Below are 72,089 nucleotides of genomic sequence, written 5' to 3'. Positions count from 1 at the left end.
GACAGAGGGTTCCGCCAGCCGTTCCCAGCAGACCCTCACATTACGTTTGGGCCTGCCAGGCCTGACCGGCGTCTTCCCCCACCATCGAAGCCAACTCACCACCAGGTGGTGATCAGTTGACAGCTCCGCCCCTCTCTTCACCCGAGTGTCCAAGACATGCGGCCCCAAGTCTGACGACACGACTACAAAGTCGATCATCGAACTGAGACCTCGGGTGTCCTGGTGCCAGGTGCACATATGAACACCCTTATGCTTGAACATGGTGTTCGTTATGGACAAACCGTGTCTAGCACAGAAGTCCAACAACAAGACACCACTCGGGTTCAGATCGGGGGGGCCGTTCCTCCCAATCACGCCCCTCCAGGTCTCACTGTCATTGCCCACATGAGCATTGAAGTCCCCCAGGAGGACGAGGGAATCCCCGGGAGGAGCGCTTTCCAGCACCCCCCCCAGAGACTCCAAAAAGGGTGGGTACTCTGAGCTGCCGTTTGGTGCATAAGCACAAACGACAGTGAGAACCCGTCCCCCCACCCGAAGGCGGAGGGAGGCTACCCTCTCGTCCACCGGGGTGAACCCCAATGTACAGGCACCGAACCGAGGGGAAACAAGTATTCCCACCCCAGCCCGACGCCTCTCACCAAGGGCAACTCCAGAGTGGAAGAGAGTCCAGCCCCTCTCAAGGAGACTGGTTCCGGAGCCTATGCTGTGCGTCGAGGCGAGGCCGACTATATCTAGCCGGAAACTCTCTACCTCGCGCACCAGCTCAGGCTCCTTTCCCGCCAGCGAGGTGACATTCCACATCCCTAAAGCTAGCTTCTGCAGCCGAGGATCGGACCGCCAAGGCCCCCGCCTTTGGCCGCCGCCCATATCACACTGCACCCGGCCCCCATGGCCCCTCCTGCGGATGGTGAGCCCACTGGAAGAGGGTCCTACGTTGTCTCTTCGGGCTGTGCCCGACCGGGCCCCATGGGAAAAGGCCCGGCCACCAGGCGCTCGCCATCGAGCCCCACCCCCGGGCCTGGCTCCAGGGGGGGGGCCCCGGTGACCCGCTTCCGGGCAGGGGCAACTGAGAACCATTTATGTTTTTCTTCATGGTTGGTTTTTTGAGCCATGCTTTGTCTGGTCTTTCACCTGGAACCTGTTTGCCTTGGGTGACCCTACCAGGGGCATAAAGCCCCCGACAACATAGCTTCCAGGATCACTAGGACACGCAAACCCCTCCACCGCGGTAAGGTGGTGACTCAAGGAGGGATAACAATTAATACATTGATGTATTATTATGCAAAATATTGAATGAAAAAACTAAGGATGTCCCTTTCTTTATGAACTACCAACATCAAATGATAATAAACAATATATTTAAGAAAATATTTAAAAAATATAAGGAGTGCTTGAGCACTCCTAAAAAGGATCTAAAATTGCCACTGAATTGTACCCTCTCCAGTTACATTAATAAATGCATTGCAGGTCAATATAAGGTGTGCCCCTTAATTTTCTGCTTGCGCTCCTAAAATCTTCAGTCGGGGGTTACTGTGCTCCTATTAAAAAAGATTAGCCTGGAGCCCTGCTCTGCGGGAAGATGTTATCGCTCTGGATAAAAGCGTCTGCTAAATGACTGAATGCTAAATGACTGAATGTTATAGTTTCACCGAAGCAATACCAGCCTAAAGTAAACTATACCACCTCAACGCAAAGCATGCGTTGGTCGGCGAGGGGAGTTCAAGTAGAATGCGCCAAACCACCGTCACTGAACAGCGTAGGGCCCTCACTAAGTCTGCCGGTGACAAGCACAGTTGCCAAATGTATTGCAAAAACCTTAATGACCGATTGATATTGTTGAGGACGAGGGGTTCCCCAAAGTTTTGCGAGTGGCAACGGGTGACTCGAACATCAAGGTACTGCAAAATCAAAAACGCACACTAAGAACAAGAATTTGGAAAATCGGTAATATGTAATTAATCATGATTAATCCACATAAACCTGTAATTTATGTGATACATTTTAATCATTTCACAGCCCTAGAAATTACATTTATTTTAAGTAACATTTGAGGCTAAGACCCTCCCCAAGCCTCCCCATGTGTAGATAGAGAGCTTCGCCTTTCGACTCCTGAATTACTGTTGGTGCAATTATAATCAGACCTCCCCCCCCCCCTAAAAGAAAAACTCTTTGGATCTCCACGATTTACGCAAGTCATCCAAACTGACGTGAAAAAAGCGGCAGGTGCCGAAAAGCGTGCTGTTTGCATCCCTCTAGCTACCTGCTGTAAATATTGCACAAAATAAAATTTGGTTTAATGTTATTTCACGTTAGCAACGTGGACGAGCAACCATGCAATGGCTAGCTAACTAGCACTGGCTGTCTAGCAATGACATTGTTTGTGCTAACATTAGCTAGCATAATGTTATTATCAAAATACATTTGATTAGCACTATATCAAAATGCAATCAATTAATATGCATTGTTAGATACTTCTGCTTAAGAAAAAAATATGTAATTAGGTTATTATTATTTTTTGACTTCCTAAAAATGAGTTTGCTCACACACAGTTAAACAGAACCAACCAACTGTCAAAACTCAATGGTGACAGAAACTTCAGGGGAAAAAACCCGGAAATTGTATATATTACTTGGCAGGTGATTGGATGAACCATCTGTCCATTAGGTGCCAGTAGAACAATGATCCAGAACATAGATTGAGGCCAAAGGGATGCTTGCCATTTTAAAATGTTGCAGTTCTTCTTCTTAATCTTCTTAATTAAGCATGCGTGATATCTGATATATTCATACAATCTAACATCTGGTTTTTGAAGTATGACATTTACACAAATATTACGATTGAGCTCCAGAGGGAGAAGCTGCTGGCAAGGAAAAAACGATGCCCAGTGTGCAACAACAGAATGAAATTCAAAAGAACCAACACAACCAAAGATTGATATAGGTGGTATGAGACAGCATCCTTGGCTACCACACAAGATACACTCAGATGAATGTGCCAATCGATTATTCAGTATTATAACATTATTTAAAATAGAATCTTTGATATTTGTAGACTATGTTTTATGTTACAGGAGCTGTAGAAAGACGAATCACAGGGGCAGAGGCATCACAAGATCCATCAGGGAAGGCTCATTATTCTCCAGATCACATATTCCATTAACGTCATGGATGGAAATGATCCACAGGTTTGGTGCTCACTGTTTCACGAAATGTATTTTGATGACGCTGTAAATATTGTGCATAGACATGAATGTGAGATTTTGAACAGATGTTTTCAGGCTGATATTCAATCTCTGTCCATCTCATATTTTGTGTTTGTGAGTTTAAGGATGTAGGCCCTACTGTAATATTTCCTTCCTAATACTGTTTATTATATTAAATTCACATTGGATTTATTGATAAGCTAATGTGATTCAGTGTTTAGCATACTGTGATTCAGTGTGTTTAGTATGTTATGTCTTAGTTTGTCACAGGGTTTGAGAAAGAGATAGGTGGACATGATAGGGGATGGAGTATGTGGGGGCAGCAGATCACTGACCACTTTTGAGAAAAATCTATGGTGAAGCGACTGGAGAGAAGACGGCAAATGCTGAGTGGAGGGAGGACAGCTTTTATTGTAATAGACCAGAGCAAATTCAGACACAAAAGAAAGGTAAGGTCTTGGTTTGTAAATTAAATTGTAATTTCTGTTTTGTGTAATACAGTACATCAGTACTGTATAAAATTGTAGTACAAATACAGTGACAACAGGTATTATTATAAGTAGCTTGAGGAGATAGTCAACCCCAAATTATGTAAAACAATTTAAAAATATTGCCTTTTTCAGTACGAACGTGGAAGACGTGAACACACCTGGCGAAGATGTTCATGGGTCTTCCGAGTGGTAGAAGTCAAGAGGTCCCGCAGATGCCCTGTCTTAAAACTTGTAAATACATGCTCCAGGAGGCGACTACTCCCAATAATCAGAAAATATGTTAGACATGGCAGTGAAGTGATTAGTGATTGCTGGGCTGCCTAAAACAGATTGTCATAGGATGGTTATTCACTGTCAGGTAAATCACCAGAGACATTTTGTCCACCCTGGGAGCAGTGCTCATAGACAGCACATTGAATGGGCATGGTGAAGTTACAAAGAGGACATCTACAGATACAGGGGAAACTTGACAGAGACGGTGTTAAAGATGAACTTAAGGTTTATCGAATGGAGCCACTGGCTTGGAAAAGAGCATAGAGAGGGCATTCTTGGACACATATTTAAAGATATCAGAGCATGTTACAAAGTCTAACCACCTGCCAGAAGTCTTAAGGAGATTGTATTAACTAATATTATTTCAGATCTTTTGAAGAGTTTTGTCTTTTATAGTAAGAGGGTATTTGAATATATATTTTTAATATTGAAGTTTGTATAAATATAACCTCTGTGTTTATCATGTTATACTATGGAAACATTGCAACAACAAAAATAAAAGTTTGTTTATTGAATGGAAAAGGGAAAGCACAGGTAAGAGCATGGTAATGCCATGGAAACAAACACAGCTTACTTTTACAGTACATTTTCAGCTTACTTCTTGAGTAAATAGCCAAGTTTTACCTGGTATCATTGTGGAATGTATATTACAGATCCACCGCAAGGGTGATGTTGACAAAGTAATATTTGCTTACAAAGGATTTGGTAAGAGCCTGGCAACACCATCGTCAGGTTGGAATGAAGAGCACAGTGCAGGTGGTCAACAGAGTAATAAGGCAAAGCAGGAATTTAAAGCACGACCACACACTGGATCAAGTCACACTTGTGAAGCAAAGGCAAACTTAAAGTTCATCAAGGGTAATCCAAAATCAAGGTCAAGGCACAGTCCAAGGTCAAAGTACACAGAGCAGCCTGCAAAGTCAAGGTATCCAGATAGGGCAAGACAAAGAGAAGTTCAAAGACAAGTGGGGTTCAATACCGTGAATCAAAGAGTCCAAGTAAACAGTGCAAACCGTAATCTGAAATCCGAAGTTGATGCAAGCAGGGTAAAGCACAGATAAAGAGTTCACGTATCCAAAAGAGTTTCCAAGTAATTCCAAGAGAAGTTTCCAAGTGAAGTAGTGCCCGTAGCATGCAAACCATGAATGAGCACTGACAAACAATTCAGGGTTCCTTATAAGCATGGCCGCTCACTTCTCCACCAGCTTGGCAAGCCAGCTTTGCTCCGACTCCTTAGTGCCCTCTACTGCCCTGGAGGGCACGCTGTGTGTTGAGTCGTGACAGCCATGGAAACAAACATGGCTTCCTTTTACAGTACAGTTACAGCTTACTTACTAAGTAAATTGTCAAAACACACGCAGAACTTACCCAGTATCTAAGAAGATTTACCATGATAGTAGAGGATAACTGTTCCCGCGGAGGTTGTTACCAGCCAGTTAAGTAGGATAAATGGGTGTGGCCATCATCAATAAAGTTATCTGAAAACGTATTTTATTGGAAAGTCCTATCTTAGATGTGGACTGTTATTTATGTAAACCTTAGATAACTTATATAACCTTAGCTCCCCGAGGAGCACTGGGAAAGGTGGAGGTGTAGCTATGGTCTTCAAGAGCTTGTATAAGCTTCATACTATTTCTGTTGGCTCATACTCATCATTCGAACTGCAGTGTGTGCTGATTGAGTCTGCTTCCACAACAACTTTATGTGCGCTGGTCTACAAACCTCCTATGAGTGACAAAGCTTTTATTGTAGAATTCTCAGAATTCTTATCTATGGTGGTCCCGCTGTATGACCGCTTACTGCTGTTGGGGGATTTTAATATTCATGTGTGTTGTCCTGGTAAACCTTTGGTCTCTGATTTTAATAATGTATTGAGTTCTTGTGGTTTCACTCAGCAAATTGCAGGTCCTACATGTTCTTGGTCACACACTTGACCTGATTATGTCTTATGGTTTCCCCATTGAAGGTATTGGAATTCAGGATGCAAGTTTCTCAGATCATTTGGGTATTGTTTTTAATATTTTTACGCATGTCCCTTTATCTACTGTTGGGTTCACTGGTCAGTATTCTCGTTTTATTAATTATACTACTGTAGCCAATTTTTCTGACAGTAATCAGGAAAACATGGCTGAATCATTGATTTTATCTACTGCTCAAACTGTTCTAACCTGGAGGAGTTGCTCTCATTATTCTACTCATCCTGCATAACCATTTTGGACTCTATTGCTCCTCTGAAGTTGAAACGAGCTAAAACAACGAAATCTTACCGTTGGCTGGATGATAATTCCCGATCTTTGAGGCGGGCCTGTCGTATAACTGAGAGGAGATGGAAGAAGGACCGACTTACTGTCTCTTATGAGATTTTTAATGACTATTTGAGGAGCTTTCAGAGTGCATCTAAGAGGGCTAGAATAAGATACCTCTCAGATTTAATTAATACACACACTAATAGACCTAAGATTTTATTTGCTACCTTTAATTCTGCAATTAATCCAAGCTGTCATTATCTGGTGAAATCTGTGACAAATTTCTGTGTTTTTTTCCTGGACAAAATCGAAACCATTCGCTCTTCTCTTGATAAATCCCTTGTGGTTAATGTTCGGCCTTTGGTTGCTGTTTCTAATGTTCTTTCCAGTTTCCAACATGTCTCCCTTTCTGCTCTTAGTGACATGGTTAGTGGTATGAAGCCGTCCTCCTGTCCTCATGATATTGTCCCAGCGATTATTTTGAAATCTTCTTTTACATAAATCAAATCAAATGTATTTGTACAGCCCTTTTTACACGCAAGCATTTCACAGAGGGCTTCACATACGCCCATAGAACTGCCCCTCAACCAACCTAAACCCTCTAGGAAGACAGGGAAAAACTCCCAGAAAAACTCCCAACTGGAGAAAAAATGGAAGAAACCTTGGGAGGAGCAATTCAGAGAGGGATCCCCCTCCTCCAGAGACGTTTGGTAAGAGAGAGGAGCAGAACACAAGCTAAACATAGTCATACAATGTCAATGGGTTTTGAAACACCAAAATCCATTGTTCGGCTTTATAGACGTTGGATGGGACCTGGAAACTCGCTGTTGGCCGTCATGGAGACTGGTTTCCGGTTGACGACCTGGTCCAATGTTGGTAGACCGACGACCGGGCAGGTCCTGACAGCTCAAACCCCCCACACCACAGGGGATGTGTGGGGGGACAGAGAGAGGAGAACAGGGATTAGAGAACGCCAGGAGCAGCTAACAGTTACAGTCATAATAGAATGAGATCCCCACTGGTCAAGTGTGGACTAGTGCAGCAATTTAACAAAGCTAATAGGGTATTTGATGCAGCCCCACACACCAAGACAGCGACAGCCCCCCTCGGTTGGAACATGAAATCTGTTCCGGGGGAAACAACTCTAAAATAAGTATGTTTATATATAACCATTTTTTACCACAGAGTTAATCTGCTTGACTAACCCAAGGTCCGAGTCAATAATCAACCCAAGGTTCTTAACATGAGAGCTGACACTAGGAAAAAAAATACTAATCATGTTACCAAGACTAGCTCTCGAGCCAGCAGGACCAAAAATTATAACTTCGGTCTTTTCCTCGTTTAGTTGGAGAAAATGACTTGAAAGCCACTTCTTTATATCCGAAATGCAGTCTAAAAGAGTGTTGTGTATTCGGTCTATATTGTATAGTGTTTACATCTAGGGATGTAACAAATTGGCGACGAGGATGGCGACTGCAGCAGTGCCTCTACCTGCTTTATTCCTGCCGTGTGCCGGACAACCTACAATTCCGTTCGACATGTGGGCTAAAATGTTCATGAATTACCTGCTAGCTGTTCATGCAGAGGGGGACGACTGGCCAGACACGAGGTTACGTGCAATCCTCTTACACTGTCTGGGTACAGAGGGCCAGCGTCTGTTTTACACACTTGCAGATACAGGTACGACCTACAGTGAGGCAATGAATGCACTGCGTACACACTTCAATCCCGCAATAAACGTGGTGGTGGAACGGCATAAGTTCAGGCAAAGACTACAGAGACCGCAAGAGTCCATTACAGAGTACGTTGCCACGCTGCGCGAGCTTGCCACGACGTGTGGATTTGAAGAATATAGAGACGAAATGATACGTGATCAGATAATTGAGCATGCTAGCTGCGCGAAGATACGTGAGAGATTGCTAGTGCAAAGTGATGTAAATTTGACACTAGAGAAAACACTGCGAGTTGCATGCCAGGTGGAAGCTGCCATCGGATATGCGCGGACTCTAGGCCCAGAGTCCCAGGGTCCCGTGCACGCTGTGACGGCGAAGCCTGCATTCAAACGTCCATTCAAGAACAGAGTGAAGAACAACTCTACGGAGCATGGGAACGCCAATCCAAGACAGGGGGATAGATGCTGTTTCAGGTGTGGGTCATCTACTCATCTTGCAAATGCTCCGGACTGCTCTGCGCTGAAAGTGACTTGCCGTAAATGCAATAAAGCAGGACATTTTGCCCGAGTTTGTAAGTCTTCTGAAAGGTCAGCTGAAAAGCCAGCCAAAAAGTAGGTGAAGTCTTTGTGCTGGGAATAAATACAACACAGACAGCTCAGAAAATAGCGTGTGAAGTGACTATTAATTCAAAGTCAACTTCCTGCCTTGTAGAACTAGTGGTGGATACAGGCGCTGCTGTGTCCATCATTCCTGAACCTGTTTATAGAGAGCATTTCAGCAATGTGCACCTGACTGAACCTCAGGTTAAGTTAGTGTCATACACAAAGGCAGATATCCCAGTGCTAGGCTGCCTATCAGCTACAGTGTGGCATGAAAATACTATAGTGCCAGCTACATTATACATTGTGAAAAAGGCAAGTACAGCTCTTTTGGGGATGGACTTATTCAGGGCACTGAGACTTTCCATTGTGAACAACACTGTGCTTCCAACTGTGGATCCAGTGACAGAGGTCAAGACTGGACCAGTGAAACTGGGCTTAGCTAAAGGCTTTGTCCACCATGTGAAAGTGAAGGAGGGCAAAGAAGATGTACAGTCCGTTCAACAGAAGCTGCGGAGGCTTCCTCTCTCCGTGAGACAAGCTGTCTCCACGGAGCTGGAGAGACGTGATCGAGAGGATTGATGCATCTCCATGGGTTTCACCCATCGTGGTCACGCGATGGAAGAACGGTGCGGTGAGACTGCGTGGACTTACGTGAACCTAACAAGGCAATAGTTATGGACAGTTATCCGCTTCCACATATGGAAGATCTGTTCTCCGAGATGAGCGGTGCTACGGTGTTTTCCACCATTGACCTGGCGAACGCTTATCATCAGGTGGTTTTGACTGAGGAGAGCCGAGACATGACGGCATTTATAACGCACGACGGACTTTTCAGGTTCAAACGAGTACCATACGGACTGTGTCGCTTGTACTGAAAGGCCTCAAGGGGGTCCAGTATTACTTGGACGATGTCATTGTGTACGGCAAGGTCAAGAAGGACCACGACCGCAACCTGCAGGAGGTGCTCGCCGCGATCAAGGGAGCCGGCCTCCAGCTAAACGATGACAAATGCCAGTTCAACCGGTCCAGCCTGCGGTTCCTTGGGCACACGATCTCTGCCCAGGGCTTGCAGCCGCTCACTGAACACGTCAGAGCCATTACAGAGGCTCCGGCGCCGAGTGATGCTACAATGCTACGCTCGTTCCTGGGGCTCACAGCGTGGTACCAGAAGTTCATGAACAACTACGCGTCGCTCGTGGAGCCCATGCGAGCATGCTTGCGTGAGGACACATTTCAATGGACTTCAGCAGCTCAGGAGAGCTTTGAGAAGGTCAAGGACCGCATAGTGAACAGCTCAGGGCTGTCCGTCTTCGACACCAGCTTCCCCACCTTTGTGTCTATAGACGCATCGGACTACGGCTTGGGGGCGGTACTGACACAACGACACCCAGATGGGACAGAACGTACAGTTGCATGTGCCTCACGCTCACTTAACTCCGCTGAACGTAAGTACTCCATTATTGAAAAGGAGGCGCTAGCCTGTGTGTGGGCAGCTGAAAAATTTAGGACTTTTTTATGGGGTACTAGGTTTACACTACGCACAGACCACCAGGCTTTGACCACTCTACTTGCAACAAAAGGCCTGGGCCGCGCAGGAATGCGTATTGCGCGTTGGTCTGCGAGATTACTGTGCTTCACATACGATGTGGAGTACCGTCCTGGCTCAAAAAACCAGGCTGCCGACAGCTTTTCCCGGTTGCCCCTCGCAACAGACGAGGATACAGAGCCAGTGACCGAGCCAGAACTTGTTGCTCTGTTGGACACAGAACTGAAAGCTCTCTCTGTGAAAGACTTTACTGAGGCATGTCAGGTGTGCCCTGAGCTCACAACTCTTAGAGCACAGATACACAGGGGCTGGCCTAAAACAGCAAAGTCCCTGCCAGAAGAGCTCAAACCTTACTTTGCCACGAGAAATGAACTGTCAATACAGGATGTGATCATTTACAGGGGCCTTCACCGACAACTCGTGCCTGTTGCTTTAAGGAAGCAGCTGGTGGGCTTGGCACACAAGACACACCAGGGTGTTGTCTGCACCAAACAGAGGCTGCGGGACTTATACTGGTGGCCCGGCATGGACATGTGTGTGCAGAAGACTATCCGTACATGTGGATCATGCCAGATCAATGACAAAAGTGCCAAGACGCATCCTGCCCCTCTCCAGCCTATCCCACTCCCTGATACCCCTTGGCAGAAAGTGGGGATAGATATTGTGGGTCCATTCAAGTCAGCAAACTGGGACTGTCGTTTTGCAGTGACGCTGACTGACTACTACACAAAGTGGCCAGAGGTTGCTTTCACAACAACCATCACAACTGCGGCAATCACTACCTTCCTATCTACTGTGTTCTCCTGGTTTGGAAATCCTACAGAACTGGTGAGTGACAATGGAACTCAGTTCACCTCCAGCGAATTTGCAGAGTACCTTGCAGCGAGAGACATTGAACACAATAAAGTGTCTCTCTACTACCCACAAGCTAACGGAGCCGTAGAGTGCTGGAACCGCGTTCTCAAAGAAACACTGCTCTCTGTGTCTAGACTGCCTTTTCTGTCTAAATTATTGGAGAAAGTTGTGTTATCTCAACTACTTCTTTTTTTAAAGTCATCAGACATTTTGGAACCTCTACAATCAGGGTTCTCAGCTCACCATAGCACTGAATCAGCATTATTGAAAGTGTTTAATGATTTACTGTCTATTGTCGATTCTGGGAATGAGGCTGTTTTGATTTTATTGGATCTCTCCGCTGCCTTTGATACGGTGGATCATGACATCCTCATTGCGAGGTTGGAACACTGGGCTGGGGTTAAGGGGACTGCACTACAGTGGTACAGGTCCTATCTCACTGACAGTACCTTTTCAGTCACTATAGATAGCTTTTCTTCTTCCGTAGCTCCTGTTTCCTCTGGGGTTCCGCAGGGGTCAATTCTGGGGCCGATTCTTTTTAATCTGTATATGCTTCCTCTGGGAGATATCATTAGGAAACAGAACATCTCGTTTCATTTTTATGCTGATGACACACAACTTTATCAGCCTTTGAAACCCAATTATACTGTTCAACCTCTTTTAGACTGCATTTTGGATATAAAGAAGTGGCTTTCAAGTAATTTTCTCCAACTAAACAAGTAAAAGACTGAAGTTATAATTTTTGGTCCTGCTGGCTCGAGAGCTAGTCTTGGTAACATGATTAGTATCAGTTACGACTGATTTCCAAGGTTAAATCTGCATTGTCTTTTTAAGACCTTGAAACTGTCATCCATGCTTTTATCACCTCACGTCTAGATTATAGTATTTCCCTCTATGATGGTCTCCCCCCGTCCTCAATTGCCCATCTTCAGATGGTGCAGAATGCTGCTGCCAGAATTTTAATGTCCACTAGAAAGTTTGACCACATTACCCCAGTCTTGGCCTCTTTGCACTGGCTTCCTGTCCAGTTTGGAATAAGTTTTAAAATGTTATTGTTTGTTTTTAAAGCTGTTAATGGACAAGCCCCTTCATATATCTCGGACCTTTTAAAATTGCACGCACCCATTAGGTCACTGAGGTCTGCGGACAAGCTACTTTTATACATTCCCCGATCAAGCTTTGTACGCACAGGTGATGGGGCCTTTGCAGTTGCTGGTCCTAAGCTGTGGAATCACCTTCCCCTATTTATTAGGCAGGCTCCGTCATTGTCTGTTTTAAAATCCAGGCTTAAGACCCACCATTATGTTCTGGTGTTTCCCACCACTTGACTGTGCTGTTGCTTGTTTTTCTGTTGTTGACTGTTTTGTATTTTGTTTTACTGTGTTTTTTATAGTGTTTTTAGAAATGTATTTGGATTCTGTTTTTGTGCTTTTGTTCGGCACCTCGGTCAGCCTTGCTGTGTTGAGAGTGTGCTTTATAAATAACATTTACTTACTTACTTACTAACAGCAGGGTAATAGTACAGCTTTTTGTTAGTAATTCTGCTGGAGCTTGGCCGTCTTTACCTACTTGAAGCAGTCTTATTTACCTAATAACACATTATAATTGACCATATATATCTCCTGTAGTTAAATGGTAATATTTATACGTTTCCAGGTAAATACTAAGTTTTGTTTTCTGTCTTTACTTAATTATTACCGGTAAAAATGACCCAGTAATAACCAACAGGTTAGCAATAAATTATTGGGTAAATACTTTGAATTATTCATGTATTTACCACCTTGGTACCAATAGCAATTACTACATAAATTACTACTAAATAATACATAAAACATACCCTTTATTTTACACGTAAATACCTAATAATTAAGGGACTGTAAAAGGAAGGGTTACCGGTGATTTTAATTGCTAGTTTCATTCCACATTGGATCGTTCCTCTCCCAGAACTAGCGCACCTTCTAAGTGTGCTAAAGTTATCCAAACCTTCCTTGAAGAGTTTGGATAGGGCATACTAATTTTTCTCCCATGTCCACCACACTTACACCCGCATTGACTACTTCTTCATAGACAATAAGCTTCTCTCCTCTGTATGCTCGTGCTCGTATACTCCCATTATTACAAACTATGCCCCTCTGACCTTGGAGCTGTCAATTGGAGGTGAGCCTAGGCCCCGTGCTCCATGGTGTTTTAATACACGCTTGTTGTCTGATGAAGGGTTTGTCAACTTTATGGCTGCCTAGATAGATATCTTTGTAGGTACCAGACGTTTTGGCATCCCTTATATGGGAAAATTTTAAAGCATATCGCTGGTGATAGCCTAAAGAGGTGCCATCCATAACAACCTCCCTGTGGAGACAATACCAATCCAAAACATTCCAAAAACTTCAACATAGTTTCAAAACAATGTAGTTTAAGTGTGGTTTAAAACAATAAGGTGACGCATCCAAACTTCATTTATGAGCTTACTTGCAGTCATCTTTGCAAATTGGACATTTAAATCCCCCTGCAAAATCAGCTGAAAAAAGATGCAAAAAGAATATTACGGCATCCCTAAATTGAAAAAGATGACCTGGTGTTCCAGTGTCTTGCCTATTGAGTACCTCCAGGAAATTGTACATTGTAGTGCTGGAATTGATCAACAAAACACATAGTTAAAATTAAGTTTAGTTATACCTATGATTAATCGCGATTAATAGCAAACTATTTAATCTGTTAAACTTCTACCCCAATAAATGATAAACATTTTTTTTTAAATAAAAAAACATTAAAAGGGTGTACTGAAAAACTTCAAGTAGGCCTAACTTGATGATAATGTCCATATAAGAAGTTCAGATGGAACACAACTTAAATTGTGAGGGAGTTTTATTCACTCACAAACTATACTGCTGTAGCTATAATAAACAAAAAAAATTGACATCTGGAAAATAAAATACATTTAAGACATGTTGTCTCATAGCCTACTACGATATCCTGTTCCATAATATTCAAATCTCACTCAAACATACTTCAGATACTTAAGCAACAGATTGATCATAATATTGAACAAGACAGTTTCTATTTTGTTGAACTCAGTCAGCTGCTCGCTTCTTTTGCGAGTGTTGTCTGCCATTTGTTACAGGAGCGAACGCTGCTGCTGCTAGCTGTTGCTTTGCTTGCATGCGATAGTTTAGTGATAGTGATAACTAAACTCTGCCTGACAATCAGTACACACAGCCTTAGTTTTGTCAACCGAGCCGTCTTGCAACTTCTCGAAATGGAGCTTCCCAGCTAAAAGCCCTCTCTCCCTCATTCAGCTACCGTCGGCAATCGAAGTCATGTGACGACAGGCGATTCCCAGGGTCAAAAATAAATCTGTGTTAACGGCACAATTTTGTTTTGTTGCGTTAAAGTGAGATTGCGTTAAAGCATTATTAACGCATTAACTTTGACAGCCCTAGTATTTATGTAAACAAGTTTGAAGCTCATGATTCATACCCAATGTTTCTGGTTGTAGTTGGACCTCTGTTGACGTGTCTGGCTCTGGCAAACATGTTCTTTTAGTACTTTTCTGAAGCCAGGCTAACATAACGACTAAACGCCGATTTATACTTCTGCGTCTCCGTTAACGGACAGACGCACGCACGGAGTCGGACGGATTGGTTGAATTTATACACCGACGGCTCTGCGTGCTGAAAGCAATTCACCGCCAGAACAGTAGATGGCGCTGCACTGCGACGCTAGCTAGGTTATCGAAAAGTCGGAGCAAATTTACAAATGAACCGTTTCATCAATAAAATAAACACATTTTCAGCAACTACACCGCCAATTTCTTGTTACATTTTAATTCAGATGCTGATTTACATGTACTGTTTAGCTGAAATATGAATTGTAAAAACTTACAACAATGGCGGTCAAAGGATTCTGTTCTCTTGTTGGTCACGGCAACCCCGCCCCCACCCCTGACGCAAGCGGTTCTTAATACGGACCAATCACAGCCAAGGGGACAGAGGACAGAGGGATAGTCAGGAAAATCAGGAGATGCACGCAGAGCTCTCCGAGGGGCTCGGAGAGGACACGGAGAGGGCGTTTCTTGACGGAGAGGGCGTTCCCCGTGTGCGTGTGCATAAAGACGCAGAAGTATAAATCGGCCTTTACAAACTCCGAAACTCCACACACCTTTTTTGTTTCTAGGTTTTCAGCAGCAGCAGCGGCCGGCTCATAGAGGGCGCTAGGGCGCCGTCCCACCACTGCTGCATCACATTCCGACCTGAAACTTAATTGAATAAGACTTAAAAAGAAAGAAAAACATGTCTAATGAGTAAAGTCAATATTATATAGCGAATAGAATATTGAATCTGCAATAAAATGTGGAAGAAAAAAAATCTACGTTGTCTAAAGTTGTCTGATAGACTACGTATTTCCGGCTGGGTGCAAGTTATTTGCACCCAAGGAGCCCCATTGACTGTCGTTATAAGTTATACATGCGTAGTTCGCTCTTCTCAATGCAAAAGATAAGACCTCGTCGGGGCGACCTGCGCCCTTAACTGCTGATTTACTAGAGAGTTTGTCAAATACATTATGATAGGGCCCGTTATGTCTGTCACATCCAATCACATCGCTCAACACATTTAAGAAGTTGTTTATTTACATTGTCATGGTGTTCTCTTAGAACTGAACTTGTAGCTACCATAGCTCTAACGTTATAAAGACGAACTTCTCCCGGGTATAATACACTTGGAGTGTTGATCAGGTCATCATATATCTCTGTTCACTGGATTACAGGGCTTGACATTAACTTTTTGAGGCACTTGTCCTTTGGACAAGTATATTTATGTTTCACTTGTCAATGCACAAAAGTCACTTGACCCCGATACCTTTAAATAGCCTGACCAAGTGATTGGGCAAAACTAGCCTGGCTAATGGAGGTCGCTTTCTCAGGCAAATGATGAATGAAACAGGCGTGGTTAAAGAAATCCGAGATGCTGGCTATCTTCAGCAGGCTCGTATCTACGATAGGCAGTCCTCCCTGACGTTTCTGTTGTAGAATGGAGTGAAGCACAACATTGTGTACACTGCCAGTGAGCGACTAGTCCGACTGAGGCTAACGTCAAAAACAGGCTGTCCTCCTCGACTTTTTTGGTCTTTTTAAATCTAACTATTTGTATGATCCGTGTGGTCCTTTTGCCGTTTTAAATGCTAACCTTTCCCAGTTTTCTGCAGCCACATTGTACGCGCATCCCGAATGTTTACAAACAAAAAATTGGTCTATTAATTCAGCAACAGTCGAATGACAGGGGAAGACAATACACTAGGTTGTTTTCAGCACTTCAATTTACAAATTAGTAAAGACATTTAGGAATGCACCAAAATACTGATTTCTGGTGTTGAGATAGCATTCTTTTTTCCCGGGGGGAAAAAATGCCCCCGGACCCCTCTAGCAAGGCATAATATAGGCCTCCCCTGGAAATAAATGCACCAGCCGCCACTGTTCAGCAGTGAAAAATCTGTTACACACTTGCACAGGCATCAGACAGCTTTTTCGAACTAGCGTCCGTGGAGAATCGACCCTCTGATAGGGTGGGCCGACTTCATGCCTAATGCTGGGGACACACTAAACAATCTTATAAGATCTTCAAACTGTGAGAGACCACACACATGAAGACAAAAAATCCTAAATTTAGCCGTTTTTCTCCTACAGTGTGTGGTGTGTCATGATTTGACAAAGACAGCACATCACACACAAACAGATTTCCAACTAGTGTCCTGACTGTTAACACAAGAAATCTCACAAAATCTCTCGAGACTTAAAAATAAGCATGTCGGACGATATGCAGGAAAAAATTGCGGAATGCAGGAATGATAGTCTTCGCAATGATTTTCACAGAAAATTCACGGAAAAAAATGTAAGGGTTTGCTGTTGCCACAAATCAATTCCATTTAACTTTGTGCTGCGCCGTGTCTCCGTTTGTTTATGCTTCAGTCTTCTCTCAGCTTGCTTTCTGATTGGATTTTGTTTTGTTTCACGTGATAAACTCGGTGTTTGTCCCCCCACACATCAGGATTTCTGATCGCAAATATTCAACATGTTGAATATTTAGGATTCGCGATCGGGGCGCCTCCGACGTCCTTCCGAGCAGATTCGGTCACTCTTGACACACCTCAAACCAAGGGAACATCTGATCAAATAATCTGTAGAACCATCAAGATAATCGGGACGTTACCAGACAGCAAAATGTGTTTGGGGCAAATTTGGCCCAGGTCTTCATTAGCATTTGGCGCAGATCCGCTAAACGGACGTAGACCAGGCTCATCCTTTCCAACGGCCCAATTACCGGAACAGGTCGGATCAGAGACAGATCTGGCCCAGAACAGTTATTAATGCCCAGTGCCGCCGCAAGCCATTTTGGTGCCCCACGCATAATTCCTTTATGGTGCCCCCCCCTCCCCTCACCACCACCACCACAGCTGCCCTGTCAATGCATCCACATTCTGTGTTTGATATGATGCTGGTTACGGAGTTAATGCGAGCGCACAATGCGCGCAAGCAAAATTTTGGGGCCTTTATTTGAGTGCATGATGTATTTTTGTCTCTTAATTTTTCAGCCCCACCCTTACGTTTCTTAGCATGGTTTTCCAAATTAATTATAAACATTTAAAACTGAAAGCATGCAGCCAAGGAGCTCTCCACCTTTATTACTCATTTAAAAACTATTTGATCAATCGAATATAAAAGCATCATAGAATGTACAGTAAAGTAACATGTAGCTGGTGTCAGTTATTTCAAATGCATAGATAATGTTTAACAGTAAAATCTAAATTTAGTTTGCACCTAACATATTTGAGTGTGCTAAAATTAGCAATAACGTCAGCTAGTTCGAGGTGTATGCATAGGCTAACTATAAGCTAGCAGCATATTTCCCGTATTTAACAATAATTAAACATGGACTTACCTGAAAGTGATGCACGGGCATCATCTTGCAGTTTATTTCTTTTTCTGCCCCTGACTCCTGTTGTCTTTTTGAGGCCATTTTCGAAAAGTTTACCTAGCCTACTGTCAAAGTTCGTCAGGCCACTGAGATAGAAAAAGGGCACCCACGGCGTGCTTGGAAAGTTGAGCGTGTATTTGTTTTTTGTGTGGGGTGGGGGGGGGGGGGGCGGGCACCATCGTAACGTTTTTTGAGCAATTAAATACATCTCTTGTTTTGCCTGTTTTGTGATAAACATGCCATGTAGGCCTACTGAAATAATATCAGCATTATAATTATAATAACTATGATGATTTTTCAGTTGGCAAATTTTTGGTGCCCCCTCAGGACTTGGTGCCCTACGCACACCGCGTAGTGCGCGTTATGGAAGCAGCGGCACTGTTAATGCCATGACGTGTGGTGCGGATCTGGCCCAGATCCGCGACTCATATCAGGGGCTCATCTGGCCCTGGTCTGTGATTCATACTTAGGCTATCAGACAATTGAGGGCCAAACAAATACCCACACAATTTTTTATTTTCAAACGTTTTATTTTTATTTTAAACAGGCACAAGAGTCTCAAAGAACATTACAGCATAAAAAACATCTGTTACGGGATTATGTACCAGTTCATTTAAATTTTATTTCATAGCGTGTTGATGTTGAAGACTATGTGTATAATACAGTGAGACTTTAGATATGGTAGGCTACTGACGTACAAACTAGTAAATGTATTTGGACGTGAGAAGTCGGTGCTAGCAGTAGCTAGCAGCGATCACGTAGGCTACTAGCAGCTAGGCTAGCTACAGACAAAAGAGTGGCTATAGTGGCTAGCGCTAACATCGCTACGATGTTGCAATGGACATGAGATTCAGCCATGTTTGTAAATAATAAGCAAAGATAACCGATTTGGCCTTATGTTCACATTAGTTGTGGATGTTTAAAAGAACCTGCTGTACCAGCTAACCGTAGCTATGCTACTAGCTTGTCTAGCACGTAAGCTACGTCTGAGGTTGTCAGAACAATGTGGTGTAAACTATAAGTTTGTAAACTTTTATGTTTAAAATAAATATTTAACAGACTAACATGACTAAAACCTATAGCTAGGAAGCTAGCTAGGAAGATAAGCAGCTAGCTCACCAGAGACCGGAAGGGAACCGGAAGTGACCATGTGAGGCGATCCTTCGATTAAAGTCAAGTTTCTTAACATCTGTTGTAATTTTGTCAATTAAAAGTTGTAACTAACCAAGAAGTTTCACCCATTAGTTTTTACTTTGTAACTATAGTTTTAAAACCCTTCAGCAAACTGTGCAACTGGCTGGCTAGGCAGGCTACTGTAGCTCTCATTGTTTTTTGCCTTTCCTCACACTCACAGCGCAGTCCCAGTTGTCAGTTGGCCTGTGTTATCGATATGTTGAGTAAGTTTGTGATAGTTTGGAGAGTACAAATGTGTATCGATATCCTTCAATTACAATTGTTAGTTTACTTGCTGTGCCAACTAGCACTAAATCCCACATTTGTATGTCACTTTGTATAAAAGCGTCTGCTAATCTCAATGAATACAATGTCTAAGAGTCTTATGACTCGTGAATTTTCCATTCAAATATGACCATTCTATGAATGTTCATCTGTACATCTATACCTCCTGGGGACCCAGACCAGATCAAGACCCATCTAACACAGCACACAATACCCAAATATTCGAATTCATGTAATTCTTCAATATTGAATCAAACCACTATAACCCCTCTTGACTTGTTTTTTTATTCAAATAATGATGCCTACAAAAGTAATTGTACGCCTATAAATGCTATTATTGTATGCTCTAAAAGTAACAACAAATACATCAACAGTAACAATTGTTAATAACAATAATAGTCAGATTTTAACCTTTTTATATTTAGCTGAGACATCTTTAACCTCTCCCTCAGCCTATCTGTACTCCCCACCTGCTTTAAGAGGACCACCACCGTCCCTGTGCCCCAAAACACCAAGGTCAACTGCATGAATGACTATTGCCCGATAGCACTGACCTCTGTCATCATGAAGTGCTTCAAGTGGCTAGTGTGATGTCACAGCCACGTAAAGGCTGGTATCAACGTGGGTCCAGCCGCCGCCCACAAAGGATCACTGGCACCAAGGACAGCTCCCAAGTTGACACCTCTCATTGCGCACGGCTGGCGAGGGATAATGAGAAGACACACCTGCGCCGAATTAGACCTCGTCAGCCGTGCCATAAAAGAAGCGAGACCAGTCCAGTTTGGGAGGAAATCACAGCGCAACTACAAACCGCTACCAGAGGTTAATCTCTCTCTCTTTCCCCAGACTCGGCCGATGAAAGCGGGCACGGCCCCCTCCCTCGCTAAACCCACGGACACAGCACAAGACGGACCCCGTGTTCTGACCTTTTTGTGTTTTTGTCTCTTTTTGCCGACTTTCTTTTTCCTACCACTTTAACGGACCACCGGACCCTGTCTGCCGGGTGTTTTAAGTTGTTTTGTTTCGGCTGGAATAAAGAAGTTAACATTCACTCTCCGCCCGACCTCTTTCTTTGCCACACTTGTCAAAACATTAATTTGCTCATCGCTGCTTCCCACCCTGGACCCTATGCAGTTTGCATACCAGTACAACAGGTCTACAGACAATGCCATCACCCTGACTATGCCCACCTCTCTCCCACCTGGACAAAGGAATACGTATGTGAAGATGCGGTTCTTTGACTACAGCTCAGCAGTCAATACCATAATCCCCTCCAGACTCAGCTTGTAGCTTGTGGACCTTGGACTAAGCACTTCAATATGCAAGTGGATCTTCAACTTCCTGACGGGGAGGACACAGGTGGTGAGAATAGGTGACCGCACCTCATCCACACTGATCACCAACACAGGCACCCCCCAGGGCTGTGTGCTCAGCCCTCTCCTGCTCTCCTTGCAACGCACAGTTCCAACCTCCTTTTTAAGTTTGCTGTTGTTAAGTTTAAGTTTGGAGGTTGATACCCTGACATCATGATGTCAGGACAATAACCTCTCAATGTCAGCAAGACTAAGGAGATTATTGTGGACTATAGGAGGCGGCAGGAGGTGGAGCAAGCTGCAAGCAGGTCAGCTGCATCAGGTTCCTCGGGGTGAACCTCAGCAATGATCTCACCTGGTCTGCTCACACGGTAGTTGAAGCTGCCCGGAAATGCCCGTTCTTCCTGAGGAGACTGAAGAAGTTTGGCTTGGACTCAGTCATCCTCACTAACTTTTACAGATGCACAATAGAGAGCATACTGACTGGTTGCATTACAGTGTGGTATGGGAGATGCACAGACAGGGGCCGCAAGGCCCTACGTGGTGTGGTCAGGTCTGCTGAGTTCATCATCAGCAGGAAGCTTCCAGCCCTACAGAACACCTACCACACACGATGTTCAGGAAAGCTGACTGTTACCACCCATCCTTCAAGTCTTTTTTCCCCTGTTGCCTTCTGGCGGGCAATATTTAAGCATTCAGTCTCACACACGAAGACTGGAGAATAGTTTCTTTCCAAGGGCCATCAGGCTTCTGAATGGACACTGATACATTCTCACCACTTTCTCACTAACCACTTTACACACACACAAGGTTAGTATAGGTTAATATGTGTTTTACAGGTTTAGTATACTGTATTGTATATTATTTTGTATATTTAGGAGTTTTTATTTTCTTATCATAGATGTAATGTTCAGAGTACTTATATGTTATGCCAGGTTGCTTTGCGTTGTCTTGTCGTAAGAATTTCAGTGCCCAGTCTGACCTTGTGTTGTTCTGTGTATATGACAATAAAATACTTGAACTGGAACCCAGCTAACAATCAGACTAAATGGTAGAACAATGCTGGTGAAAACCAATCTTCCTGTGGACACATAAAACAACTTAAAATACAAGAAATGGTATTTCATTTTAAAACCAACACATACAACTCATATTCACCTCTTCTTTGTCACGGACACATAAAAAGGCTCTCTCTTGATAGTGACTTAGGACTCCAGCAAATTCTATTGTCCAAATATTGAAAGCAAGCACAAGGACAAGCCACTCTAAATGCAAAAACATTGTTTATTATCAAAATAGTAGGATAATCAATACATTATGACTATGTAACAAAATCAATACAGACACAAACGCTACCTTCAGAGCAAACAATAACAAAGGTATTTTAAATGCAAATAAACCTAGCAAACCTAACCTGAGCAAGTATAGGAGGCTTATCAAACTCAGTGATCGGTTTAGCTTCTCCTTTTGTAAACCCATTCTGCATACTAAAATAGCGACGCCGGTTATATGAAGAAACAATTGCCTGACACATACAACTTCAAATGGGCCATCCCGGTGTTACGTCCCAACTGGTTCCCAATTCAACTGGTTCCCCAGCTGTGCGTGCACCTATCAGTCTGCCTCTGTCACCAGATTCGTCACAAATTCACAAACATATTACTGGCGATTTTAAAGTCGGATCTCATATTTGCTGCGGCAAATATGAAAGTAGGCCTATAGGCTACGTGCGCACTACATTAGGCTACCATTCGCGACAAAATAAATGGAGACAAAATAAAACATTTGCAGACTCGCATGAAGTGGGATTCGATCGCACTAGAGTAAAACCATAAACGTACCACAGTCTGTTGACTAACACCACGAGCTATACCAGCTCACTAAATATGATTGAATCGTTAGGTATTTCTTAAATACATTGGCCTTCAGGTAACATTTTGAATTGGCTTCTTCTGATTCAACTGGTTCCCATAGACACTACCCGAATGTAGGCTTAGTATGCACGTATTTGGGGTTGTTTCGAGGCAATAGCCGTATTTTCCACGACATCCCAGCTGCTTCTGACACCACATATTACAAATTCATACTAAGAACGTCGCTGCTAACCCAGACGATACGATAAAAATACGCGTAACACAACATGGAAACATTCGTTTCCTATGCGATTTCGTGTAGCCTATTGCTGAGTGTTTCTTCGCTATATCTTTTGAAATCAATTCATTTCATAATTGTATATTCTGAACAAATGTACTGAGCACTACATTACAGCCATTCACGCCATAATAAATGGAAACTAAGAAAATAAAAGATTCGAGTGGTCTTCGATCCCACGAGCAAAAACACATACAAAGTGACAATCCTGTGCATTACACCGTAAGCTACTGGAGCACGTGAGTAATTCAGCAACTCAGTCACAACTTGATTAACTACGTTGGCCTTCAGGCAACAAGTTGTTTAGGTTCTTCTGAATCAACTAGTTACCGTAGACACTACCAGAATGTAGGCTACTCATCACGTATTTGGAGTTGTCTCAAGGCAATAGCCATATTAACCACAACCACCATTTGTTCAGAATATACAATTATGAAATGAATTGATTTCAAAAGATATAGCGAAGAAACACTCAGCAATAGGCTACACGAAATCGCATAGGAAACGAATGTTTCCATGTTGTGTTACGCGTATTTTTATCGTATTGTCTGGGTTAGCAGCGACGTTCTTAGTATGAATTTGTAATATGTGGTGTCAGAGGGAGCTGTGATGTCGTGGAAAATACGGCTATTGCCTCGAAACAACCCCAAATACGTGCATAGTAAGCCTACATTCGGGTAGTGTCTATGGGAACCAGTTGAATCAGAAGACGCCAATTCAAAATGTTACCTGAAGGCCAATGTAGTTAAGAAATACCTAACGATTCTCTCACATTTTGTGAGCTGATATAGCTCATGGTGTTTGTCAACGGACTCTGGTGCGTTTATGTTTTTACTCTAGTGCGATCGAATCCCACTTCATGCGAGTCTGCAAATGTTTTATTTTGTCTCCATTTATTTTGTCGCGAATGGTAGCCTAATGTAGTGCGCACGTAGCCTATAGGCCTACTTTCATATTTGCCGCAGCAAATATGAGATCCGACTTGAAAATCGCCAGTAATATGTTTGTGAATTTGTGACGAATCTGGTGACAGAGGCAGACTGATAGGTGCACGCACAGCTGGGGAACCAGTTAAATTGGGAACCAGTTGGGACGTAACACCGGTACTTGGCTGCAGTAAGACAAATATGCCTTTCGCATCAACACAAGAGAATATGTAAACACATTTTGGGCCTCTGCACGACAAAACTCTAGGCTATCAAACCAGCAAATATACATTTTACAACACTGAAAACATTACTAGAATGTGATGCATAAAATACTAAATTAACTAATACATATGAAACATGACATGAAAACGTGCTTAAAACTATATTTACACACAACAAACATTTCGGAGTCGAATTAAGGCCTGATAATACAGCCCAACACTACCTAGCTGAAATACACAGTTGATCATGTAGGCTACTTTCATTTTTGTCTCCGATTGATAGTTAGCTAGCCTACAGTTGCCAACCTGAGACCGGTTATAGCTAACTTACCACATAATGGCAGACGCTTGGCGTAGCGGCGTCCATTGTTGCAGACGCTTGGCGTAGCGGCGTCCATCGTTGCCAGACGCTTGGCGTAGCGGCGTCCATTGTTGCCAGACGCTAGGTGTACCGGAGTCCATCGTTGCAGACGCTTGGCGTAGCGGCGTCCATTGTTGCAGACGCTTGGCGTAGCGGCGTCCATCATATTGCAGACGGGCTAGAAGTCACACGCACTAATGCAATGTTTACAAAGGTAACGTCGCCGTATCAACGCCGCTATCGAAGTTCCCTCACGTACTACGTCGCCACGTCGCCGCCATCACTCCCATTGGGAACCAATGCTAAAAAGGCTGAGACGACACGCACCGTGTGGGCAAAGCTAGTATAGAGTGCATGCTGTTTGTGTGTGTGAGGGCACTTATCACCCCCCATAGGCCTAGTGGGCAAGTATTAAGACGCCCCCTTGTGTTAACCACGCGTAATTAACGCCGACTTCCATACAAAGTCGGCGTCTTTAAGCCTGTCGTGAGATGCACCCCCCCTCTATTGTCTGTTCTGTTTATTCCAGCATCAAATGATTCTTACTGTACACTGAGGGCACTAGTATGAGTAAGCACAGTAAGTTTCAGGCATGTGACACTTTCCTAGTCAGGGTTAGCGGGGGGTGCATTTCGTGACAAGAAGGAATACAACAAGCCTGTCGTGAGATGCACCCCCCTCTATTATCTGTTCTGTATATCCCAGCACCAAATTATTCTTACTGTACACTGAGGGCACTAGTATGAGTAACCACAGTAAGTTTCAGGCATGTGACACTTTCCTAGTCAGTGTTAGCAGGGGGTGCATTGCACTTACATCTAATGGAAAACCTGCCATGAAATGCTCTCCCCCCTCATACATTTCTATCCTTCTACGCCAGCATTATGTACATTTAATAGCATAAATTGAATACCAATACATGTGTATGTATAGGGTGGACAGGTCTGAAAACAGAATAGTCCATGGTAGGTGAGGGATTATTATGTTTTATTTTTTCCTTTATTTCATTGACTTAAACAATAAGAATAATATTTCCTATCTTAAAAAAGGGTTTGATGGTTCTTTTGATGTTAATACATGGTTGATACATTGTTTTTAGTACTTGTCTTTTGTAGGCTAGGCATGTGAACCTTTGGTCCCTTTTCAGGACAGCTGATAGCCTATTCTGGATCAGAAAGCTGTTGTTTTCAACCTGTCTGAGTAACCCACCCTATATGCACGGGCTAACTGCATTAAAATTGCATGTCTTTGAACCTATACATAAGTATGAAGAGCCATGCCATGTGAAATATTTTGAACCAGTAAGTTTCAGGCATGTAACACTTTCCTAGTCAGGGTTAGCAGGGGGTGCAATAAGCCTGTCGTGAAATGCACCCCCCCTCTATTGTCTGTTCTGTATATCCCAGCATCAAATTATTCTTACTGTAAACTGAGGGCACTAGTATGAGTAAACACAGTAAGTTTCAGGCATGTGACACTTTCCTAGTTAGGGTTAGCGGGGGTTGCATTTTGTGACAAGAAGGAATACAATGAGCCTGTCGTGAGATGCACCCCCCTCTATAATAATCATGATCATACTGGGGTATATTTCCTCAGAATGCGATGTCGTGGAGCAAGAATGTTGGTTCGCGTTCGTTACTATACCGTTTGAATGACGAATTTTAAGGATTTTGTGTTGAAAATAGCATCTGATATTTACACAGATAACAGACATCCTTCTCTTGAATTCAACAACAAAGACGGTATCATGTGAGACTTCTGTCTCCCCTTCTTTTGGATGCGATATCAAGACGAAATCCTTCACTCTTTGAATCGCGCGCGCTCCCGCGAGGGGGTGCCAATCCAGAGAGTCATGCATCGGGTGATGCAACACTAACTTTCATCTACTACAGATATGCTATCACACCCCTTCCCCCATCCAATGCCTTCGCCTGCTTGTTCCCCGGTGTGGCTGGCAGGTCTGTGACCAGCGCCTATTATGGCTGCAGGTCCAGATGCTGCTTGTTCATATCCCTCCCCCCTCCCCATTGCAAGTCATGTGGTTCTGTAATGTTGTACAATGTATGTGCTTATGTGTTTTTTGCCTGTTTCCACACTGTACTCCTTCAGGAGCATAATCTCCTCTCTCTCCTCATGTTATGCTGAAATGTAACCTTGTCAACCCATCCTGTCTACCCCCTTGTCATGTTTGTGTATTAGAAACTGCAAGTGGCAGCTTGGATCTAAGACGGATTCGAGAGACCGCAGATAGAGTGTGGCTAGTTTGGTTTGTTATGTTTTAGATCAACACTTGTATGATTGTTTTTGTTGATTTTATGTAAAGCACTTTGAGCTGCAATTCTTGTATGAAAAGTGCTATATAAATAAAGTCTTACTTACTCACTTACTATCTAAAGAAGTGTTTTGGCAGAAGGGCAAACTGAGGCAAAATGTTCGTCAATGTACAAATCTTTTAAAACTACGATGCCTTTTTGACTCCAACTATAAAAAGTTGCATCTGAGAGAGCAGGGGAAAATGCATGACTATGACACACTGAAGCATAGATAAAGGTACCAGGTAACTTGCAGCACTTCTTAATTTGCTGGCATATTTTCAAACAATTAATAATTATAATTATTTGATTTTTCAATTTTGTGTTGGGCAGCCCAGGTGTTGAAAAAAGAAGAGCTGGGAGTGAACTGTCTTTGATGTCCTTCTTTTCAATGGCTACCCATGCAGGGGTGCTTGTTGACATCTACAGGTACTTCAGCTTGTCTGTAACTTTAAATGGGATTTTATGCAGAAATTGTGCTTCATAGTTATCCCCAAGAGACATAAATTAACTTTTTTTGCCAATTAATTGTGTATCCAGAAACTTCCCTTTATGACTTTGAGATCTAACAGAATGGGAATAGACTGTTGAGGCTGTGACATGAAGATTGCAACATCATTTGCATGTAAGGATAGATGGTGGTCCACATCTCCCAGGTGAATAGGTTTAAGAGAGCTGTGCTGCCTGATACTAATAGCAAGGGGTTCAATACGAATCGTAAAGAGGAGCGGGTTAAGGGGGCAGCCCTGGCACGTCCCACGATGTAATGGAAACGGAGGTGACCTTTTCTTTATTTGTTAGAATGGAAGAGGAAGGGTGGGCATACAACATTTTAATCCATGAGACAAAACGATCACCAAATCCAAATTCCTCCAATACCCTCCACATATATGCCCACTCTGTTTGATCAAACGCTTTCTCGTCCGTTCTAATTTAAAATTGAATATTTCATATAATTTTCCAACTAACTATTTTCATAATTTTACACTTTTTTTGTTTTGTTTGTTTGAATAAATACACACTACACTTACACTTCTGTTCATTTGTAAAGCTCTTGATATTTCTTGTGCAGGCCTATATAAATACAGTATTTTACAATTGCAATGTTTCCTAGTTTCCTAAACTCTTGACACAGTTAGCACAACATCCGTCTGTGTTGGCTTTACAATTAACACATTTCTTGTTGCTTTCACACAAAATGCATAGAATAAACACAAAACTTAAATGCTTGAACCTGTTTTACACACAAGCCCAACCAAGACCAAAACAATTTATTTTTACTGCCCAATTTACCAATGCTTTCACAATGTATGTCGGAACAGATAACATCATCTTCAAAACCTAACTTATTGGCTAAAGCCAAAGTTAACAGCTGTTCATATTGTAAATTGAAACACAAATATATCCCCTGTATTTTATTCCATTGCTACTGACTCATGAGGGAGAGGAAGACAGGTAACAGGACAAGGGAGAGGAGTGGGACAAGGGCAAGGGAGAGGATGACAAGTACCAGGACAAGGGAGAGGAGTAGCTGTCAGAGTAGCTTTATAGAATGTACGGTTACTGTATTGAAAAAAAGAAGACAGAAACATAATTGCTGCAGTAAAGGCTTCAGTTGCAACAGGACATTACTGCAAGAAATATGCAATATAGCTGCCATTTACAATATTTCATCAGTTACCGTAGCTCTGGCCCTTCTCTGAGCACCACCACACATTCTAACTCCTCTCCCTCTGCCTTGCCCCACTCCTCTCCCTTGTCCTGGCACTTATCATCCTCTCTCCAAGATTAGCCCAAAGAGGTCCTCTTACTGTATATACCTTATGGTCATACGATTGAAAGAACCTCAACACCTGAGTGTTTCCTAGTTGGGAATCAGCTGTAATTTACAGTATTTGCATAACTTCAACCAGCTGTTGCAGTAGCAATGGAATAAAATACAGGGGATATGTTTGTGTTTCAATTTACAATATGAACAGCTTGGGGGTATTCCAAGTAGCGGGTTTAGTGAAAACTTTGAGTTGTTTAACCCTGAAAAGAGGCATACTCCGAGTTCCACGTTCCAGAAAGAGGGGTAACAAAACCTTTTGGTAAGTTTCCATGGTAACTTACTCCTTGAAACTAACCTGCTCGCTAGCAGGTTTTCCATGCTAAACTCAGCGTTTCTACCGATCCCCTCCCACTTTCTTAGCCTGATAGCGTTGGCAGACGCGGCATATCATTTCCTGGTTCAGCCGAGCGATCTCGAACAAAATTTAATTTGCTTAGTTATACGCCGGGAGACGATTTTAAGACTGCGGTTTGATGTACTTTAATTCCCTGATGAAAACCTAAGTTAACGTTACCGTTTCCAGTCAAAATCTGTAATTTATTTTAGCAACATTCTCAGCCCCTGGGTCTTCATCGATACTGTTACTCGCCGTGGATTTGCACTCAGAATTGACCAAATGCCTTTTGGCACTGAAATAAAGACAAATAATTGAATTGTATTTGGTATTTTTTATTGCCTACAAATAGAATGAGTAACCTTTTTCTATTGGCTATTGTTCCTACAATTTACATGATTCATATGATTCCTACAATTTACATGATGTAGGCAACGGTCCTGGAACTGTTGTTTCAGCAAATCTATTTCAACATCGTTGGGGGTCAATATATTGGCCAGACAACCGAAACTAATTCCCCTATGGTTTGAAGGAAGATGGGAAACTGAACAGTGTAGGCCTATTAACATTAACCAAATAATGCCAATACCAATGGAATTACAGTTATTTGACTCTTTGGGTTAAATCAGAGCAAGAATGGTCAAATGAAGGTATAATATATATGGTAATCATTTTATCATATTGCAAATGAATGCAATCAATGAAGTTAACTCTTATGCCTACTCTTCCATGATTATTGTAAACCAGAGATAGAAAGCATGAGGTGAGGAAGAAGGAGTAGGCCTTGGACAAGCCTGAGCTGAGGAGAAGGTCTCAGGAGATCAAGAATCCACAGAACAATGCTTCAAAATTCCGTCCCAAGAACAAGTACAATCATACCAGAATCTTGACCCTTACTTATCAACATGTCTAGCAATGCTACAGTAAGTTACAAAGATGTGAGAGCCATCAAGTTGAGACTCCATCCAGTAACTCCATATTTTACCATAAGAGAGGTGGGGGCAGGTGGGTAGCCTTACAAGATCAGCATTCTTCTGCCCTATGTACAACATCTCTTGGTCAAAATAGAAATTCAGCAAATTCAACAATTAATATTAATGTAGGTTATTGTTCCTACAATTAACATCACCTGTGACCATGCATCCTCCCGTAACTGGTGTTCAGTAAATCTTTTGGGAGATTAGCCTTTATTCTTCTACCTTAGGCCTACACCATCTCTTGGTCAGTTTTTGGCACTTTCTTCACGAGGTGCAATTTGTACAACTCATTTACTTGTAACTGGGTATACATGAGATTACATTAGCTAAATTTCACTGTTCCACATGCAAAATTCACCTGCCATTAAATGAACATCTCACTGTATACAGCATGCCCTGTTGTCAGAATGTGCAAATCATTTTTATATTAATTATTCTCATAATGTCAGTGTAACTGATAATTACAAAAAAGCCTGTAAATAAAAGTACATGGAGAGAGACCTACCAGTAACTACCATAGCTACATAATTCTCTGCATCAATTTCTGCGGCAGCAGTCATTAAAATCTCTTCGTCATTTTACGTAATCATCATCATAATCCTTTGATAAAAAGCATTCTGTTGAGGGAAACTGCCACGACAAGTTGAAATAGGCACCAATTGATATTTAAACTTTGTATCATGTCGAATATGATTAAAACCATGGTGACGTCGAGGCTACAATCACAAGCGTAGCCTATAAGCAAAATATGCATTACCTGTTCGTAGTATGTTTTTATATGTAGCCTAATATAACATTGAACATGCTATTTTATTAAGTCCACCACTTTTTCTCCTGTAATATTAACGGACAGTGGGGTTAAATGTTCAATGCATGGACTGGCTATTGCATTCAAATAGTAAATGACTCGGCAGCAATTGTCGCAATTGTAGCTATAGGCTACGCTGCTACAGCCGTGTTGCTTTTTTCCGGAATATGTGCTCAGATTGACCATGAACACGAAATAAAACTTATATTTAAGTGTGGTGAAGTATGACAACGTTTTTTGTCGTCGGTTGCCATGGTGAATCCTAGTATCGGAGCTCCATAGATGTTGGCTTTTGGTAGTATTCATGCACGCGCTAAACTCAGAGTTGCCGTACTCCGAGTTGAGTTAACAAATTCATATCAGCTTTTCTGGAACCGAATTTTCGGAGTTTCCCATGTTAGAGTAACTCAACTCAGAGTTCAGGGTTAATCTCAGAGTTTGTTGAACCTGCTACCTGGAATACCCCCCCTGTTCACTTTGGCTTTAGCCATTAAGTTAGGTTTTGAACATAACATGTTCCGACATACAGTGTGAAAGCATTGGTATATTGGGCAGTAAAATCAATTGTTTTGGTCTTGATTGAGCTTGTGTAGAAAACAAGTTCAAGCATTTAAGATTTGTGTTTATTCTATGCATTTTGTGTCAAAGCAACAAGAAATGTGTTCATTGTATAGCCAACACAGACGGATGTTGTGTTAACTGTGTCAAGAGTTTAGGAAACTTGTTAAAAGTAATGAAAACATTGTCATAGCGATTGTAAAATACTGTACAATTCATACACAATGGAAATTCCGAGTGCTTTACAAATGAGCAGACGTGTAAGTGTAATGTGTATTTATTAAAACAAACATAAAAAAAATTACAATTATGAAAAGTTAGTTGGAAAATTATAAAGGAGAGAAATATTCTATTTTAAATTAGAACGGACACAAAAGTTGTAACTACTTATTTTGCGCAAACATGTAAGCTCTCAATTGTGCGTAAAAGTGCTCTTGGGTGTGCATAAATTCTGTTCTTACCCAAGAACAAATCCCAAATAATAAAACATTGGTGAATGCCAGAATATTTGTGAAAACTGCGTAAGTGGGGTTTGAGAACAAATTTGGGTAACACTTTACAATAAGGGTGCATGAATTATCATTCATTAATGCATTAACTAATGCATGAATCATCATCAGTTAATACATAACTCAGAAAGTACTTAATGATGCACTGATCATGAACACATCATTTGGTAATAGGGAGTCACATATGATTTACTATTAATTAAATCTGGAATCGTGTATCAATTCCTATTGACATTAACACATCAACTGATAGGTGAGGGAACTACTTTAGTTAATCGTGCAAACTATGACTGTTAGTTAACTGTGTGAACCAAAACCCTGAATTAACAGGGTAATTCATGTGTTAATTACTACAATGGCGGTATCCATGGATTGAGATGGTAATTAATCATTTGTTAATAGTAATGTGCCTCCTCAAGTAAAGTCACAACATGAGTTACACTCACTAATCATTACCCAATTATTCACTCAACAAATACTGTTTTTCAGAGAGACAACTTTTAAATAAACTCTATTATGAGTTGGAATCCTGCATTACAGTCAAAATAACTTTTTGACAAATGGATGACTACCATGCCGTTTGCAAAATGTTTTATTTCATTCGAACAACACATGCAAGGCCACCTTTCTAAGAAGAAGTCCACTCGAAATATCAACCAGATCTTACGTAGAAAATGTCTGGCTGCAACAGATCCTGGAATTGATACATGATTCTAGATTTAATTAATAGTAAATCATATGTGACTCCCTATTACCAAATGATGTGATCATGATCAGTGCATCATTAAGTACTTTCTGAGTTATGTATTAACTGATGATGATTCATGCATTAGTTAATGCATTAATGAATGATAATTCATGCACCCTTATTGTAAAGTGTTACCCAAATTTGTTCGTAAGAACATTTGGTGAATGAGGCCCATGGTTTTGGAGAGTGATCGGAAATAAGGATATTATGATATGAGGTTGATATGCAGATTTTCTATACATATGTGAGGTTGTCTCTTGCTGTGGTCAAGAGGTCACTCAGTGAGCCTCTGACTATTCACATATAGATTGGAGAATGTACACTTTAACCTACGTAAAGAGCAACATGCAGAAAATAGTACAAACGATGAGTGATGACCACATCACTTGGGTGTTGTTATTGTGTGCATTAAGTCATGGAATGTGTACTGTTTAAGGACATGTTTTGGTGGTTACTATATTTGTACTGTCCAGCTCAAGTAGCCTATATAATGTCCATCTGAGAGAAATGTTTCTCACTCATGCTAGCCACTCTGTTGTTGACTGGTGGCATGATCCGACGTCGATGCTCATAAATTAAGCCAACCCTTCTCTATTCGTCGTGCCCCTGTCCGGTCTACCTGTTTCATCCTTACAGAGGTGGAGATAACATTTGGCTTACAGAGGTGGAGATAACATTTGAAATCAAGTTTGAGTCAAGCAAAAAATAATCGATTCTAGAGAAAGATTTGTGTCTTTGTGAGAAAAAAGAATAATCCCTATGTGTGGGGTACTCAAGCCTCCATATATTAACTAGATGCGTGGATAACATTAGATTATTCGAGGTTATGGAGGCAGCAGAAGGCACCAGGGGCCTCATGTATAAACGTTGCGTACGCACAAAAAGCTTGAGCTGGTTTTCACGCACACTTTGTGATAAAGATTTACTTGACGTGCGAATTCTAACTGAAAAGTGCCGAGACTCACCAAACATTTAAGCAATAAGCGCTACCTGTTCTAAAATAAGCGTAAACCACGGACTCGCGGGGCTTTTTGCTTTTCTAAAACTGTTACTACAAATATTTTGATATGGTTTCATCAATAAAAACAATTAGAAACTAAATAGTTTGATAATAAACCGTCATTCTTCCGCTACTGCAAAGTATAGTTCCTACATAAATCGTTGCCACACAACAGCCAGATGGACATCTTTGCCATCTTTTTCAATTTGAAATATTCGATGCGCAGTAATATGGAATGTTAAAGAATGTTATGAGGACAACCTGTGAGGTTATGCTGGATTTTACAACGGCATGGAACGCGATATAGCCAATCACAATCAAGGATGGGAACAACCAGTTTTAGAATACAATTTCTAAAACTGGTTGTTTTGGTTGTTTGTCCCAACGCTATTGTTTTCAAATTGACTCGCAGTATCACTGGCATAGTTGACGCCACTCGCACAGTTTTTCTGATCTACCGGCCACCACATTTTCGGGGTTTTCGGGCTCCACCAATAGGCTAACAGTTACACTTAACTTACACTTAAGGATTCAACCTGGGACTAAACTAGACTAACTAAACTAAACTACAACTCCCTGTCTGGGATTTTGTATTTAGACCAATATTGATACTCTTCACATAATGTCGGGACCACTTTAGAAGATGATGATGTGAAATAATGCTTAGTGAAGGTTACAAATAAAGACAGTTAAATGTTGACTTGTCGAGTATTGATAATTTATGGCTTGTATGTACATTTTGATTGTTGACAAAGATGTTTAAAATAACGAGTTTAAAAAGAAAACTACATTTCCCAAATCGCTACCAAAAAGTTTGAAGGACAATAGGCACCAAATTTGTAGTTCCGTTTGTTCACTTTGGTTGTAGCGCAGATGATATTAAGTTATTGGGTGTGTGTTGCCGTCGGCAAGGGCACAACCATTGTTATCTCACATATATATTATTATTTATTTATTTTCCCACCCCTAAAACTTTGTCAATATTTGGACTACATAGGCAACCTAGGTGTCAAAAGTTTCGTCTTGGTAGCGATTGAGTTGCTTCCCAGATAGCAGCTGATTCCGCGCCGGATCCGGCTGAGTGCCGCAGATCCGCGTAACAATCGCATCCGTTTTGCGGATCCGTTCCAGATCTGATACAAATCCTACATTCTTAGTATCATTTTACGGAACTGGCCCGTTTTTGGAACGGATTAGGACATTTCTCAAAATTATCATTAATTTTAAATTTAAATTGCTCAGTCTTTTTGACGGCGTCTTAATCGAGTTTCAAACTCGTTTGACACATTCCCAGACGAAGTATTGGACATTGAGTCTTTAAAAGACAGCTTGCTTGCATATTCAATAGTCTATTAGCCTACGTTATTGTCATTTTCCTTAACCCATTGTGTGTTACTTTTTATTGTAAGACATGTCAATGGGTTACACACTCATAGGCCTACCTGCATTCATAGCCTTCACCCTGATATACACAAGGCCAATTATAGGCAATCTACCCCATAATCCAACATCAGAAACCATGGTTTGCAAACTCTGTGCAGCCACATGTGGGTGGTTAAACAATAACACACAATAAGCACCACAATGTGTGATTAACAAGTCAGTTTATGTATAATGTTAAGCCTAAAAGCCTGAAACTTGTAAGAAGGCAGATTTATTGACAGTCTGTTCTAACCAACATAAATGTGCATTTTCCAGGAGGGATATCCTTAGCGGAGCTCATGGGATGAGCCCTCTGGAAATTGTAATGAAGATGTGCAATTATAATAGTGAGGCTATATGGATTGATAACATTGGAGTGACACACCAGCCAGGTTGTCTCCAAATTGCCTACCATGCTAACAAAACATTTACATAACTTTGTAAGACATTAAAGTAACCAAGCACTACACCATCTGATTTGACTTTGTGGCTCCCAATTAATAAAGAGCAGCACTCAATTGTAAAATCAGCTGGTATAGTGGTTGTTTGAATGAAAGCCCACACCCTCTTGGCACTTGATTGCTGTACACATTTTGACAAATGAGTAGAGACAACAGTTATGTTTGTGGAATGGAGAATGGTTGTTATAACAGGAGGTAAGAAGAAGCACACAGAAGTCCCCAACAAGGTTGATGATGTACAGCAGATCACCAGGAAGAATCTTCAATGCTCTGCTCACTGGAAAATAAAAGTAGTAAGTAAGACACTCTTACAGAAACAGCCAATAACATTAAACTCATCTTGCTACAGAACCATGTTAAAGATTTGCTTATAACATGCTAAATAAGAGTCACCATCACCAACAGCCCACTGGCAATCAGAACATAACATTAGACGAGGAGTAATCCAACAGGCCTACTTTAGTAATTAAGGAGGTGTTTAGTTGGTTTCATAGCCGAATCAGTAACATCTCATGACTTGAAGGATTTTTTGACATCATTTGATATAGGATTGCTGTTAAGACTTTTAGAAGTGCATGGCAACTATCAGTTAATTACATATTTACTTTTGCAGTATACCGATAGACCTCGTATATTACTCTACATCCCAAACTGTATATAAAAACAACGTTAAAACGGTACAAACATTGACTCTAAATGTTGTCCCTTACTAGTCAACAAGCGGCAAGCTGATAGCACGAGATGGCTGTCTCGTGAATTTGTGGCTAAACATTCGGACAAAAGCCGTTATTTTGGCAGTTTGTTCGAGGACACTTACAGTACTAGATGGTCTACCAGCTTTTTCCAAAGTAACGTTGAGTAAGTAGATAAATGTTTATAACCTTCTTGTGTCCATTTCCTTATATAATGGGTAGACTAACTGCTGTAGCTAGATGGCGCTAGCAATGTACTGTACATCGAATACGATCCAGTGGTGTGCTCTGTTAAATAGTTAGAGCTAGCGAAGCTACTGTAACTACTGTAGCCTCTACTAGTACTACTGTACTGGCCGGGCATTTCTAGCCTCTTTATGGCTAGACCTGTTGCTAGTAGCTTGTATATATATATATATATATATAACATATAGCCGATTGGTCAGTTCATTCTACAATTATAAAATATATTGTAAAACCACGACTGGGAGAACTGCTGTAAAATAAACTACTCACTAGCAGCGAAGCTATTAGTAGCTATAGCTTTGTCTACTGTAGCCTAGCAACTGATCAGTGCTATGACGGAAAATTAGCCAGATTTGCCAGTGTACGAGCTACAACACAAACGTAACAAATACACTGTGTTCCATTATTTTAATTAAATATTACTTGTTGCACCTAGATATTTTATATTATCACGCTTACCTCGATGTTGGGTAAAACTGTTCTTATCAACGTCGCTGTCCGTTACTGCTCACGTATCACGAATAGCTCTACCTTTAGCCAGACAGGATATGGATGGGCATGGCAACGGCAAATCAAAAAATTATGCACTTTCCATTGTATTGTATTTTATTATTTCACCATATAATTTGTAACGGCAATTAATTCGTTGATTCTGATCTGAGAAATAATATCGTATTCATTTGTTAAAACATAATCTTGTGTCCCTGAGTCATGTCAATTTTTTTCTTTCAGTTTGCGGTTTACCTGGAATAATAAATATCACACATCACCTTCTCAGCACAACAAGAAGGTGAGCCAAACACACAAACATACAAGGGGGAACATATGTATGGCACCCCTTGGAAACAATGATTAAAACGTTTTACAAAATAACAAATTAATTAATAAAAGAAATAATGGATTCTAAAATTAAGGGGTATCTTTGTCAGTAATTTTGTAGTCTAATTGATTACAACATAACATGAAATTAACAAGAACAGGAACATTCAAAACCAATGTTTTTTTTAAATTTTTTATAGTTTTGCAATAAAAATGCTGAAAGCAGTTTCTAAGTCGACTCTTTGGAGGAGGGCACATAGGGATGTGGACAGGCAATTAGACATAATGACAGAAGACCTTATAGGAGAGGTTGGGAATGAAAATGAAGAGGAAGTTAGGGCACATGATGATTGGATTGAAAGTGGGGCAGAAGAGAGGGAGAAAGATCCAGAAGAAAGTGAGGCAGAGGAGAATGTGCAGGAGATGGAATATATGGACGGAGATGTAGAGGACACACATACAGACGGATTGGGCTTCACTTCTCTCCAACAAGATTCCACAGTGACTTCAAATGGATCGGACAATGAGTTTGAGCAAGAGACATCAAGCCTTGGTGACAGTATTAGCTGTTGGGCATTGAATTTTGGAGTCTCTCTTGTTGCCCTGACTTCTCTGTTGACCATCTTGCAGCCCTATCATCCAGACCTACCAAAGGATGCTAGGACAATTTTAAAAACAAGAATCAGTTATACCATCAAGGAAAAGTGTGGTGGACTGTATTATTATTTTAGTATTTTGACATCTCTTCATAAGTCACTGTCAGAGATGATACATTTAGTTGTTGATGGTTGCATATTAAGACTTCAAATCAATATAGATGGGTTACCCTTGTTCAAAAGTTCAAACATGCAGTTTTGGCCAATTCTGGGACTCTTGGTTAGTCATCCTATGAAGGAACCTGTCATAATTGGACTGTATTGTGGTGCCAAAAAACCTTCCAGTGCAGTGGAATTCATGCAAGACTTTGTCCAGGAGTTGCAAAATCTAGAAAATGGTTTTGATTTTAAAGGCAAAAATATAAGTTTGAAGTTACACACTGTTATCTGTGACACACCTGCTAGATCTTTCATTAAGAACACAAAGTCTCATAATGGTTATCAGGGCTGTGATAAATGTGCACAGCGTGGACGATACAAAAACAGGAAAATGAGCTACCCTTTGACTGAGTACAGACTAAGAACAGACGAATCATTTGCACAGAGAATAGATGAAGAGCACCATCATGATGGATCATACCCTTTTGAGGGTTGTAATGTGGGTATGGTATCCCAATATCCTCTTGACTACATGCATCTTGTCTGTCTAGGGGTTGTTAGAAAGCTTATATTAACCTGGCTCCGAGGACCTCTACCTTTAAGGTTGCCTCCTAGAATTTTCAGCAGACTCTCAGATTGTCTGGTGGAAATGCGTGCTTATGTTCCAGTAGAATTTGCCAGAAAGCCAAGGTCGATGAGAGAAGTTGATCGTTGGAAGGCTACTGAGTTCAGGGAATTTCTTCTGTACACTGGCCCTGTCGTTTTGGCTTCATTTCTTGACACCAATATGTACAACAACTTCATGCTTCTCTACGCTGGGATCTCTATTCTTTTGAGTCCACAACTGTCTTTAACTGCTGCATCGTATGCAGAGACATTACTGAAAAGCTTTGTGAACCATTTTGGGGAAATATATGACCAAAGTGAAATTGTTTATAATGTACATGCCTTAATCCATCTCCCTCAAGATGTTATGCTGCACGGTTGTTTGGGGAACATCTCTGCTTTTCCATATGAAAATTATCTGCAAAAAGTCAAGAGACTAGTTAGAAAACCCAATTGTCCACTCCAGCAAATTCTCAGAAGGCTGTCTGAGCAAGAGAACACCCTCCATCGCCTGACACCAGACGATTTCCTAAAGAAAAAACACTTTGTTGGACCACTTCTTAGTACAAATGTACTTAAAGTTAAGGGACAGTACCAGGAAATGCATACTGAACAGTGGACACTTAAAGTGTCAACAGGAAATAACGTCTTCATCATTGGAAATGATGTTTGCAGTATATGCAACATTGTTGAATGCTTTGATGGAGTCTACGTGTTGTACAGAGCCTTTACAAAGAGATCGTCTTTTTATGAATACCCATTCAGTTCAGATTTCCTGAATGTGTACAGAGTATCTCACCTTTCAGATGAGCTTAAATATGCCAAAGCTTCAGACATTTCTCAGAAGTGCGTAGCATTGCCCCATAGAGGTGGATTTGTAGCTGTCCCCCTTTTGCATACATCTCCACAAGTAGTCTGAGTTAGGCTAACCGCGGGAATGTGTGGGGCAGACAAACTATTCACGAGCGGATCCCATTATTAACGCGCTGATAAATTCAACACCACATAGCCAACATCAGGTGCAGATAGCAGCTCTGAAAATTTACTAATTATTAGAAACTTAATTTTCTTAATTGTCCATTAGAAAAAGATCAGTTTTCTTAATTCTTGTCCTAGAATTTTGGTTTTGGTTTTATCGGACAAGCCTTTGTTGATCACTGTATATAAATATATTTGTATTTATTATTTTTTTGTATCTTTTTTTAATGATCATCATATAATATGTATGTATTATGTATGTATTAATAAATGTAAATAATAGAGACCCTATATAATGCTCTTGTTCCTAACACCACTGACAAAGTGAAGCACTTTAGTGCCAGCTGGGAATTGTTTTGGCAACAACAAACAACATTTTACACTATTGTAAGACAAGAAAGCAGGGTCCTGAACTTGTTTTAAGTGCAAAGATACAATATTTTTTCTCTTCACTGGGATACAAATGGAATGACTGACTGACATTTTGTTTTTCTCTTTCAGAATGTATCACTTGGTAAAATTTATCCAGACCAAAACTGTTTCAGTTGTACCATCTGACTGGTACAGAGATGGAGCATCATTTTGGCCATGCTACACCACTGATGACAGGATAAATAGAGCAGTCAGACGAAGAGAGGAGCCTGGAGAGGACTGGGAACAACATGACTGCACAGTTCTGAAAACTTGTGGTATGTAACCCAAAAGCTACCCTTTCAGACATGCACCCCAATATGGCGTCATATTTCTCTATGCCTGTGATAAAACACATTTGAGCAACTCTGTAGTCAGTGACCAATTGCCTTGTGTTCACAGACAAAATATAGGCTACTCTATAATCTCATTTAGAGTTCACAATTTTAGGTGAAATGTGTCAGAAACCCATGTTTTGATCAGTCAGTGTGTTATAGAGGGGGTTCGGGAAATTTTTAATCACTGAGGGTCATCCGATTAGAATGGGAAAGAATGGAGGCGTGGATGTCCATTTATCTGAATCAGGTGTGTTGGAGCAGGGAAATAAATGCATCTAAAACATGCAGGGCAGGGGCCCCGAGGACCAGGATTGAGAACCACTGGGCTAGATAATCAGTGTGGGACTAGTTTAAGTCCACTCGTCTACTTTTTTCGAAGGCAAAGTTACGAATCAAATCGTTGAAGTCAATTTGGCGAAGCAGGTCAAACTCGTTTGACATCACCTTCTTGCGAAGCCATTAATTGCGTTTGACTTCATGCAGCGCCGGCGGCACCGACAGCCGGCTGCAGTCGGCTGCCTTGAAGCTGAGAATGCCATTGGCTGCTTCAAGTCAGCCGGGCTGCAGGCGACGCCGGCGATGCATGAGGTCGAACGCACCTATTGTTGTCTTGCATGATTTGATACCGGCAACGATACGTGACGCTAAGAGAACGTGGACTTCACTACGGGTGGGTAAATGCATCAAAAAATATAGATTTTTGTTGTGTTTTTTTTATCTCCCGTGCCGGGGCCCCCTAGTGGCCGGGGCCCGGGGCAGCAGCCCCTCCTGCCCATTGCACAAACGCCCTGAGTGGAGTGGAGTCACATGACCAAACAATTACCAAATATGGTCATTATCCAAAACATGCTCTGTTTTGGCAACATAACAAATAAGTACTATTGCCTTTTTAACAGTGTTTATATGTTCTAGATGACTATTTGTCAGCAAGACAGTCACTCAGGAAGTCACTGACTTGCAACACGTCCGACTTAGAGTCCGAGTCTGAGGATGATCTCAGACCACGGAGAAAAATCAAGCCAAGGTTAGTTTCAGCATGACAGAAAAACATTTTTTGTTCCACTCAAACATTTAAAACTAAATGATCTGTTTGGTCTTGTTTATTTTAATTCAGGCACTTATTTGGTGACACCGATGGGGAGGAAAGTGATGAGCCTGTCTCACAGAAGGCAACCCCCCAGCCAGCTCGGCAGTGTCCAACTGTGACACTGTCTAACCAGGCACCACAGGTTCCACCACCACCTATAACTCCCTTAAACCCTCTACCACGACCTGGAAGTTCAATGAATCCTCCTCCACCACGTCCTAGGGCTTCCTCTCCAGGGGATTACATAAGTGGGTGCACAGGGGATGGTGTACGCCTGTTTACACCAACATGCCGAGTGGCCAGGTCTGGGATTGGACCAATCCCATGCAGTGGTAAGCTCCATTGTTACATATTTGTGTGGTTTGTGTAAAACTGTCTGCACTCATTTACTTATGCTCAATCTTTAGTTGGTCATGTTGACAGTATATCTGTTTTTTCCCTTGCTTTTATTATCTTATTTGCAGCAGCCCAATTGCAAATGCTCACCTTGTTGGAGCATATGAAGCACCAACAAACACAGATGCTCTCAATGATCAACCACTTGGCTGCTAAAATAGATGGCAATGAAAGAGCATGCCCTTCTGAAATGCCAGTGGATGTGTCTTTCCCTTTGGAGACTCTAGGGGACGTAGATGATTTTGAAGCCTGGCTTCAGGAGGAGTGTCATGCTGCTGCAAAAAAAATATGGTACATATTGTCTGTCTTTCCATTTAACTATTTTGCTCAGAGTGCATATCACTGTGATCGTATTTTCAAAAAGAGTAATTCAAGTGATGATTTCCTAATATTTGTTTTTCATACAACAGATTGCAGTTCTAGCTTCAATTGGGGGACAGGACACCAGAAAGGTGACTTGGAACATCCTGGCCCACATGTTTTCCGACAGTGTTGCCAAAAGAATAAATTGGAAGGGCGTGAATGGCAAAAAAAGTTTTGCCAAATGAAGGCAAAGGCTGTACTCATGCGTGAGTAGAAAATTGGTTCCCTCAAAATCTTCTTTTCATTATTTTGAGTTGATGTAACTAGATAAATAGGCACTGTTTGTTGATGGGGATGTGAGTGTCTGTAATTTTTTTACAGGTGCAGTGAGGAGGTGCAGTGTCTGCAGTGGGGCCACAGACACCGAAATCACTAAGCACACAATCCGATGGTTCAACCTTGCATCTGACCGTGGGGGTGGACGTAGGGAACGCAGCCGGTGTTTTAGGGTTCTACATTGCTTTTCAGCTTAATTTTTTTTTAGCAAAATGAATACCTTTAATTCCAAACACAGGCAATGGAAAATGTTATGTTACTTTGTGAATAAAAATGTACTTATGTGTGTGTAAAGTACTCTTACCTTTATTTACCACAGGTCATCTACTGCTCCACCTGCCTTGATGAACTCAGACATGTAGAGGGATGTTCTCAGACATGTAGAGGGATGTTCTCAGACATGTAGAGGGATGTTCTCATACATGTAGAGGGATGTTCTCAGACATGTACAGGGATGTACTCAGACATGTAGAGGATGTCCCTCTACAAGTCTGAGTACATCCCTCTAAATGTCTGAGTACATCCCTCTACACATGTCACATGTATAGCCTATATACATTTTATATACTTAATTGTACTTAATGTTTTACTTATGTTTATTATTTCTTAAATAAAAATGCACCCTTTTGAAAAGTATGCAAGAGATGTTAGAGATGGAGTTTGAATACTAAGATACAACAACATTTGACGGTATTATTTGCTCTGTGACATCGGTTCTATGTTTTCAATGCTCTGAATTATATAGCCTAACTGGCAGCAACTGCATGGGCCATTTTACTTGATAAATGAATCCGTAATACGGAGCCGGGCCGCCGGTGTCCTTTTGCAATGCGGGACAATCCGCTTTACGGGTCTGGGCCAGTCCTGGCCCTGTTCCGTTCTGGATCCGTAAAACGGAATCGCGCGGAATCAACTTGCCAGCTGGGTTGTATCGGGATTTACGTTCCGTTGCACGGTTTAGTAGAAATTACGTTTTTGTGACGAAAAGTGAAGCTAACGGTGGCTAACTTGCTAGCCACAGTCACTGACGCCACTAACGTCACTAACGTCCCAGTCACTGACGCCACTAACGTCACGAAAACTCGCGTGACTATCTCTAGCAGAACATTAGTTTAGCAGCTCGTTAACTTCTGGGAGATGGCTTGGCTTAGGCTAACTTCTTTACAGCAAGGCAGCTGCAGAAACGCCACAAACAAAGAGGCCTGGGTGATAACTATTTGCTAATTTTACTTTGTGATATGACACACAATTGTGATGTGTAATGTACAATATAAGGTAATATTATTAAGGAAGTACATCTACTTTCGGAAACGGTAGTCTACAATTTCACTGAAGCATTCGCATCATGACATTAGCCTCTGTTGCCCGGGCAACACATACTGCGGTCTATGATTCATCTGTTTTCAATCGTTAAAATAAACATTCCTCACAAATACATTTTCGTTGTAGGATTTATTATGACATTAGATTACAACTCAACGATTTGTTGGTGAAATTATCATTACCTGTGGTTTTAAACCAGTGTAGCTCACTGCAACGCTGTACTGTAGCATAGTCTCTCGAAGAACGCTAGTAGCGTTAGCTAAAAAAAACATCTCCTCCACAGCTGTTAACAGCTCGTAGGATGTCAAACGGCGGGCCATGTTCGGCACTACCCCTTACTTCAAAAGTATTTCAATAGGTGAACCTATCTGACTAGTGACTACTAACCTGAACTCCATTGCCACAGCCTAAACTTTGTCAATCTGTTCATGAAAATAATTCATTTCAGCCTAGACCGTACAACGGAAGTAACGTTAAATCGAATTAAACCAACGCAATCGCTACCAAAACAGTAGCAGTAGTCTACAATTTACCAGGGCAGCTTCTCCACACAGCAGGTCTATATTGCATTTTGCCTTGTTACTGACAATGATCGCTACCACTGACATTTTTATGAATGAGTGATTTCCCCCTAACTAAATGTCAAGTTTATTCACGTTTTTGGGGGCATATTTTCAGTTAGCAGATGGTACTATTTTAATCGCGATTCCATCTGAGATAGCTACTGCTGGTAACGTCGTTGTTAAAATAAGCTTCAAAGGGGGTTCTTTATTAATGAATGCAATATGAGTAGGCTAAATGCCTGAAAATATCACGAGAAGGGAAAAACTTGCAATGACATTTAAGTCATAGAGATAGGTCAATTTTTACACCGGTCTGCCAAATGTTTTCGTTTTCCATTGAGATATGAAACACGTTTGTGAAATGTAGCTAGCTAGCTAAATATGATAGCTCTATAGCTACTACTCTGATATTATTAGAGCTAAGCTAGTAGATCTACTTTCGGAAACAGTGGTCTGCTATTTCACAGAGGAGTTAGCTCTAGCTGTTACCCCAGCACATCTGCTACTATCTGCAGTGTTACCAAGTGTTAGACCTATAGCTACAGCTAACTTGCTACCTTGTTAGTCTTCCGTTCCAGACCTCTTCTGGGAGGGACTGTACAAATCGTCCAGCCACAAAAAAAATCTAGCTAGTCTAGTCAACTTTGTTGTCTTTGGTAGAATACAAAGTGATTATTTAAAGTCAAGTAGCTAAGTGAAATGTTAAGTTAACACATAACAACAGACCAGATGGTTTACAAAGATGCCTTTTCCATTCATACGTCTGAGCTTGCTTTTAAATAACAGAAAACATTAATATATGGAGTTTAGATGGTTTTATGAATCAATAAGTCCTACACCCAGGTTGGGACCCACCACTTGAGAAACACGGTCCTACACATAATTAGACTAACTGTAATATTGACGTCCCATAGCCTACAATTGACCCTTTAAATATGGCAAAGATGGGTGTTGATTTTTTAATCCTTAATGTATTGTGTAAAATTAGCTACATTATGCTGATGTCTTTCGAACCCGGTGCAACAGGTGCCCTGAGAGGATTAAGGAGTTGAAGAAGCAGATGCTGTGTCTTCCTCTTGTTGGGCAACCAACAAGTTGTTTATCTGATTACAATTTAATAAGTTACCTAGCGCTGCATCTTCATGAGCTACATTTGGCCTCCTTCTCTTCTTACCAACCAGTATCACCTCTCCTCCATCTGAGTGATGCATGTAATTTTTACAAACTTATTATCAAGGACACAATGGTCAGAACTGCAGTCATACACTTAAATGCTTTTTTAAATATGTAAACACCAGAAGACTATGGGCAGCTGGGGCAGCCGCAAGCACACCCTCACAATTTCCCCAGAAATTGTATGCTCTCTAGTTAAATATGAAATAACTTTTATAACTTGTATAAATCACACGTTTATTGTCCCCAAAACGTGAATTAATCATTTATGAGTTATACAGCCTACCTACCTGCTATAACTTTTATGATATCAAGGCGAGCACAAGATGTCATCGTTCCGTACTCAAACAAGAAGCGTTGTTGGAGTAGCCCGCTATTAGATACAGTGGACCTTCAATGACTAATGGATCCCCATCATGGTAAAAAAATATTTTGTATTGCAATAGGCCCTTACCTACATAAATTGTAAATTTCTTGCCAAATCAAAAGAGGAATACTGAATGGAAATGAATGACTATTTAAAGTTGATAATAATAAATATTTACTTTTCAAATGTATTCCAAATAACACAAATAAATGAGGGTGATGGTTAGGTGGTGGAGCTGTGGAGAAAAAGTAGCTGAGGGGACCTAAATCAACATCTCTGTAGCATCAACATATTAATAATTGATAATTGATTTTTTATTTAATCAAATTATTATTCAATAATGTATCATTATTTATTCAATACGATTATTGTTGGTATCTATTCTTGGGTCTGGACCAATGAAAGGTCTGTCCACTCGCTGTCGGAGGCCTCGCTTTAGGTGTTCTTGGTTTTGTCCTTGTCATCTGTGCTTCTCTCTGACTATCTGGCTGCTGGCATCCAGAGCTTGTCTTCCAGAGGGCGCTCTAAAGGGGCGTCTGCTGCCCTCTCTCCCTCCCTGTCCTCAACACAAACACACATACACAGATAATCAAAACAAATGGATTATTTCACATACACACAGTCTCTCTTGTACACAAATACTTCTAATCACAACCCGACCATACTTGCTCTCTCTCTCTCTCTCTCTCTCTCTCTCTCTCTCTCTCTCTCACACACACACACACTCACCTATACACTCTGATTTCTGTTGCTCTTGTTGAAGTGAGCATATGCAGAGTTGAGAATCTTGTTGCACTGGGATGCATGCGCCTCCTGATGGTCCTGGGTGACATTGCCCAACCTGCCAGGGTTGCTGGGTTTCGACATCTGTAATGGTGGATAGGTAGAGGGTGTTTACTTTATGTTAAACCAACATAGTCTGTGGGGCAGGGTAGGAAATTTACACATTTTTTCGGGGGCAATTTTTGCCCCCACTGACTGAAATCCAAGGGCATTTAAAAAACTTTTTGAAAATTGTGAAATAACATTTAACCTTTGTTCAAGATAATGATTACGCTTATTTAGGCTAACAGTATATGAGCAATTGTCACCAAATGGCAAAAATAAGACTATTAAGCAGTAGTCTACAGATTCAAAGTGTTTTCTTAGATTATTTTTTCAAAGAAAAAATCAGACAATCATATTTGTTTTGTTCTTATTTTTATTTTTTTACAACTATTAAGTTATAATTATTTTTTATAATTATAACTTATGATATTTATTTTATTATATTATATACTTTTGATTTTGTTACCTTTAATCATGTTGTTCCTACCTAGTACAGGAAATACAGATAGGACAGACTAAACAAAGAACAACAACAAAACACAATAAAAGGGCGTGGATTAATTACATTGAATCTACAAACAAAACACTCAGCAGTGCTGAGGGGAAAATGTCATTTCAGATAATTAAAAAGTACATATTAGGTTATATGTACAGTGGAGAAATATTATAAATATGTACGTATACATAAATGAGTGGCTTATTTGTCAAATAGCACCAGTTCATCATTGTCGTCATCTGTGTCACTGTCAGCCATTGGAGAAGTTGCTGGTCTGTCCTGTGCCCATAGTTCCTCCCACTTTAGACCTCTGTAACTCCTGTTGATGACCTTCTTAAGACGGGTCCACTCTGCCATTACGTTTTCTACATCACACCCGTTTTTCGTTAGTATTTCCTTGAAATGCTCTAGGAGCAGCAAGACCTCCTCATTACCATACTCAGTCAGATCTTCAGGCCAGTGCTTAGGGTCCAGTTTACACATGGCCATGAGAATTGTATCTGTTTGATACCTTTCATCCAGGCAGGCCACAATGTCATGGATGAGCGGCTCTCTGGAACTCTTCAATCTTTCTTCAGCATCTGCATAAGTGTCAGAAAGCGCTACACCTCTGTAACTACCACACCTACACTCCACCTTCACTGCTCTAAGCTTTGGGCCGTCACCTTTCGCCATGTCTTTCAGCACTTCTTTGGAAGTCTCAATAGCCTCCACAGCTGTGGGGAGAGAGATGCTGTCTTTCTGGAACTGGAGAGATAGATGGGACAACTCACCCAAAACATCCATGTAAAGACCTAAATGGAGGAGGAATTCATTGGACTTGACCTTCTTGAGCCATCCTCTCACTCTTGCAGCATCTGCTTTCTTTATATCTTGCCGCTGATCACTTCCCACCTCACTTAGATGAGCGATGACTGCAGGGATGTTCGTCTCGAGTGCTTTAAGGGCTCTTCTGCGGTGATCAACCCATCTGGTCCCATCTACCCTAGTGGGTGTCAGGTCAGACTCGTCTAGCAGTTCAGCCAGCCGGTCCAGCTCCCGTCTTCTTTTCCCTGACCCTCGATAGAAGGATGTATAGAAAGATAGGAACCCATCAATCTGAAAAAGGAAAAGAAAAACACAAACAAGGCATTGAGAATAAAAGGCCCACAAAGTTTATACTGTTGGATTTAGGGTCCAGCAATGTTAATAAATACTATGGTTTTCATAATATGTTTTTTTATATCAAAAGTTAAAATATCACACAAACCTCTTGATTGAAATATGTTCCCTGGAAGGCATTCTTACAGGCAAGCTCTAAACGATGAGCTAAACAATGAATGCCTATTAGCCATGGCATGTCCATTTTTAGCTTTGTGTAGATGCCCTGCCTGCATCCAAAGTTAACGCTGGCTCCATCTGCTCCGAAACCAACAAGATGATCAGTCCAGTTAGGGATGCCCTTGGAGATTAACAGTGACCGGATGCAATGCAGGATGCCGTCAGCTGTGGCACTCTCAATGTCCTCAGTTCTATTAGGATGATAAAAACACACAATGTAATTTTTTTTTTTTTACACACCAAACAGAAGTTAGCCACTTCAGAGAAATCATTGTACTGTATGTGTGTAAATAACCTTTGATTAATTGATAAACAATAAACTTGAGCAATAGATAATTGAAAAGAGATAATTGATCATAGATAATTACCCAAGAAATGCCATGCGAGGGACACCATCTTTATGCAGGTATTTCACATAAAGGACCTCCTTCTCAGTTGTTGACCTGTCTGTGCTCCCATCAACAAGGACACTGATATATCTGGAAGACAGTACTTGCTTGCTAACCTCAAGCTGTATTTGTTCTGCGAGGTACTGGGTAAAAACCCTTGCTTGTTTGGGGTTAATGTAGGCATCTTCCAAATCAACTCCATGCCGCTTCTCCAGTTTGACAAGAGATGGATAGTAAGCAAATGGTTTCTCGTGTTTAGCAATATGGTAAGCAATGTCAAACAACTTGACCATTTTGCAGAACGCTGTCTTCTGCATCAGATTCACAGCTTCCACAATTGGCTCTCTGTCATTGAGCTGATTACTCCATGCTTCTGTAAAAACAAAAATAGTATGTTATATGTGATAAGGGACTTCATCTATACATTTAAACCTTGAAAATCCCCAGTCAACTGCAGTCTCAACTTTACCCAAATAGAGGATGTTATTCTGAAAATTGTTATTTAACAAACCCCACTATTAATAAAAGTTGAAGTTGTTATCATTCACATTAATTCATTAAAATCAATAAATGCTAAATAAATTCTACAAATAAATCGTATTTGTACGATAAATCGTACCCCTCCGTGAGTCACCACCTTACCGCGGTGGAGGGGTTTGCGTGTCCTAGTGATCCTGGAAGCTATGTTGTCGGGGGCTTTATGCCCCTGGTAGGGTCTCCCAAGGCAAACAGGTTCCAGGTGAAAGACCAGACAAAGCGTGGCTCAAAAAACCAACCATGAAGAAACACAACAATGGTTCCCAGTTGCCCCTGCCCGGAAGCGGGTCACCGGGGCCCCCCCCTGGAGCCAGGCCCGGGGGTGGGGCTCGATGGCGAGCGCCTGGTGGCCGGGCCTTTTCCCATGGGGCCCGGTCGGGCACAGCCCGAAGAGACAACGTGGGACCCTCTTCCAGTGGGCTCACCATCCGCAGGAGGGGTCATGGGGGTCGGGTGCAGTGTGAGACGGGCGGCGGCCGAAGGCGGGGGCCTTGGCGGTCCGATCCTCGGCTGCAGAAGCTAGCTTTAGGGACGTGGAACGTCACCTCGCTGGCGGGAAAGGAGCCTGAGCTGGTGCGCGAGGTAGAGAGTTTCCGGCTAGATATAGTCGGCCTCGCCTCGATGCACAGCACGGGCTCCGGAACCAGTCTCCTTGAGAGGGGCTGGACTCTCTTCCACTCTGGAGTTGCCCTTGGTGAGAGGCGTCGAGCTGGGGTGGGAATACTTGTTTCCCCTCGGTTCGGTGCCTGTACATTGGGGTTCACCCCGGTGGATGAGAGGGTAGCCTCCCTCCGCCTTCGGGTGGGGGGACGGGTCCTCACTGTCGTTTGTGCTTATGCACCAAACGGCAGCTCAGAGTACCCACCCTTTTTGGAGTCTCTGGAGGGGTGCTGGAAAGCGCTCCTCCCGGGGATTCCCTCGTCCTCCTGGGGGACTTCAATGCTCATGTGGGCAATGACAGTGAGACCTGGAGGGGCGTGATTGGGAGGAACGGCCCCCCCGATCTGAACCCGAGTGGTGTTCTGTTGTTGGACTTCTGTGCTAAACACGGCTTGTCCATAACGAACACCATGTTCAAGCATAAGGGTGTCCATATGTGCACCTAGCACAATGACACCCGAGGTCTCAGTTCGATGATCGACTTCGTAGTCGTGTCGTCGGACTTGAGGCCGCATGTCTTGGACACTCGGGTGAGGAGAGGGGCGGAGCTGTCAACTGATCACCACCTGGTGGTGAGTTGGCTCCGATGGTGGGGGAGGACGCCGGTCAGGCCTGGCAGGCCCAAACGTAATGTGAGGGTCTGCTGGGAACGGCTGGCGGAACCCTCTGTCAGAAGGAGCTTCAACTCCCACCTCCGGGAGAGCTTCGATCATGTCTCGGGGGGGGGCCGGGGACATTGAGTCCGAATGGGCCATGTTCCGGGCCTCCATTGTTGAAGCGGCTGACTGGAGCTGCGGCCGCAAGGCGGTCGGTGCATGTCGCGGCGGTAACCCTCGGACCCGGTGGTGGACTCCGGAGGTGAGGGATGCCGTTAAGCTGAAGAAGGAGGCCTATCGGGCTTTATTGGCTGGTAGGACTCCTGAGGCAGCTGATGTGTACCGGCAGGCCAAGCGGAACGCGGCTCTGGCGGTCGCGGAGGCAAAAACCCGGGCATGGGAGGAGTTCGGCGAGGCCATGGAGAATGACTTCCGAACGGCTTCAAAAAGGTTCTGGACCACCATCCGGCGACTCAGGAGGGGGAAGCAGTGCTCTGTCAACACTGTATACAGTAGGGACGGTGCGCTGCTGACTTCGACGGGGGACGTCCTGGATCGGTGGAAGGAATACTTTGAAGACCTCCTTAATTCCACCAACACGCTTTCCGACGTGGAGGCAGAGTCTGGGGACATCGGGGGGGGCCCTTCTATCTCTGGGGCCGAGGTCGCCGAGGTGGTTGAAAAGCTCCGCGGTGGCAGGGCCCCTGGGGTGGACGAGGTCCGCCCGGAGTTCCTTAAGGCTCTGGATGTTGTAGGGCTGTCTTGGTTGACACGACTCTGCAACATCGCGTGGACATCGGGGACAGTGCCTCTGGACTGGCAGACCGGGGTGGTGGTTCCCCTCTTTAAAAAGGGGGACCGGAGGGTGTGCTCCAACTTTAGGGGGATCACACTCCTCAGCCTCCCTGGGAAGGTCTATTCAGGGATCCTGGAGAGGAGGGTCCGCCGGATTGTCGAACCTCGGATTCAGGAGGAGCAATGTGGTTTTCGTCCTGGCCGTGGAACAGTGGACCAGCTCTATACCCTCCGCGGAGTCCTGGAGGGTACGTGGGAGTTCGCCCAACCAGTCTACACATGTTTTGTGGATTTGGAAAAGGCGTTCGACCGTGTCCCTCGGGGGCTCATGTGGGGGGTGCTCCGAGAGTACGGGGTACCGGATTCCCTGATCGGGGCTGTCCGGTCCCTGTACGACCGGTGCCAGAGTTTGGTCCGCATTGCCGGTAGTAAGTCGAACTTGTTTCCGGTGAGGGTTGGACTCCGCCAGGGCTGCCCTATGTTACCGATTCTGTTCATTACCTATATGGACAGGATTTCTAGGCGCAGCCAGGGTGTTGAGGGGGTCCGGTTTGGTGACCTCAGGATCGGGTCGCTGCTTTTTGCAGATGATGTGGTCCTGTTGGCTTCATCGGGCCGTGACCTTCAGCTCTCACTGGAGCGGTTCGCAACCGAATGTGAAGCGGCTGGGATGCGAATCAGCACCTCCAAATCTGAGGCCATGGTTATCGACCGGAAAAGGGTGGAGTGCCATCTCCGGGTCGGGGAGGAGATCCTGAACCAAGTGGAGGAGTTCAAGTATCTCGGGGTCTTGTTCACGAGTGAGGGAAGAATGGAGCGCAAGGTCGACAGGCGGATCGGTGCGGCGTCCGCAGTGATGCGGGCTCTGCATCGGTCCGTCGTGGTGAAGAAGGAGCTGAGTCGAAAGGCGAAGCTCTCTATTTACCAGTCGATCTACGTTCCTACCCTCACCTATGGTCACGAACTATGGGTAGTGACCGAAAGAACGAGATCGCGAATACAAGCGGCCAAAATGAGCTTCCTCCGCAGGGTGTCCGGGCTCTCCCTTAGAGATAGGGTGAGAAGCTCGGTCATCCGGGAGGGGCTCAGAGTAGAACCGCTGCTCCTCCGCGTCGAGAGGAGCCAGCTGAGGTGGCTCGGGCATCTGATTAGGATGCCTCCTGGACGCCTCCCTGGTGAGGTGTTCCGGGCACGTCCCACTGGGAAGAGGCCCCGGGGAAGACCCAGGACACGCTGGAGGGACTATGTCACTCGGCTGGCCTGGGAACGCCTCGGGGTCCCCCAGGAAGAGGTGGTGGAAGTGGCCGGGGAGAGGGAAGCCTGGGCCTCCCTGCTTAGGTCGTTGCCCCCGCGACCCGATCCCCGGACAAGCGGAAGATGACGAGACGAGACGAGAAATAAATCGTATTTTACAACTGTCCCCATGTTTTCGGTCAGCCCTGTCACGTTACATAAAAACGACACAAAGAGTGCAATATGCCTTTAAGGTTATGACTCAGCGGATGTGACATAATTTGACTGAGTTGATGCTGTCACTGATAAAGATTAGTTTTTCTCAATGACTTATAAATTAAAGCTTGTTTTTGCATGTTTTTTTTGAGGAAGACAAGCTACAGGGTCAGTTGCTGTCACACTTAAATATCCTAGAAAATAATAAAAGTTTTGGAAAACCAAAAATGTTACTGAAATGCCTTGTTACAAGCTATCAGTTTTGATGCAAGGAAGCTAGCATGCTGAGGCCATGTTCACACTTGACTTCTTTTTTCAAGTGCCAGCGCCTTTTTTTACATGCAACCCTATGGGGAAAAGACGCCTTTTTGAGTACAATTTTCTCAACTTTTTAAAAAAGCGCTGGGTCAAGCGCCTTTCTGACAGCTGACAAATCAGGACGAGGTAGTAAGGTAGTAACCTTCTACCGTAGTTACCGGTACCCCCAAAGAAGACCAACATGAATGTTGTAGACTGAGGTGAAAGCGCTAAAGGCTCTGAAGGCAGCGCTTAAAAATAAAAATTAAAGTGTGAAACACGGCCTAATGGCAGTTAAATTCATATATCTATGGTTAAACTGGCCGACTGTCAGGCCCTGTCACCTCAGGCCCTGTCACGGCTGGTCACAGTCCTGTGTGACAGGGTCTGACAGCCCTAGGCTATGACAGGGCCCGACAAATCAATGATGAAATGAATGAAGTTATCACTCACCGTAGGCGATTGCGTGTTGCTTCGTCGCCTGGTGACGAAAGGCCACGTATTTCTTGATATTTTCACTCCCCTTGATGAAATCAGCGGAAGAATTTGCCTGTGCTGGATTGGCGACTTTGGCAGCAACTCGTTGAGCACAAGATCGACAGGCTTTACAAAAAATGTGTGTCTTTTTCTCGTCATTTACCTCCACCCCAAGCCAATCTAGCTTCCATTTTTCTATGGTCGCTGGGTGAGTTAATTTAGTCTTTGGAACCAGAGATGGTAACGGAGACTGTGTTTGATCAACCTCAGGTGTCCTCACACTCGCAGGTCTGATCAAGAAGCGCTCCATTTTTTCTTTCTTTTTTTAGAACGTTCGATAATATACGCGCATGCAACATAGGTCAAGGCGGGAATCCAAAACATTCTATGGCAGGGGTGTCAAACTCATTTTAGGTAAGGGGCCACATATGGCGCACTTTGATCTCAAGTGGGCCAGAGCAGTAATCATAGCATAATAACGCATACATAACGACAATATTTTACATTTAGTCATTTTTAGCAGACCCTCTTATCCAGAGCGTCTTAATGTTTTTTGATGATAAACCCTATTTTAAGGTCTTTCTACAACTTTCCCCGTGAGCACGCTTCTATTTTGAGTAAACAACTCTAGAAGTGTTCTAATTTCTCTATCAGAAATGTATTTTCTTTTTTTTAATCCATGGCTTGTTTTGAAATGAGATAGGCAGTGCGCTTTGGATAGGCTTTTAAATGGGTTGCTTGGCAACGATCGACGCTTTCGCATTTTCAACAAGGACGTGCATCTTAAAACCAGGTGTAGCTACGACCGTGGTCTGTCAAGCTTGGTGCACTTGATGTAAATTCAAATCACAAAGTCGGACGTAGCTAAGACCGACGTAGGAGTTAAAACCAACTTTTTTACGCCCAGCTGGTGCACTCGGCTTATCTGCCTTAGCTCTCCTCTGCTGAGTCCCTTGCTTTGTGACGCGTTTGACGTCAAATGCGTCACAAAGCTAGCAGCGAGTGCTGCTGCCTGTGGCAATGAGCGCTTCTGCCTCCGGAGCAAACATCGCATTTAAGTTGGTTTTGAAGCAAATACTGGATCGATAAAAAAAAATCTAAACTTTTGTTTTGGGGGCAATTTTTGCCCCTCTCCTAGTGATATCAGGGGCAAAATGATATTTCTTAGGGGCATTTTTGCCCTTTGCCCTCGTGTATTTCCGACGCTGCTGTGGGGCAATAGGAACAACAGTATCATTTGTAAGTGTAGTTTGTGCATAGAGTATTATTATGGTGAATTATTTACATTGGGATACATAAAATTAAAAAACAAAACCATTATGGGAATGCTGTCCCAGCGAAGTGTTAGTGTCATTATTAACTGTAGTTGTATATATAGTTTATTAGTTTACCTCCTGGATTCTGGGCAGGGGTTAGTGGAAGGAGGCTGGGCCCAGCGCTGGATGTCGAGCAGGAGGTTGGGACGAGCGCTGCATGCAGAGCAGGGGTTAGTGGAAGGAGGCTGGGGCCAGCGCTGGATGCAAAGCAGGAGGTAGGGCTAAGAGGCTGGGACCAGTGCTGGATGATATAACGAGGGTCCTAGAACTGCGGTCCTGAAACTGCGGTCCTGAATCTGCGGTCCTGAATCTGCATCTCTCCGGCTCTCCAGCTTTGCAGGTTCATACTATTGAAAAACGTGGCATAGTGAAATTAGGGATTTATATTAGCATGGGGGTTTAGCACTTTTGCAAGGCACTGTATTCATGTCACATTCTCATTGGGCGCTGAGTACCCCTAAAGGTCTGATCCTAGAATTGCCCCTGCTGTAACATGAAGGCACAACGGATTCAACCATTCAAACCATATATCCTCAGAAAGCTTATACCCTCAGGATGTTAATTAATGAGACAAGAGACATGTCCTTTTTTCCATATTAGTATGCTGCTCATGCATAGTAAATTCGGTATTGGTAAATGGAGTATATGGCTGATACTTTTTTGGGCTGTGCCATTTAGGGAAACTGATTCAACCACCTAAACCATGTATTTTCTGAACGCTTACATGTGATCTGTGGAAAAGACTACAAGTTTGAACACACATTTGACAATTTCTGAACTGTCCAGTCATGCTTTAGGGAGATGCCATTTTTTAATGTAGCCTACATAATTATTAGGCTACTAAACCTATACCAATTGTGAATTTGATATGCTGATAACACGATTCAGATGATTCATGATCTCAGAAATCTTCATATGAACAATCTACATTCAACTTATTTTAAGTTTAATTTTCAAAAATTTTAAGTTTCGTTTTCAAAAATTGTAATGTCCAGCCCCTCAGTATGTATAACAACTATGGTAAATAGTTGTGGTAAATGCACCAGAATGCGGGAAATAGCATCTACATCAAATTTTATCGCCCGGCAAAATGTCCCCCCCCAACTCTCAAAATCCTGCTGACGCCCATGCATTTGAATCAGGTGTGTTGGATCAGGGAAACATGTAAAACATGCAGGTCCCAAGGACCAGGGTTGGTAACCGCTAAATGTCGGCCCACAAGACTCGGACCTCTTCTTTCCATGGTCAAAACAATGATAATACAGGGTCTGATTCCGTTTTCAGCTGTTATGGCAGCCACAAACTGCACAGTTGATGCTGGGCATCTCTATTAGCCTTAAATAAGTACCAGGGCCTGTTCTCTTTTAGTACCGTTATAAAGCGGAAATAAGAATACGTGGATGGCCGCGCCCATCGTGACTTCCGGAAGAGAGCAAATTCTAGACCGTTTAGCTGTCAGTGGATCGGGACCCACTGGCAAGAACAAAGTCAGAGGCAAAAGCAGTAGATTGAAGTTAATCCACCAATCAGAGGCTTTAACACGCCACCTGATTTTTGATGGATGATGATAGATGTATTTTGTTGCAGCAATTACACTGTGGATAAATGAAAGTAAATAAATGCAAACAAATGAATACGTATAAATAGGCCTACATATAGCAATTATATATTTAATGTCTCATTTAATTTGTAATTTATAAATGTTGTATGTCAATTAAGCCATAAATTATGTAATTGGTGTAATTATTATGTAATTTATTTAAGCATTGTATTTTGTAATTATATATATCTATTCATGTATTTAAGCATTTAATTATTTATTAATATATGAATAGGGTTTCAAATGGAAATGTATTAATAGGTTAATAAGTTTCAATGCATTTTAATGATAATCGTATGTCAATCAATTTACATTTTATTGTCAGTGTTGAAAGTTAATACTTGATTTTATTTAAGTGTCAACCAGACCTTTGCATGAGCCCCTCGTGGGCCTTAGTCAATTTGTACCCTTTAATACCTCCTGACAGCTGGTATGAGTGGAATGGGAGAATTATGGATGTGCACCCAAATATCTCTTGAAGAACGTTAGTAGGACTGTGTTGAGTTTGACACAAAGAATTGAGGTAGTTCTGAAGGCAAAGGGTGTTCCAACCCAGGACTAACGAAATGTACCATTTAATGACTGGTGGACAGTACATTTATTTTCATGTGAACAGTAAGATTCATACCAGTACAGCACCTAGATACAAATCCAAACAAGCATTTCTTTATTGGGGCATTGAATTAATGAATACAAAAACAGGTGGTTTAATACCTTGTGACCACAACATATTTACAGGCATATATCTACAGAATTAAGTCAGAATGAGTGTTTCCATAGAGATGGATGGAGGGATAGAACAGTATCTATACCACTGATGCAGTATCAGGTTAACCTGCCTATTGTTCTGCAGTGGTGGTAACAGGTGCTCAGAAAAGGCCAGGAGAAATAGACACCCACACAGTCATGAGAGCTGGAGGCAAGAATTAAGCATTTAAAATGGTAGTAAGAGGCAATCATATGACCATGTGTGAAAATTAATCTCACATGCTTTTCAGCAGACACATCAAACATACAAAAACCTAAAGAAATGCCACTAACATTCATCTTGAGAAACGACTGTACCCCTGCCCCCACCAATCGGAACCCCCTTTTGCTCTCTGTCTGTTGTAGTTTTCCTAAGACGCTTCCTCGTCGATCTTGGGAGCCAGGTAGTATTTGACGTGGCCCATGTCAGCAATCTTGTACTCCACCACTGAGAGAAGAGAGGACAGGTTAGACAGGCAGGGAGCGAGGGGCTAGAGACAGGAGAGGAGGCTCTGAAAGAGTACAGACCCAGAGGGATGTCTGCAGACATGCTGAGGATGACAGTCTTGGACAGAGGCGTGGCCTTGGTGAAGAAGTTCAGGTAGTTGAGAGCGAAGATAAGCTGGACAGGCTCATTCATCTCAATGCTGACCTGAGGGAAGACATAGATAACAGCGAAGATGAGATTACCTGAAAAAATCTTCAGTAACATTCTCACCCTCCACTAGAGCTGATGAAACATGAAGCTGGTACAATGAAGGCATTGTGTGCGTTTGTGTATGTGTAATACATACAGCCTCCTCCTCCTTGTCCACGTTGCTGGTCTGGGACAACTTAACGTTGCCCGTTCCCAGTTCTCCGGTGGCGGAGAACTTTACTCCGTCTTTGGCGCAGGAGATCATGACCGCATCCCCAATCTGGGACAGGTCACGGCATATACGAGCAAACTCCCCCGATGGCATTTTCACAACACAGCTGTACTCCTGTTCCTGAGGGGAGGGTTAGCATAGTACAGGACTGGACTTTGGGTGAAGCTCTAAAGTAGTGAACCTAGAATCTAAAGCAGTGTTATAGCATATTTAACTAATTCAGGTTGAACTGTGACTTACTGGGATCCCCAGCTGCTCCACATCAAGGTCCATCAGCTTCATCTCATAGTCTGAGACCTTCTCTTGGTCTGGGGGAGAGGTGCATTGAACATGATAAACCACTGTTGGTATAGAGAGTATGCAGCTCCAAAGCTTAAGTTGGTGTGTGTGGACTTACTAAGTGTCTCAAACACAAGGGCCAGTGTGTCGGCGTTGTCTTCTGCTCTCAGGGTGATGGTGTCTTCGTTCCCAGCACACTTCAGGATCTTTGACATGCTGGGGAAGAACAGACCACACTCCAGAAACAGCACAGGAAAAGACTATATTTGCCATAGTAAATATATTGTTGACCAATAGTAGTCAATCTGATTGTGAACCAAGATTAAAGTATAATTCTCTATTTACATCAATTGTTATTTTTCCTTCAAACCATGTTCAAATAGTCTTAACATGAAATGCTGGCTAATTAACAGTCAGAAGGAAAAACATCTACAAAATAACGTGATCTATGGGAAACTAGGGTGTTTCAATGTTAGTGTAAGAGTATTGGCTCAATATCGTATCCCAACATTCAGACTCAGTGACCAATTCCCGCCAACTACAAACAGGGCAGTAAATTTGGCGCTCAAAGTACGTCACGTGAATGCAGGACTTTCTGTTATTCCTGCCCACAAGCAAGCAGTGTATAGCCCTTAAATATACATTAAAAATTCAACACTTAACTATACTCATTTAATATATGACCACATACATCCACTAACGAGTAACTATTTTGGAAAATGCTCATGTACAGAAAGCTTTAGACGGCTCCAATTCTGGGACATATCCAGACATCTCATACATAGCAAGCAAGAAGGCAATAGAGTGCGAAAACTCAAACACATTTCAATGTGTCAACTATCCACAACGATTTGATTATTGCCACGTTTATCAAACAAATAACTGCAACTAACGCTACGATTTAACAAATGGTCTGCCATCATGGCTAGTTAGGTACCTGGTCAGATTGACTCCCATGGCGAGGTTTCTGTCGCAGCGATATGAGTCAAAGCCATCGCTGCGAAGCGTGAGCTGGACGAGGGAAACGTGAGATGAGTCCATGCTCTGGAGCGAAATGCCGGACGAGCTGACGTCCCAACACGCCTCTGTGATTAAATCTTTCAAAGCCTCCAATACCTTCTTCAGGATAGAGCCCTGGACCAAACGAGCCTCAAACATGGTGATATGAGTGTCGGTTCTAGAAGTTAATTGTAAAAACGGCTAGAATGGCCTTACAATACGCGTCGCTTGTCTGTAGTTTGGTAGCTAGCTGGTACAAAAACCCTCTCCTTGTGAGTCAGCAAAGTGTGAAGGAAGTACACTCCAATTTGGCAGAAGTCGGACAGAATATTCTTCCTGCTCTGTTGAGGTTTGGACAGAATACTGAAAGCGCGCGCTCACGTGTTGCTTTAATGCCTTTACCTCTGTCGTCATATCCGCTTGCTAACGGACTCCTCCCAACATTCCAAACTAGACTTTACTGTTCCGTCTTGGCTTACGTTTCATAAGTGGTGGAAATCTTAGACCGAAATCTTAGACCTACCAACATTTGTATATTGTTTGTATCTTATGTAAGACGTTTGTTCTTTAACTTTGTATATGTTATTTGCATAATAAATATATACATATAGATATTTACTTTTCTTCAAAATGGAGGTGATGAAAGAGGATGAAATGATGCGAAATGAAAAATAGTATTAAATAATCAAGTAATAAATAATTTATAAGCGATTTTATAAAAACTGTTGTGAAATCAAAACAGATTAAAACAAAGCAACGTCATTTCAAACTTTTTAATTTCACATCCATTTTAAACCCTGTTACTATATTTTTCCATCAACATGCATTTCTATCACCTCTACTTCTTCAAATAATTTGTGTTACTTCCTGATGGACAGGATGAACGGCAGCTCCGCCAACTGCAGACCTCTCTACTCAGGCCCCTCAGACCCAATTACCTATTTGTAAACATTGGGGATGCGTGCGCTTTATGGTTGCAGAAAACCACGTAGAGAGAAAGACAGTTAACCGACTCGATATATATTATAGCCTACTTTATTCCAAATTGTTTAGTTTTAAAATGTACGCATACTACAACAGCTTTTCACCCAGTACAACCCAGTGGCACTGCTATGCAACTAAATTAACCTAAGTAAATGGGATAAATCTCACAGACCCATATGCTTTGCCCTGTCAAAGGTCAAACGACGAAATGAAATGGCCTAGCCTTCAGTGGCCAGAAATACAAAATTATCTGATCGACACTCCAAGTGTTTATACCTGGGATAAGTTAAAAGCTTACAAGTCTCTTGGTGCGTACAACTTGTCATATGTGGTCATGTACAAGCAGGGGCGCCACCAGGAATTTTGGGTCCCATGTCAGTCAGGGGCCCTTTGAATGGTCCTAACTTTTCCCCCCTATACGGCACCCCTGTGTACAAGATATCAAGTACCATGATTACGATGTTCAAAACTTTGTAGTGCTGAAAACTGAAGTGCTGCCGAGCCACAGACAGGGCAAGAAGATTTAGTTGCACAGACAGAAAAGTATTGTACTGAAGGGACTAATTTGTGGATCCACACATCCAAGAGAGAGGTGAAGCCAGCCAGACTGAGTGAAATCAGCTTCAGAAAGGCTAAGTGGACAGACACACATCTTCAGCCAGCCAGAGCAAAGTGTAGAAACACCAATGTCAAAGATTAAATATGATATATTTGGGTGAACTATCACAAAGTATTTTAATAGTCTATACCTGTATATAAATGTGGACACCATCTGATTGTATATACCTGAAGATCAGGTATTGGACAAACAGGTTTAATTTCCAAATGTACTAACAGAGAGAGTCATCTAACATAACTATTCAGTTCAGAGTTCAGAGCTGACAGATTAAAATATAGCAGAATTGAAACTGCTGGCACCTAATGAAGCTGTGCTCACTAACATGGACTTCAGTGACAGATTTTGCATCCGAATATGACACAGAAACCACAGATCTGCCAGAGGCACTGTAGCTCTGTATAATGCCAATCCGAGAGGCCTCTGCCTGGATGAAATACGAGAGAGTAAAGACTTCAAAACTGAGGCAAGAACTAACTCAAGAGCAGTGTGTTAACCTTGAGAGCCTAGCTTACCAGACAAAATCAGGCCCATTCCTAGGATTGGCACACATACAGGACTGGTGGGATAATTGGCACCACCATACAGTTCCTACAGTACACAGCCAGAAAACAATACACAGACATAATGAAAACACAGCATCGCGACTTTAATGTGAAACTCTGCGGCCTTGTTTGCGGCCAGAGAACACACATCTTGGGGCATCGCCAGATGCAACTGTAGAGATGGTCTGACAGGGAGCAGTGAAGACACACAGTTTTGCTTAGACATGACTATTCTTGAGCTGTAGCGATACAGCTCAAAAAGAGTAATGAATATTACCACAAAATTCAACTTATTACCACAAAATTCAAACAAATGTTTGTATGTGACGTCCAGTGCTGCGACTTTGTGGTTTGGACCGAAATGAAGCCAAAATATCCCAATAGGGTCCAACTGCAGCACTCTCTCCTCAGGCCCATCAAAACCGGAAATCTCCTCTCATGGACTCATGGAATGCCTCTTGGATGCACTAATGGAATGCCTCTTGTCCGATGAAATTAGACCTACTTGGTTGGAACCAACTGTTGTACACATTTATATTCAAATTATAAACAAACAACAAGAAAAAATGTATGTGGACCGCCCTCCTAATTGCATTCACTCTTATTGGTGGCCAAGCTGCGAAACGGCGAAGCCACCTTAAGGGTTTCTACGTATTCTTATTCTTATTAGGGGCCAAGCAGCGAAGCTGCGAGGCACCTATTGTAATTGTTGGTAGTATTATTAGGGTTCCTCCGGTAGGAGGGAACCTTATCGTAATTGTTGGTATTATTAGGATTCCTCCGTAAGGAGGAACATTGTATATTTTAAATGTACATGCTTGGCTAATTTCAGAGCTTTTTGGCTAAATCCTCTCTCCCCTCCTCCTGCCCGCGCGTGCTCCAAATCCTCACACACACTCAGCCTTCCCTTGACACACGAGCGGGCTTGACAAGACGCAAACGCAACATCTCAAGAGAGTGTGGGCTGACCAAGCCGCCACTCATTCCTTAGTCTCTGGCAAAGGCCTTGTGGAACTTGATGGTATTGCATTTCCGATTTTGTATGCAATGGTAAAAAGTTCTCCAAATCCTGAAACATTGATAGTATAGGCCATGAGTAACTACCACACCACAAATGACCCACCATTATCCATAGGTGGCGCTACGGCCACCCCCCAATTGTCCATTTGCATCCCATTTGTCCCAAAATTCTGAAATTCATTACACATGCCTTATTTCTCATGAGGAACAAAAAAGCCTCTAGAACCTAAAACGGCAACCCCACAAATCTGAAAAATAGTTCAATGTAAGATGAAAAGTACATTAATTGTGAATATTTAAAATATGTATGCTTGGCTAATTTCTAGAGCTTTTTCCCCAAATCCTGTCTGTAGTTTGTTTAAACAAACGTAGCCTTTTAAACCTCTAGGTTTAATTGGATGTGCTTTGCCTTCGGCAAGGGCACAACCATTGTTATCTCACATATATTATTATTTATTTATTTTCCCACCCCTAAAACTTTGTCAATATTTGGACTACATAGGCAACCTAGGTGTCAAACGTTTCGTCTTGGTAGCGATTGAGTTGCTTGTATCGGGATTTACGTTCCGTTGCACGGTTTAGTAGAAATTACGTTTTTGTGACGAAAAGTGAAGCTAACGGTGGCTAACTTGCTAGCCACAGTCACTGACGCCACTAACGTCACTAACGTCCCAGTCACTGACGCCACTAACGTCACGAAAACTCGCGTGACTATCTCTAGCAGAACATTAGTTTAGCAGCTCGTTAACTTCTGGGAGATGGCTTGGCTTAGGCTAACTTCTTTACAGCAAGGCAGCTGCAGAAACGCCACAAACAAAGAGGCCTGGGTGATAACTATTTGCTAATTTTACTTTGTGATATGACACACAATTGTGATGTGTAATGTACAATATAAGGTAATATTATTAAGGAAGTACATCTACTTTCGGAAACGGTAGTCTACAATTTCACTGAAGCATTCGCATCATGACATTAGCCTCTGTTGCCCGGGCAACACATACTGCGGTCTATGATTCATCTGTTTTCAATCGTTAAAATAAACATTCCTCACAAATACATTTTCGTTGTAGGATTTATTATGACATTAGATTACAACTCAACGATTTGTTGGTGAAATTATCATTACCTGTGGTTTTAAACCAGTGTAGCTCACTGCAACGCTGTACTGTAGCATAGTCTCTCGAAGAACGCTAGTAGCGTTAGCTAAAAAAAACATCTCCTCCACAGCTGTTAACAGCTCGTAGGATGTCAAACGGCGGGCCATGTTCGGCACTACCCCTTACTTCAAAAGTATTTCAATAGGTGAACCTATCTGACTAGTGACTACTAACCTGAACTCCATTGCCACAGCCTAAACTTTGTCAATCTGTTCATGAAAATAATTCATTTCAGCCTAGACCGTACAACGGAAGTAACGTTAAATCGAATTAAACCAACGCAATCGCTACCAAAACAGTAGCAGTAGCCTACAATTTACCAGGGCAGCTTCTCCACACAGCAGGTCTATATTGCATTTTGCCTTGTTACTGACAATGATCGCTACCACTGACATTTTTATGAATGAGTGATTTCCCCCTAACTAAATGTCAAGTTTATTCACGTTTTTGGGGGCATATTTTCAGTTAGCAGATGGTACTATTTTAATCGCGATTCCATCTGAGATAGCTACTGCTGGTAACGTCGTTGTTAAAATAAGCTTCAAAGGGGGTTCTTTATTAATGAATGCAATATGAGTAGGCTAAATGCCTGAAAATATCACGAGAAGGGAAAAACTTGCAATGACATTTAAGTCATAGAGATTAGGTCAATTTTTACACCGGTCTGCCAAATGTTTTCGTTTTCCATTGTGATATGAAACACGATTGTGAAATGTAGCTAGCTAGCTAAATATGATAGCTCTATAGCTACTACTCTGATATTATTAGAGCTAAGCTAGTAGATCTACTTTCGGAAACAGTGGTCTGCTATTTCACAGAGGAGTGAGCTCTAGCTGTTACCCCAGCACATCTACTACTATCTGCAGTGTTACCAAGTGTTAGACCTATAGCTACAGCTAACTTGCTACCTTGTTAGTCTTCCGTCCCAGACCTCTTCTGGGAGGGACTGTACAAATCGTCCAGCCACCAAAAAATCTAGCTAGTCTAGTCAACTTTGTTGTCTTTGGTAGAATACAAAGTGATTATTTAAAGTCAAGTAGCTAAGTGAAATGTTCGGTTTACACATAACAACAGACCAGGATGGTTTACAAAGATGCCTTTTCCATTCATACGTCTGAGCTTGCTTTTAAATAACAGAAAACATTAATATATGGAGTTTAGATGGTTTTATGAATCAATAAGTCCTAAACCCAGGTTGGGACCCACCACTTGAGAAACACGGTCCTACACATAATTAGACTAACTGTAATATTGACGTCCCATAGCCTACAATTGACCCTTTAAATATGGCAAAGATGGGTGTTGATTTTTTAATCCTTAATGTATTGTGTAAAATTAGCTACATTATGCTGATGTCTTTCTAACCCGGTGCAACAGGTGCCCTGAGAGGATTAAGGAGTTGAAGAAGCAGATGCTGTGTCTTCCTCTTGTTGGGCAACCAACAAGTTGTTTATCTGATTACAATTTAATAAGTTACCTAGCGCTGCATCTTCATGAGCTACATTTGGCCTCCTTCTCTTCTAACCAACCAGTATCACCTCTTCTCCATCTAAGTGATGCATGTAATTTTTACAAACTTATTATCAAGGGAACACAATGGTCAGAACTGCAGTCATACACTTAAATGCTTTTTTAAATATGTAAACACCAGAAGACTATGGGCAGCTGGGGCAGCCGCAAGCACACCCTCACAATTTCCCCAGAAATTGTATGCTCTCTAGTTCTCTCTGTTATACATTTAAAGTTGGATTTGACATTTAACAGACATTTAATCATTTAGCAAGTTGTTTGACTCAAAAACCATAACAGTACATGGCCCCAACAGTACCAAGCTCCCACCTTCACTCCTTAGTCTAGTAGACATTTTAGACTTGTAGGCATTCTGTGATTAGTTTGGCCACAGCTTATTCTACTGTTAAAAGAAACAGAAGGTCTTCTTCTTCAGAACTATACAGTTGAATCAACCAAACACAGCTTGGTCATGTTATCATCTTCTTTGGCACATCTAATCTAAGGACTAGACTTTTAAGAAAGCATGACCAAAGCAATTTGTTGAGGGATGGTTCCTCCATAAACAGTTGCCGACAAAGAATTTCAGACAATAACTTAAACATAGTCTTGCATTAAGAGTAGAGTCAAGAAATTGAATAACTGTGCTAATGGTTGTTGAAACTCATTGCTCTGAGTTGGTGCATGTCTATTTAGGCAGAAGTCCATGTCTGGTGATATTTGACAACCTCAAACAGCATGAGTGTGCTCGACATACGTTCTTTTACTTATCTTCATTTTACTTATTCATTTGCCTTTAACTTGTATATTTTGTTCATTGCTAATAAAGTATTTGTTTATTCTAAAACTGCTATCTAAACACCTCACAAAATATTTACCTTGCTTACATCTCACACAGATCATACAATAAGAAATAGTCCACCACCCAGCATTCACATACATTTCCAATACAACAATGAAATGGACATATTACCACATGTAACTACACTGACTCCAATTGATTTACAATTCAGTATGTATGTTTATGTAAGACACATATGTAGTTATTCTACTTTGACATCACAAAAGCTATGAAATAAGAGTGAATGCAATTAGGAAGCAACTTTGTCCATGTACAATATGGTTTATGTTTGTTTATAACTGGAATATAAACGTGTGCACAACAATAAGTTTTATTCAAGTAAGTGTATTTTATTGGACAAGAAGCATTCCATGAGTGGTGACATTTGACAACCTCAGACAGTCTGCCACTGGGCCAAATGAAAAGCTCTATTCTTGATTTGCAATGCAGCTAGGGGAAGTCCTAGACCATAAGGGGCAAAGCTGCGGCCACTTGTGATGTTAGAAAGGCCAGTTACAAAAAAAAATATTGCTGTCATATACCATATTTCTTTGATTAAACGCTGCAGACAAACAACTGAGAAGGAGGTCAAACAAAGGCTGATTGTAAAATTGAAGCTGCGCGTGTCTCTACTTTGTGTAGAAATCTGAAGTAGCATGCCAAAACATTCTTATACTTTAGCTTTCAAACAGAAAGCTGTGCAGCTGAGCACTCACAAGCAGCAAAAGACCTGTAGCACGCAAACTTGGGGTTGATGAAAGGCACATTCAAGAGTGGTGAAGTCAGCTACCTCGCTGTATTGTATAAAAAATTTATATAAAAAAATATCTATAAATAACTATACCTATAGGCCTTAATGTAATTGTCGTCCTTACATTACATACACGTCCTTTACTAAAGTCTATCTTCCCATTCATAAAGTTATTGTTGCAATCAAAGCCTGCCCAGAGCACAGGTGGCCTGACAGAACACGCTTCAAAGTTGTCACTTTCAAAAGGGTGGCATTTTAACCCTGGAGGGTACATGGGAGTTCGTCCAACCAGTCTACACATGTTTTGTGGATTTGGAAAAGCCGTTCGACCGTGTCCCTCGGGGGCTCATGTGGGGGGTGCTCCGAGAGTAGGGGTACCGGATTCCCTGATCGGGGCTGTCCGGTCCCTGTACAACCGGTGCCAGAGTTTGGTCCGCATTGCCGGTAGTAAGTCGAACTTGTTTCCGGTGAGGGTTGGACTCCGCCAGGGCTGCCCTTTGTCACCAATTCTGTTCATTACTTAAATGGACAGAATTTCTAGGCGCAGCGAGGGCATTGAGGGGGTCCGGTTTGGTGGCCTCAGGATTGGGTCACTGCTTTTTGCAGATGATGTGGTCCTGTTGGCTTCATCGAGCCACAACCTTCATCTCTCACTGGAGCGGTTCGCAACCGAATGTGAAGCGGCTGGGATGCGAATCAGCACCCCCAAATCTGAGGCAATGGTTATCGACCGGAAAAGGGTGGAGTGCCATCTCCGGGTCGAGTAGAAGATCTTGACCCAAGCGGAGGAGTTCAAGTATCTCGGGGTCTTGTTCACGAGTGAGGGAAGAATGGAGCGAGAGATCAACAGGCGGATCGGTGCGGCGTTCGCAGTGATGCGGGCTCTGCATCGGTCCGTCGTGGTGAAGGAGCTGAGTTGAAAGGCAAAGCTCTCTATTTACCAGTCGATCTATGTTCCTACCCTCACTTATGGTCACGAACTATGGGTGGTGACCGAAAGAAAAAGATCGAGAATACAAGCGGCCAAAATGAGCTTTCTCCGCAGGGTGTCTGGGCTCTCACTAAGAGATACGGTGAGAAGCTCAGTCATCCGGGAGGGGCTCAGAGTAGAACCGCTGCTCCTCTGCGTCGAGAGGAGCCAGCTGAGGTGGCTCGGGCATCTGATAAGGATGCCTCCTGGACCCCTCCCTGGTGAGGTGTTTTGGGCACGTCCCACTGAGAAGAGGCCCCGGGGAAGACCCAGGACACGCTGGAGGGACTATGTCTCTTGGCTGGCCTGGGAACGCCTCGGGGTCCCCCAGGAAGAGCTGTTGGAATAGCTGGGGAGAGGGAAGTCTGGGCCTCCTTGCTTAGGTTGCTGCCCCCGCGACCCGACCCCAGGACAAGCGGTAGATGACGACGACGGGATTTTAAACCTGTTTGTCCCAAATTTCTAAAAGTTAGTACTCATGCCTTATATTGCTCATGGGGAACAAAAGAGTATCAAGAACCCATAATGTCGGCAGCATGGATATTTTTCTACAGTGCCAATTTGTGAAGAATTTTAGAAAATGACTTAAAATCAGCCATTGATCCAATTGTCTTGAAATGTTGTGTACATGTGTGAAATACATGTCTGTGTCATGTCAATTTGCTAATGGTTTGCAATGTTAAGGAGGAACCCACCATTGCTGCCTGCAGCTATATTTAGGATTCCTCTGTAAGGAGGAAACCTATTGTTATTGGTGGTTTTATTATTTGTAATTATTGTACCATGGGAGTCAAAAGCAGCCCCTAGAACCTTTCGATAACTTTTTGTGAAATTTGGCACACTCATTAAGGACAGTTTGTTCTATACCTACACCAAGTTTCATGTCTCCCATTAGACCACTCTAGCGCCACCAATGGGTCAAAGTTGGACTTGTGTTTACACACGCAACCTTTGAAAAATGAGGTACCATTGGATTCCCTGGATCAAGACGAGTTCAACGCACCCCATGACGTAAATTTACGGTTATATAGATTTTCTGCCATTTCCGGTTTTATCAAAAACCTTTGAAAGCCTATTCCTCCTACAATTTTTTTCCAGTCTTCCCCAGAATTGGCACACATCATCATCAGACCAACCCTCACAGAAGTTATCAAAGGATATTTGATTTTCAAACCGTTTGTCCGGTACAGCCAATCAAAATCGGCAACAAAGCAACCAAACAGTGATAATCTTCAGACCAAGCCTCATAAGTTATCACATGTTTTTTTTATTTTCGAAAGCATTTGCCTGGTACATGCAATCAAAATGTGCCATTAAGCCAGCAAACAGGAAGTTGGGTTGTATCTTCTCTGATGGATTCACACCGAACTTGCTGCTTGTACTCGTTACCCTCTTTTGAGGATGTCAAAAAAAAATCTGGGTCATTTGACTACTTGGCCACCTCATTGCTGCTTGCAGCCATATTTGGATTTGGTCAGATCTGGTATCCCTTTGGTAAGTCTGCAGCATTGGTTTTTCTATACATTTACAATTTTTCAAGAATATACATTTTTCAATGGTTCGCAATGTTTTGAGGAATCCGCCATTACTGCTTGCAGTTATATTTAGGGGCCCCTATTGTAATTGTTAGTTTTATTATTATTATTAGGGGCCAAGCAGTGAAGCTGCAAGGCACCTATTGTAATTGTTAGTTTTATTATTAGGGGCCAAGCAGCAGCGAAGCTGCTGTGAAACCTATTGTAACTGTTAGTTTTATTATTAGGGGCCAAGCAGCAGCGAAGCTGCTGTGACACCTATTGTAACTGTTAGTTTTATTATTATTATTATTATACTTAGGACTAGGAGTCTATGGCAGCCCATAGAACCGATTGGTGCGAAGTTTTGAAATTTGGCACACTGATTTGGAACGGTCTCCTGATTATCGTCACCAAGTTTCATGTCGATCCCTGAAGCACTATAGCGCCACCAAGGCGTGAAAGTTGGAGGTGCGTTTACGCCCACAACTTTTGAACCGTGAGACCGTTTTTCTTAATTGAGGTATCATTGGATTCCTTGGATGCAGACAATTCGATTGAACCCTGTGACGTCATTGTCGTCATGATGGTTTTTACGTCATTTGTATTTTAAGAAATGCCAACTTTTTCGAACTAGTCCTAGGCCGGTGCTCCGATTTTCATGATATTGCAACAGATCATCTTCAGACCATGCCGACAAAAAGTTATCAAAAGTTTATCGATAAGTCAAACCGTTCACGAGTAACGCGCAAACGATTTAGACAAAGAGCACGCCAAAGCGGACGTGAGGCCTTGTCTCTGCGACGGTTTACCGTATGGAGACAAAACTTTGATAATGTCATCACGAGCATGTCATCTAATCATCTTCCTACTACAATCACCTTGATATGTCAAAATATGACTGAATTACAGCTGTTTATTCTCGGGTCAAATCTGACAAAGCTCGCCACGGGAGAAACGGCTTCCTTTTTTTAATAATGTAACCGAACACATGATTTTCCAGCAGCGAGAATAGCTCACTGGGATAAGACATGCTGCTTTGGAACGCAAGGTCGTAGGATCGAATCCAGCCACAGTCGTCAAGCATGTCGTGACACTGGATTATCTGTTTAGCGAAACCAGGTATGCCACTGTAGCTGTCTATTAGTATAATCGTAACAGTAACATTTCATTGTCGTGGGATTTATAGTCGAGAAGAAGTGGATTTATTGTGCTTTGTAGATACAACGCTGCTACATCTAGCCAGTGCATTTTGTCTCAAAATGACATGACTGTTTTATGATTTGTTTCTTTAGCTACTGAATTTCCATATTGAATGCTGCTTGGCCCCTTCATTGCTGCTTGCAGCTATATTTATTATTATTATTATTATACTTAGGACTAGGAGTCTATGGCAGCCCATAGCACAGATTGGTGCAAAGTTTTGAAATTTGGCACACTGATTTGGAACGGTCTCCTGATTATCGTCACCAAGTTTCAGGTTGATCCCTGAAGCACTATAGCGCCACCAAGGCGTGAAAGTTGGAGGTGCGTTTACGACCACAACTTTTGAACTGTGAGACCGTTTTTATTAATTGAGGTATCATTGGATTCCTTGGATTCAGAGGATTTGATTGAACCCTGTGACGTCATTGTCGTCATGATGGTTTTTACGTCATTTGTATTTTAAGAAATGCCAACTTTTTCGAACTAGTCCTAGGCCGGTGCTCCGATTTTCATGAAAATTGCAACAGATCATCTTCAGACCATGCCGACAAAAATTTATCAAAAGTTTATCGATGAGCCAAATCGTTCACGGGTAACGTGCAAACGATTTTGACAAAGAGGACGCCAAAGCGGACGTGAGGCCTTGTCTCTGCAACGGTTTACCGTATGGAGTCGAAACTTTGGAAATGTCATCACGAGCATGTAATTTAATCATCATCTTACCACAATAACCTTAATATGTCAAAATATGACTGAATTACAGCTGTTTATTCTTGGGTCAAATCTGACAAAGCTCGCCACGGGAGAAACAGCTTCCTTTTTTTTTAAGTACCCGAACACAGCATTTTCCATCAGCGAGTATATTTCACTGGGATAAGACGGGCTGCTTTGGAACGCAAGGTCGTAAGATCAAATCCAGCCGCAGTCTTCAAGCATGTCGTGACACTGGATTATCTGTTTAGCGAAGCCAGGTATGCCACAGTAGCTGTCTAGCAGTATAATCATGATGGTAACGATAACGTTTCATTGTCAGGGGATTTATATTTATACTTAGGACTAGGAGTCTATGGCAGCCCACAGAACAGATTGGTGCGAAGTTTTGAAATTTGGCACAGTGATTTGGAACGGTCGCCTGATTATCGTCAGCAAAGTTTCATGTCGATCCCTGAAGCTCTATAGCGCCAAGGCGTCAAAGTTGGAGGTGCGTTTACACCCACAACTTTTGAATTGTTAGACCGTTTTTCTTAATTGAGGTATCATCGGATTCCTTGGATGCAGACGATTCGATTGAACCCTGTGACGTCATTGTCGTCATGATGGTTTTTACGTCATTTGTATTTTAAGAAATGCCAACTTTTTCGAACTAGTCCTAGGCCGGTGCTCCGATTTTCATGAAAATTGCAACAGATCATCTTCAGACCGTGCCGACAAAAAGTTATAAAAAGTTTATCGATGAGCCAAATCGTTCACGAGTAACGCGCAAACGATTTTGACAAAGAGGACGCCAAAGCGGACGTGAGGCCTTGACTCTGCGACGGTTTACCGTATGGAGACGAAACTTTGATAATGTCATCACGAGCATGTCATGTAATCATCTTCCTACCAGAATCACCTTGATATGTCAACATTTGACTGAATTACAGCTGTTTATTCTTGGGTCAAATCTGACAAAGCTCGCCACGG

At 42.4% G+C, this 72,089-nt stretch overlaps 4 protein-coding genes across 4 annotated transcripts; 2 read left to right on the top strand and 2 right to left on the bottom strand.

Annotated features, from left to right (window-relative positions):
- Nucleotides 1-36,987: 36,987 nt before the first annotated feature.
- LOC146219484 (uncharacterized) lies at nucleotides 36,988-39,813 on the top strand. Its single transcript, XM_084694292.1, has one exon. The coding sequence runs from the start codon at nucleotides 37,217-37,219 to the stop codon at nucleotides 39,281-39,283; it is 2,067 nt and encodes a 688-aa protein (XP_084550418.1). The 5' UTR covers nucleotides 36,988-37,216; the 3' UTR covers nucleotides 39,284-39,813.
- A 926-nt stretch (nucleotides 39,814-40,739) lies between these two features.
- LOC146219483 (uncharacterized) lies at nucleotides 40,740-42,832 on the top strand. Its single transcript, XM_084694293.1, has 6 exons — nucleotides 40,740-40,761; nucleotides 41,004-41,115; nucleotides 41,206-41,510; nucleotides 41,643-41,865; nucleotides 41,985-42,143; nucleotides 42,259-42,832. Coding segments are annotated over exons 3-5 (360 nt in total). The 5' UTR covers nucleotides 40,740-40,761; nucleotides 41,004-41,115; nucleotides 41,206-41,374; the 3' UTR covers nucleotides 41,986-42,143; nucleotides 42,259-42,832.
- A 3,184-nt stretch (nucleotides 42,833-46,016) lies between these two features.
- LOC146219482 (zinc finger protein 862-like) lies at nucleotides 46,017-49,144 on the bottom strand. Its single transcript, XM_084695101.1, has 5 exons — nucleotides 48,652-49,144; nucleotides 48,213-48,474; nucleotides 46,934-48,061; nucleotides 46,369-46,506; nucleotides 46,017-46,195 (listed from the first exon to the last, which is right to left on the bottom strand). Exons 1-3 carry the CDS (start codon nucleotides 48,987-48,989, stop codon nucleotides 47,165-47,167), a joined length of 1,497 nt encoding a protein of 498 aa, XP_084551227.1. The 5' UTR covers nucleotides 48,990-49,144; the 3' UTR covers nucleotides 46,017-46,195; nucleotides 46,369-46,506; nucleotides 46,934-47,164.
- A 7,782-nt stretch (nucleotides 49,145-56,926) lies between these two features.
- Nucleotides 56,927-59,672, bottom strand: LOC146219481 (DNA sliding clamp PCNA). The gene is made up of 6 exons (XM_084694956.1): nucleotides 59,232-59,672; nucleotides 58,413-58,510; nucleotides 58,256-58,323; nucleotides 57,941-58,135; nucleotides 57,675-57,798; nucleotides 56,927-57,594 (listed from the first exon to the last, which is right to left on the bottom strand). The coding sequence occupies exons 1-6, from the start codon at nucleotides 59,450-59,452 to the stop codon at nucleotides 57,518-57,520; spliced, it is 783 nt and encodes a 260-aa protein (XP_084551082.1). The 5' UTR covers nucleotides 59,453-59,672; the 3' UTR covers nucleotides 56,927-57,517.
- Nucleotides 59,673-72,089: the final 12,417 nt, after the last annotated feature.

This window comes from Hypomesus nipponensis, chromosome 28, assembly GCF_054491055.1.
Source record: "Hypomesus nipponensis isolate SF chromosome 28, ASM5449105v1, whole genome shotgun sequence".
Classification (NCBI taxonomy): Eukaryota; Metazoa; Chordata; class Actinopteri; order Osmeriformes; family Osmeridae; genus Hypomesus; species Hypomesus nipponensis.
The sequence above is the reverse complement of the archived record's forward strand: the minus strand, read 5'-3'. Positions and strand labels throughout refer to the sequence as shown.

Bases quoted from the DNA above. Each gene is read 5' to 3' on its own strand.
- LOC146219483 (XM_084694293.1), top strand. From the start codon at position 41,375: ATGAATCCTCCTCCACCACGTCCTAGGGCTTCCTCTCCAGGGGATTAC. The intron at 41,511-41,642 runs GTAAGCTCCATT...TCTTATTTGCAG, and splicing joins TGGACCAATCCCATGCAGTG to CAGCCCAATTGCAAATGCTC.
- LOC146219481 (XM_084694956.1), bottom strand. From the start codon at position 59,452: ATGTTTGAGGCTCGTTTGGTCCAGGGCTCTATCCTGAAGAAGGTATTG. The intron at 58,324-58,412 runs GTAAGTCCACAC...CCTCTCCCCCAG, and splicing joins CCTTGTGTTTGAGACACTTA to ACCAAGAGAAGGTCTCAGAC. The intron at 57,595-57,674 runs GTCTGTACTCTT...CTCTTCTCTCAG, and splicing joins GTCTGCAGACATCCCTCTGG to TGGTGGAGTACAAGATTGCT.
- LOC146219484 (XM_084694292.1), top strand. From the start codon at position 37,217: ATGCTGAAAGCAGTTTCTAAGTCGACTCTTTGGAGGAGGGCACATAGG.
- LOC146219482 (XM_084695101.1), bottom strand. From the start codon at position 48,989: ATGCAGAAGACAGCGTTCTGCAAAATGGTCAAGTTGTTTGACATTGCT. The intron at 48,475-48,651 runs GTAATTATCTAT...TCATCCTAATAG, and splicing joins CCTCGCATGGCATTTCTTGG to AACTGAGGACATTGAGAGTG. The intron at 48,062-48,212 runs GTTTGTGTGATA...TTCCTTTTTCAG, and splicing joins GAACATATTTCAATCAAGAG to ATTGATGGGTTCCTATCTTT.